This window comes from Camelus dromedarius, chromosome 13 (assembly GCF_036321535.1).
Source record: "Camelus dromedarius isolate mCamDro1 chromosome 13, mCamDro1.pat, whole genome shotgun sequence".
Lineage (NCBI taxonomy): Eukaryota > Metazoa > Chordata > Mammalia > Artiodactyla > Camelidae > Camelus > Camelus dromedarius.
In genome coordinates, this window is record NC_087448.1 from 70,568,402 (window position 1) to 70,640,257 (window position 71,856).

The 71,856-nt window shown below is 39.2% G+C and overlaps 2 protein-coding genes and 1 pseudogene across 11 annotated transcripts in view; all 3 read left to right on the forward strand.

The window, feature by feature from the left end:
- The first annotated feature begins 409 nt into the window (after window positions 1-409).
- Window positions 410-2,241, forward strand: LOC105096419 (small ribosomal subunit protein uS2-like; annotated as a pseudogene).
- A 9,443-nt stretch (window positions 2,242-11,684) lies between these two features.
- Window positions 11,685-35,571, forward strand: ZMYM5 (zinc finger MYM-type containing 5). Of its 9 annotated transcripts, none has more exons than XM_031465678.2 (8): window positions 11,825-11,951; window positions 12,832-12,898; window positions 19,488-19,980; window positions 20,219-20,312; window positions 28,811-29,096; window positions 29,630-29,795; window positions 30,858-31,070; window positions 34,176-35,570. In XM_031465678.2, exons 3-8 carry the CDS (start codon window positions 19,498-19,500, stop codon window positions 34,941-34,943), a joined length of 2,010 nt encoding a protein of 669 aa, XP_031321538.1. In that variant the 5' UTR covers window positions 11,825-11,951; window positions 12,832-12,898; window positions 19,488-19,497; the 3' UTR covers window positions 34,944-35,570. The 9 variants fall into 9 exon arrangements, with proteins under 9 accessions (XP_064349368.1, XP_064349369.1, XP_064349371.1 ...); XM_031465677.2 differs by lacking the exon at window positions 11,825-11,951 and adding an exon at window positions 12,070-12,249; XM_064493296.1 differs by lacking the exon at window positions 30,858-31,070 and having other exon boundaries at window positions 11,823-11,951; window positions 34,176-35,571.
- Window positions 35,572-43,521: 7,950 nt separating this feature from the next.
- Window positions 43,522-71,856, forward strand: part of PSPC1 (paraspeckle component 1) — a 53,030-nt gene continuing 24,695 nt past the window's right edge. For both annotated transcript variants that reach the window (XM_031465676.2, XM_064493302.1), the window contains exons 1-6: window positions 43,522-44,035; window positions 48,520-48,821; window positions 55,747-55,842; window positions 58,946-59,142; window positions 66,363-66,447; window positions 70,502-70,607. In XM_031465676.2, the coding sequence (XP_031321536.2) occupies window positions 43,679-44,035; window positions 48,520-48,821; window positions 55,747-55,842; window positions 58,946-59,142; window positions 66,363-66,447; window positions 70,502-70,607 (1,143 nt within the window). In that variant the 5' untranslated portion in view covers window positions 43,522-43,678. The remainder of the gene's footprint in view (window positions 44,036-48,519; window positions 48,822-55,746; window positions 55,843-58,945; window positions 59,143-66,362; window positions 66,448-70,501; window positions 70,608-71,856) is intronic.

Below are 71,856 nucleotides of genomic sequence, written 5' to 3' on the forward strand. Positions count from 1 at the left end.
TTTATAAGTTTCAGGTCGTACATTTAGGCCTTTAGTCCATTTTGAGTTAATTTTTTATATGGAGTAAGGTAAGGGTCCGACTTCTTTCTTTCATACATGGATATCCAATTTTTCTAACACCATTTGTTGAAGAGGCTGTTAAAAGGTAAAGTGAGGCATGTTAAAATTTTTAAGAGTTTATTTGAGCAAAAAGCAGTTCAAATTGGGAAGCATCTGATCTGGCACATAGAAAGGGGCTTCAAGAAACTGCACAAAATGAAAGACTTTTACAGACAGAAGGCAGCTGAAACAAGGATATCACACCAGACAGACTGCACAGGAGCACGTGGGTTCTCTGCAAAGTTACCTTCCTACAGGGGATGGCTGGAGTCTGTGAGGTAGACGACTTAACTAGTAAGTAATCTAGGGAATGCAGGTGCTTCTGACTGACAAGTATAAGATTCCATTTCCAGGAGCTCTGGAACTGTAATTACGTCTTAGTTTTGTGACCTGGGGCTTAGCATAAGAAACTGCATTTGAACCTTTGCACCCTACACTTGAGGTTCTTTTCTGGGTCCCCTATTGGCTCCACTGGTCTGCACTGCTGTCTTTATGGCAGGACCACACTGTTTCCATGCCTGGGCATTGTGGTATGTTTCAAAGTCAGGAAGTGTGAGTCCTCTGCTTTGTTTTTCTTTTAAAGTTGGAGTTTCATCTTACATCATATATAAAAATTAACTTATATGGATCAAAACCCTCCCCTGAAGTGCTAAAACTATAAAACCCTTAAAATAAAACTTCAGGGGATAGCTTCTTGACATTGGCTTTGGCAATGATTTTTTAGATATGACACCAGAAACATAGGCAACGGAAGCAAAAATAAATAATAGGACTACATCAAAATTTAAAACTACTTGGGGGAGGGTATAGCTCAAGTGGTAGAGCACATGCTTAGCATGCATGAGGTCCTGGGTTCAATCCCCAGTCCCTCCTCTAAAAAAAATAATAAATAAACCTAGTTACTGCCCTCCACCAAAATAAAATAATTAAATAATACAATAATAAACAAAATATAAAGCTATTTAAACAAAATTTAAAACTACTGTGCAGCAGGGAGGGTGTAGCTCAGTGGTAGTGTGTGCCTGGTGTGCACAGGTTCCTGAGTTCGATCCCCAGCACCTCCATTAAGTAAACAAATAAACCTAATTAGCTTCCCCGCCAAACAAACTGCTGTGCAGTAAAGGAGACAATCAAAAGTGAAAAATCAACCTATAGGGTGGGAGAAATATTTATAAACATATATCTGGTAAGGGATTAATATCTAGAACATGTGAAGAGCTCCTTCTTTCCACGCTGCCCAGAGAGGGGTCTGTACGGCATTGTTCTGGGTTCCCATTGTGACCTGAAGGGAAACTCTCACAATGTCCAGAGCCCTGATACCCTGCAAATGAAGGAGGACAGTGCTCAAGTTCCTTGCAGCAGGAACCCACTTAGGTGGTACCAACCTTGCCTTCCAAGTGGAACAGTATATCTACTCCATGATGGCATCGACGTCATAGAGCTGAAGAGAACCTGGGAGAAGCTTCTGTGGCAGCTCGTGCCATTGTTGCTATTGAAAACCCAGCTGATGTCGGTGTCACATCCTCCAGGAATACTGGACAGTGAGCTGTGCTGAAGTTTGCTGCTGGCCACTTCGCACCTGGAACCGTCACTAACCAGATCCAGGCTGCTTTCCAGGAGCCGAGACTTCTGGTGGTTATTGATCCCAGGGCTGACCACCAGCCTCTCACCGAGGCATCTCACGTTAACCTGCCTGCCATCACCCTGTGTAACACGGACTCCCCTCTGCACTAGGTGGACATCTCACTCAGTGGGTCTGACGTGGTGGATGCGCTCTGGGAAGTTCTGCGCATGCGCGGCACCCTCTCCAAGGAACACCCATGGGAGGCCATGCCTGATCTCTACTTCTACAGAGATCCTGAAGAGATTGAAAAGGAAGAGCAGGCTGCAGCTGAAAAGGCCGTGACAAAGGAGGAATTTCAGGGTGAATGGACGGCTCCCACTCCTGAGGCGGCGGACCGGTCCGAAGGCGTGCAGGTGCCCTCTGTGCCTGTTCAGCAGTTCCCTCCTGAAGACTGGGGCGCTCAGCCCGCCATGAAGACTGGTCTGCACCTTCTGCTGCTCAGGCCACCGAATGGGTCGCAACAACCACTGAGTGGTCGTGAGCTGTTCTTTCCACAAACTCTTAAAATGGAAATAGGTTGACGGAAAATAAACAGTTTCTAAAATAAAATAAAATAAAATAAAATAAAATAAAATAAAATAAAGAGCTCCTTCACAGCAATTATGTACATTCACAAATGTGTTTGCGATTCCTATGAACTATGGACCTGGAAATCCTCATACTAAGGGAAGTGGGCCAGAAAGAGAAAGAAAATACCATATGATACCACTTATATGTGGAATTTAAAAAATAAAATAAGAGAATCCAGCTTAGAGGGTCTTTGGAGAACAGCTTTTAACCTAAAAAAACAAATAAAGCATGATTAATTAATTACATTCATTACAAATTCAATCATAAAGGAAAATATATATTAATTATATATTATGATAAATATAAACTATTAATAGCAAACTACTTTGTAGTTTTCTAATTTATCACTTTCTGAATCTTATGCAAATTATGTCTCCTCACATTACCAATACAAGATTGGTGAAAGACACTAAAAAAATAAAAATCCCTATGAACTAAACTGTGACACAGGGCTGGAGAGGGGCCACCCCCGAGGTGGGACAGTGAAGGAGTATTTGTATCCCTGCCAGCTGAGTGCAAACGGCTTCTGCTGAGCCTCACTGACAGACATGCTGTTCTTTCCCACCTTTTAGTTCTTACTCCCAAGTCAGGGGACCGGTAGGGGGAGGCAGTCACTTGCTGAGTTTGTTCCAGTTACACATTATGAAACTGAGGGAAAAACTCAGGATGTGTTTGGGCCCACTATAGGACTGAAACTCCACTGATCGCCTGACCTCTGGAGGCCTGGACTCTGATGGGGGGCCACAGTGACATAGTGGGTCTCTCGGAGTCAGTGTTAGTTCAGAATCAGTGTCCAGTGGTCCCTGAAAGATCTGATTACCTCCTTTTCCCCAAAGCACAGTTACCCTGGTAAAAGGCCACAGGTCCTTCTGGTGAAGGCTGGGAGGAAGATAAACAGTATAAATTTGGGACAGGGTGCCAGGGTCCTTCCTCATGAGGACCTGTCCTCTCCTCCATTCAGGGGGCCCTGGGTCTGCAAATTAGCTCAGGTGGGAATTGATTGAGGGACCCATGACTCTCTGATTTATGATTCAGGTTAGACTTTCATTCAGTTGACCTAGACGTGTTCTAATGATACAGATCAGGTAAGAATTTAGTAGACTTCCTACCTGTGTTATTTTTAGGAACACCGTTATCAATAGATCAAGGCTATCAGTCTTGCCTTCAGCAGTTGCATGCCACCACTTGGCCCCTGCCACCTGCCCAGTTATTCCCCATGCATGTAGGTTTCCCAGTACACGTCTGCAGTTCCCGCTGGAAGGCCTGGCCAACAGAGAAGACTGATCACGGAGCTCTTTAGGGGCGCCGGGCTCCCCTCACTAATGTACTCTTCCCAGTCTTGGTGAGAGCTATGTTTCCTGAACCCTCCCAGGGTTGGTGAGTAAGTCTTAGAAGACAAATCCACTCTAACGCCCAAATTTCCAGAAGCCTTTGCATCTCTTCCTGTTCATTAAACTAAGGCAAGGCTGCATTTCCAGCTCACTCACTAAGGGCTACCTTTCCCACCTCCCCAGTTGCAACCTTCAGGGCAGAGTCTCTGCTTCGTGAGCTCACATCTCAAAATTAGCCTGATCCAAACTCACCACAACTCGGCCCTTCCCACACGGTCCCCCCGGACTTCCCCAAGTATAAAACAGAGAACTCAGGTCGTCCTTTCTGCGTGCGCTGTACCTCTACGGGCCTCACTCTACCCTGCGGGGGGGCCGTTTCTACTTGACTAGTTAGTCACAGGATGAGTGTGGTCATGGGGGTGGGTCCCCTGACTTGTAGGGGAACGGCCTCAGGGGAGATCACTGGTGTCCTCAGGAGATTCCACTGGGGGTGGGAAGGTTACTTCCATGGGGTGGGGGTTCTCTTCATCTGTCTAAAAAGACTCATCGGAATTTAGGGGCTCCGTGTCCCCACCTTCGTCGGGGTCTCCCCCACACCCCCAATCCATCCGCACCACCCCTCTTCCCCAGCAGGGTCCGCACTTCAAGAGCAAACACAGCAGGACAGCTCACGTGGAACCCAGCCAGTCTCAGCCCTGGAGCTACAAGAGGTGGGGGTCTCCTTCAGGCAGTAGGTAGAAGCCCGCAGGTCATTATGCAGGGAATTTGAATACCAGAGCTAATCCTGCCCCCCACCCCCAACCCCCGCCATTTGTACAGTGACAGTAGGAGCAGCTAGTCAATCTCATTCTATTCATCAGTTTTTAAAAAATGCTTAAAAATATTATATACACAGTCATCTACCTCCTTGTTTCTTATAAACAATTATTTAAGTGTATACAGCGGAGGTATTCAGTGTATCATGGACTATCGGTAAGCTCTTTACTCCTGGAAACAGAGTTATTAGCATCTTTATATAATTAGATTAGGGAGCCAATTCCAGAAATCCTAGAACTGTCTTGGTGCCAATGGCTGTGTGTTCTTTCAGTGGTTGTGCCCTGTCCCTTCCCTCCTGGCTCAGCAGGGGCCTGAGTGGAGCAGTCCACATACGTTCACCTTCCCAGATCTTAGAACAGAAAGGAAAGAAGTGGAGAATGGACATTGAGAGGCAACAAGTATACAGCACAATCCTTTCTTGATTAGAATAACTAGTAAAGTGATCTGCCTATACATATGTATACATATTCTTTTTCATATTCTTTTTAATTATAGGTTGTTATGAGCTATTGAATATAGTTCCCTGTGCTCTACAATAGGACCTTGTTGTTTGTTTTGTATATAGTAGTTTGTATCTGCTAATCCCAAACTCCTAATTTATCCTTCCCCCTCTTCCCCTTTGGTAACCATAAGTTTGTTTTCTATATGTTTCTGTTTTGTATAAGTTCATTTGTCTCATTTTTTATTTTTTATTTACTTTTCTTTAAAAAAATTTTTTTGAAGTATAGTCAGTTTACAATGTTGTATCAATTTCTAGCATACAGCACAATGCTTGTCATACATTAATATACATATATTCATTTTCATATTCTTTTTCACCATAAACTACTACAAGATATCGAATATAGTTCCCTGTGCTGTGTCTCAGGTTTTAGATTCCACATATAAGTGATATCATATGGTATTTGTCCTTCTCTGTCTGGCTTACTTCACTTAGTGTGATAATCTCTAGGTCCATCTATGTTGCTGTAAATGGCATAATTTCATTCTTTTTTATGGCCGAGTAGTATTCCATTGTGTATATATATCACAACTTCTTTATCCAGTCACCTGTTGATGGACATTTAGGTGCTTCTTTGTCTTGGCTATTGTAAACAGTGCTGCTATGAACATTAGGGTGCATATATCTTTTTGAATTAAGCTTCTCTCTGGATATATGTCCAGGAGTGGGATTGCTGGATCATATGCTAATTCTATTTTTAGGTTTTTGAGGAATCTCCATACTGTTTTCCATAATGGCTGCACCAAATTACATTCCCATCAACAGTGTAGGAAGGTTCCCTTTTCTCCATACCCTCTCTAGCATTTATCATTTGTGGACTTTTTAATGATGGCCATTCTGACTGGTGTGAAGTGATACCTCATTGTAGTTTTGATTTGCATTTCTCTGACAATTAGTGATATTGAGCATCTTTTCATGTGACGATTGGCCATCTGTGTGTCTTCATTGGAGACATGACTATTTAGGTCTTCTGCACACTTTTTGATCAGGTTGTTTGTTCTTTTTGTTATTGAGTTGCATGAGCTATATTTATATATTCTGAAAATTAAGCCCTTTTCAGTCTCATTGTTTGCAAGTATTTTCTCCCACTCTGTAGCTTGTCTTTTCATTTTATTTATTTTTTCCTTTGCTGTGTAAAAGTTTTGTATGTATGTTTCTTGATACTGATGCTCCCATTCTTACAAGATAGTCTTAAAGCAGGGGTATGTAAATCAAGGGAAATAGATTTTCTAATTTAAATGCTATTGCTATGTCTTCACGAGGTTGACCGTTTTAGGTGTAGTCCTGTGCATATTTCTAATCCACTTAGATGGGTCGAATAATCCTAACAAGGTTGAAAATACTGATATTTTGTTGACTGCTGTTGACATCTCATGAAAAGATGACAAGTATATTTCATGCCATGGACTTAATGACAACGACTGCTCAGGCTCTGAATTAAAAAAAACAAAAAACACAAAACCAAAAAACCATATCTTTATTGGTTCAGAAAAAAATGCTAGTATTTTTCTATTAAAGAAAAAAAAAAAACCCACACAAAACAACTAAGATGGAAGACACAAAATCCTTGAATGGTATCTACAACAAAATTAGATGGTACATCAAACCCAAGATCTCCAAAACGTGAGCAGATAACAACAAACCACCAAACATGGCAAGACATGAAGGATGCCGGCATCTGTGTAAGAGGAAAGGGGGAGAAACAGCACCAGTGAGAACCAAAACCCTCCCTCTGAGCCAATTTGAGAATCAAATCTGAGTCTAGCATTTTGTACGAGGTGTTCGAAAGCTGGTGAGGGAGACCTCCCCATAAACTCTCAAAACTAACCGACGGAGTGCTAAAGGTTTAAGCAGTTCACGAACGAAGGACACAAAGGAAAAAGAGCCCAGATAAAACGAGGTGGAAGGCGGGCAGGGTCAGACCTCGGAAAGCAAACGGCGTCACATTTTTAACTTTTCACAAAGGCAACAGAAGATGGCGCTAGAGAGCCACAAATTTAGAAAAACGCTATTAAACTACACCTCCCTTCTTAAAGTTTGGAAAACTAACACAAAAGTCAATAACAGAAACAGATCCATGTTGAATCTTATAAAAGGTTAATTTTTTAATAGAGAATAAAAAGCCAGGTAAGCTCCTTAAAATAAAAGAAGACCTGCTTACAAAACAGACGGAAACTTTATTTCCAGTGTAAAAGACATTAGGATGGAAATGTCAGCTGTCTTGATTGCGGTGGTGGTTTCATAGCTGTACACATCTATCAAAATTCATCAACTTATACATCTGAAATATGTGTAGTTTACTGTACAGGAATCATACTGTAATAAAACTATTTTTAAAAGACATGAGAATGTATGAAGAATAGGAAAAAACAACATAAATAAGAACCAGAGAAAATCAGGAATGAGGTGATAAAATTTAGAAAAGACTCACTTCAGAAATGAAAAAAACAGAAGAAAAGCAAGTGAGTAAACAGCATAAGTAGTACTGAGAGAACCAGGGAAAGGAGGAAAACCAGACATGAAGAAATAGAGAAAACAGGAGGAAGAACAGAGAAGACAGGCAGAGAAAGCTCAACAGGTCAGAACGCAACAAGTGTCATCAAAGAAGAAATCAGAGCATGAAGTAAATATTTAAAAATATAATTCAAGAAAATGTACCAAAATTTAAAAATAGAAGACACACTATGCAGCTGGGAAAACTGACCCTGAATGACAAACATGGATACATACTTTGCAATTGTTAGACTTTTTTTTAAAAGAAATAAAGAAAAAGAAAATATTCTTTGGGGATCTAAAAAAAATACAGTAATGAAAGAAAACTGTCACCAGATATTCTTGCCTGCAATACTTTATGCCAGTAGACAATAAATATATTTAAGAAATCAAGAGGAAAAACTGTGAGCCAAGAATCATATTCAGCAATTTCAAATCTAAAGGATGTAGATAAATTGTCAACAACTTGCAGGAAGATACAATGGCCTTTCAATTGTTAAGGTGTAAGAGTTCTTCATATATTCTGTTAACTTTTTTTGGTATATATTTTTATTGAAATATAGTCAATACTTATGACAATATTATGCTAGTTTCTGGTATACAGCACAATGCTTCAGTCATACATGAACATACATATATTAGTTTTCATATTCATTTTCACCGTAAGCTACTACAAGATATTGAATATAGTTCCATGCCCTGTACAGTATGAACTTGTTTAAATCTTTGTATATTCTGGATACTAGACCTCATTAGATATGTGATTTGCAAGTATTTTCTCCCAATCTGTAGGTTGTCTCCTCACTTTGTTGATAATTCCCTTTGATTCACAAGTCTTTAATTTTGATGTTCAAGTTATTTAATCTTTCATTGCTCAGGTTTTGGTATTATATCTAAGAAACCATTGGCAAATCCAAGGTAATGAAGATTTATCCTATGTTTTCTTCTAAGATTTTGATAGTTTCCGATCTTTCATTTAGGTCATGAATCCACTTTGTTAATTTTTCTATATAAACTATTTGTGAAAATGTACAAATTTCACATTTTTTCCAAATAGGTATTCAGCAGTCACAGAATCATTTGTTGAAGTGACTATTATTTCTCCAAATTGCCAGAGAAATTAGGCAAGAAAAAGTAAAAAAAAAAAAAAAAAAAAAAAGCACGTATGAAACTTGAGGACATTATGTTAGGTGAAATAAACCAGTTGCAAAAAGATAAATACTGTGTAATCCCACTTATATGTGAAAGTCATAAAGACAGAAAATAAATGGTGTTGCCAGGAGCTGGGGGAGGACAGAGTGAACAGTTAGTGTTTGGTGGGGGCCAAGTTTCATTTTTACAAAACGAAATGTGGGGATGGATGGTGGTGATGGTTTCACAACAATATGAATGTACTTAAAACCAGTGACTTGTACACTTCAAAATGGTAAATTTTACACAATGCTGTAAATAGCTATACTCCAATAAATATTTTTAAAGTAAATTTTGTTATGTGCATTTTACCACAATAAAAACAATTAAAGAGAAGTTTAAGGATGTGTCCATTACAAGTTCCAAGAGGAAACATTAGGGATAATTAGGGTGAGGCAATATTTTTTTTAAAAAGTAGAGAATTTTTCAGTATTAAAGAGTGAAAAATGTATATTAATTTCTGAACAGCACAATTAAAAACAAGTCCTCAAAGAAACAATCATGGTAAAATGGCAGAATATCTACGACAATAAAAAATTTCCTAACAGAAAAATTAAAGTGTTTACACAAGAAGTCAAATTAGAATAATTATAAACTCCTCCTCGGGTACACTCCATAGCTGAATATGATGCTTGATTGATTTTTTTATCTCTCTTCACTTTCTCCCAATAACATTTAAGATGAATACTATGATTTCCTATGAAACTTTCTGCAATGATGGAAATATTCTGTATCTGTGCTGACCAATATGGTAGCTACTAACAGTGACAGAGTTTGGTTAACTTGCTAGCTGGTGATAAACTTAAGATTCAAGAATATGAAAACAAATATATGTATATTAAGTATGACTGAAGCATTGTGCTGTACATCAGAAACTGACACAACATTGTAAACTGACCACACTTCAAAAAAAAAAAAAAGTAAAATCAAGATTCAAAGGCAGGCAATATGGCTCCAAAAAGTGTATTCGTAGTCACAGCGCTTCTGTGCTTTTCTACAAGTGGTAAGTCCATAACTATCAAAAGATCTATAATAAATAACATTGTCTTGTTATTTATCAGTTTCACAAATTTTTTTTTATTTGGACCAGACAACATTCTATATTATTCTATTACTAAATAGCAAGTGAGTCTGAGGGAGAGTAAGATACGGTCAAGGATTTGTGATTAGCAGTAGACTAAGAATGTGAATGCAAATTATCCTGCCCTGGGAAGTTTAAAGTAACTCCATTATATCATATTGCTTCTTTAGTTGCTCTTGTGGTCTGTATAGGAAAAATTCTCTACTTCAACAAAGAAAAATTATATAGAATATGAATTTTATATGACATTGAATTTATTGAAGTATATATTTTCACTAATGAATACGTTTTGCTGTTCTGTATTAGTAACATTCTCTGAAATCATGGCAGCATACCCAGGTAAGGGCTTTCATTGGCAAACGGACCTGGTACTCTTGCCATTATCAGGGAAAACAAGTGTTACCAGTTTTTCATCTTTGAACCGTATCAATGCCAGAGAATCGTTAGTTACACAGTGCTTTGGATAAAACTTGACATGTGGCTACTGAACGTAACATTATACAGTCCCTACTTTAAATTTTCTCTAGAGTTTTTCTCTATTAACTCAACGGACCTCTGGCTTTGCATTTACACGTACTTAACAAAAAAGGGACGATATAATGTACATCAGCTATTAAAGTGCTCGCATTTATTTCCAACCAATAATTGAGAACTTAATTAAAATCCTGGTGACATTAAGAAAACCATGCGCTACAGTACTAAGTACAAAACATCATACACGACGCTCATCAGTCCATTGACATGCTTTTGCCTCAGCAGATCTGTCACTCAATAAACCTGTATCTTTACCATCCCCCAGAAGAGGTAATCAAAGGGGGCTCAATCTGCTTTTAAAACATAAATAAAGAAAACATGTCATCTGTACTTCCAGACACTGGCCATAGGGTGTTTCACCAACTTCTACTAAACCCAACCGCACCGGCCGCAGTCCCACCGACCCCGCCAGGGCGAGGGCGAAGGCGAGGGCGAAGGCGAGGGCGAAGGCGAGGGCGAAGGCGAGGGCGAAGGCGAGGGCGAAGGCGAGGCCCGGGCCTCCGCGCTCGCCTCCTGACGTGGACCCTCGGACCCCGCACCGCCGGGGGACGTGCGCCCGAGACGTAGGTGTAGACGGCGAACAAAAGAGGAGCCCGCGGCCGAGGTGGCTCCGCGGTCGGAGCTCGCCCGGCCTGGCCCGGCCCACCCGCCGCAGGGCAGGCCCGGGACCTCCGTCCGCCCAGTGGACCGGGGAGGCCGGGAGGCGGCGGCCGCGCCGAGGGGCGGACCCGGCGCGGGGCGGCCCAGCCCTTCCGACAGGCGGGCGCCCGACTCGGGGCGCCCGCAGCCGCCTCCATCTTGGCTGGCGGAGGCGGGGAGCGGCGTCTGGCCCCGGCCCCGTCGCGCCGGCCCGTCCCGGGGTGCGGGCGCCGTCCCCGCGGCCGGGCGGCGGGGCCCAGCCCGGGCTTCCCGGGACGAGGTGGAAGGGCCCCCAGGTCCCCCCGCGGCCCCGACAAAATGGAGGACGTCGTCTCCTCCCGCAGCCATGACGGGAGTGGGGGACGCCTCCCCACGGGGCTGAGTGAGGGGAAGCGCTGCTGGCCCTCGGAGCCCTCGGGCCCTCCCCGCCGCCCGCCTGCGGGCCTCCGGGCCTCCGCTCCCGTCCCCGCCGGCCGTGCCCGCCCGCCCCTCACGGGGCTCCCAGACACTGGGCAGGGAGGGCGTTGGGGACATCGAGGCCGCGGCGCTCCTCGGGCGGCGTCGCTCGCAGCCGCTGCGGCGGCCAGGCGCCCAGGCCAGGGCAGGGGGAGGCGGCCCGGCTCAGGCCCTCGGGCTTCGTGGCCCCAAGAGTCCCCAACCCCAGGGGCCAAGCCGCGGCCGGTGCGGCGGACACGGGAGTCGGCGGCCCGACCCTGACGGGCCGGGGTGGGGGTGGGGGTGGGGGTGGCGGTGGCGGGGGTGGAATGGAGTTTCGGGGGCGTGGCCTGCGCCTGACGGACAGGGACCGGGCCCACCCCCTGGAGGGGGGTCCTGAAGGAAGGCGGACGCAGCCAATGGGCGTACCCGAAGCGGCCGTCCCTCCCTCCCCGCCCGCCAGTGAGGGCGCGGTGGGCAGGGCCTGTCAGGCCAGGCCGCGCCGCCGCGACAGTCGCCTCAGCCTCCTCACCAGCGCTAAATCCGGGACTGGACCGAGCGGAGTTGCGCGTGTTGCCGAAGTGGGGTGGGCCGGGGGCGGGGAGGTTCGTTCCGCGGAGCCGCAGCCAGAACCGGGTGAGGCTTGTCCCCGCTGTCTCTCTAGCTCAGGGCCGCCGACAGTGGGGGTGGCCGGGAGCGGCGCAGCCTCCGGAGGCGGAGGCGGAGGCGGAGGCGGAGGCGCCGGGAGGCGGAGATGGGTGAGGGCGGCCTCCGGAGCCTCCCACCGACCCAGGACGAGCGCCCCGCGGCGCGGCCGCCGTCGCCGCTGCTGCCGCGTCGGGGCCTCGGGCTGCTTGCGGCTCCGCTCATGTCCCAGGCGCCTTGGCGGGCGGCCCGCGGGCTGCGGGAGTGCGGGTGCGGCCGCGAGGGCCGGGTGAGGCGGGCGGCGGCGGCCGGGGTCGCGGGTGGGGGAGGGGCGCTTCTGTGGGCCCTCGGGGCGGCGCTCGCACCCTCCCGGCCAAGGCGCGAGGTCCCCAAGTTTGGGGACGAGGACGCGGGCTTCCCGCGCCGGCTCCCTTTCTCGACTGCCGGGCCCGCCGCCCTCATGGTTTATTTGGGCTAGTTTCTAATGGCGGACGGGGAGCGGGCGAGCTGCGGGCTCCCGGCAAATGCGAGCCGACCCTGGCGCGGCGGGGACTGCGCTGGGTGGGCGGGTTCGGGGGTAGCAGTCCTCGGTGGTGTCGGGCTGCGCTCGTCCTTCCCCTCCTCCCGGCCGGGCTCGCCGCCCGCCGCCTCTCTGTCTGTAGTACGAAGGAACAGTTTAGTCTTGTCTGGTGGTGGCGGTGCCTTTAGTTTTTGTTTTTACCTGTTTTCTGCACTGCGTTGGGGTGGGGAGGGTGGAAGAGCGCTGCAACCCTAGACTTTTTGCCCCTTCGCTTCCTTCTCCTGTGGTTACGGGTTGGTACTGAGTCCAGGTTGGCTATAATGAAATTGTTTTTATCTCCTCTCTCTCTAGGACCGGAAATCACCTTCAAGCCATTCTGGTGAAAGTGTCATAAATTAAGAAGGAAAACATATCCTTTGTGAGTAGTTTTACACCAATTTTCTGTTTAATACAGTTGGTGTAATGGTAGGATGTGTTTCTGTGGAACTTACTTTTATCTTGAAGGCAAAGAGCTAATTTCTTAAGTGGACCCTGTCCCCAGAGCCAGGCCAGGGCAATCCCCGGGAAGCTCTGGGACTGGGTGCTGATGTTTGCACCACCGGTGTTCTCCAGAGTTCTAGTTTAAGTTAGTTCCATCTTAAATGTTTTTTGTTTAATATTCTTTTCCTTTCTAATGGAGAGAAATGATTTTTTTCTTTGCTGTTGGATTAAGGCAAATTACTGAATTTTCTGTTGTTTTAAGGTTGATGGAGGCAGTATCTTTTGTGTTTTTTTTATTTGAGGAAGATTTGTATCTGTATCCTCACAGTCCTCTAGCAAGCATCACATCAGGAATACATAGTCTAGTTTCATGCTAGTCGTAATTCTAGGATAGACCACTGAAATGGTGGTGACATCCTCCGTCATGAAGTTAATGTGTTTTTTCCCCTTGTTACTAGAAAGTAATCTATGTGCTGTACATTTTGGTATAGTAAAATGCCCCGTTCTATCATGTTCAGTTAATGGCTTTAACACTAATCCTTGTCTTAATCAATAATTTTACTAGGAGTCTCAAAATGATTGTTTTTAAACAATTCTCTGATTTTACATTTATTGTTTGGAATTCTGTACAGTTTTAGGTTTTGCCTGTTTTGTCCTTTCAGTTGATCGGTTTTCCACTGGTCATCAAAAAGAGGCTTCTAATTCGTTTCTCTTTTGCAGTCAGATTTCTGCCTTCCCTCTGCCCTTGTTGCCTCTTGGCAAACTTGGCTTTACTCTCACTTACTCTGTTATGCTTCTCAGCACGCTGCTGTAGTTAGACAGCTTTTAAGAATAAAAATTATTTACACAAAAGTTTTCATAGGATACCGAAAGTATTGGTGTTTCACATTGCTTGGTAGTTTTGTGGGATGATGGAACATGGGTATGGTTCTAGAGCTATGAGGAGCCTTCACAGGGAGAGGGAACTAGTGGGGCTTCAGAAGATTGGCAGGGTAAAAAGCCATTGACTCAGTTACTATCATTTGGAAAAGCCGCTTTTCAAAAAAAAAAAAAAAAATCTGAATTTCTCTTCAGGGTGTTCCTAGGGTATTTGTGGCTTGACGTACAAAGGACTAGGTTTAGTGCTAGCCAGGTTGGGGTTCATCTCTCTGCTCTCTTACTTTGGCAAGTGCAAACTAAATAGGGGTCAATAAATGAACCTTTATAAATGCACATCTTATTCAGTGAAATGCTTTTTTTAATGTACATTTTACAAATGAGTGAATTTTGTCTGTCTGCCCAAGATTGCTGATTGATGAAGATTGAAATGACTTTAAAAATAGGTAAAATAGCTGGCCCATAAGTTTCAGGACACACACACAGAGGTTGTTAATGGTAGCTGCAATTCTTATCTTTTTTTCTTTATTTCTTGAGATTTTGTTAGCTTTATCTTTAAGCCCTTTTATTGATTTTTCCATTTCTGCTAAGCTTTTCATTTCTGGAAGCTCTTTTTTGTATTAGAAATGTTAATTTCTACATGGTCTTTTGCTTATCTTGTATCCATAGAGTACTGATTGTTTGTGGGTTTTCATTTTATATTTTCTTTTTCCTGCATTTTTCTCTGTCCTTTTTTTTTCTCTCTTTTAACAAGTATTTTTCTTATTAGAAACTTTTTTCAGATATTTCCTAATTCTTGTTGGTCTCATGATTAAAGATTGGGAAATAGAAAACAGATTGGAAAAATGAGTGCAGCTTTCGACTTGGAGCTTCACTTGGATGATTCTCTTGACCAATATATGGAGAACCTCTAAAGTCATTATCTTTAGATCTTTACTTTTTGTGGGTTCCTGATTCCACAGAAAAGAGTGTTTCTGGCAAAGAAGTCTTCCAGGGATGTCTGCTGCCTGGAAGATAGACACCTGGATGCCAGCTTTCTGGGAATCAAGAGGGAGAGAGGGGGCATTTCATGCACATAGTGTTGAAGCGTTCACCAGTGCTAGGTGAACCCAAGACAAAGCTGGAAAAAAATCAAGAAATAGAGAAAAAAAAAAAGATAAGAAGTATAGCTTTGTCTCTTATCCTCTCCAAAGAACTAAAGTCTAGAACTTGGGCCAGGGTGTGGAAAGAACTATCATCATCAATGTGATGGGAGGGGAGGGACCTAAGATTTCACAGCCTCTTTATTTTAGCCACCTCCTCTATTCCAGTGATAACCTGAAGCTTCTGAGCCTTTTGAGGATTCCGCAGCATAAATCAGGGTGTTTCTCAGCTTTTTCCAGCACTGCTTTAGAGTTTGGCTATCTCAGATAGGCAGAGTTAGTTAACTACTCATCCATCTGCTTTTCAGCTTTTCAGCTTTTGTTGTTTTTGTTTCTTCTCTTGTTTTTCCTTTCCTGTGAGGAGGAGGAACTTTACTGCTGTTTATGGGGTGGTTTTAGAAGGGAGTGAAGTTAGTTCTGTGTGATCAGTCTGCCATCTTAATCCCTACCAGACTCTTGATTTCTAGGTGGTAGTTTTGTACTTAGGCTCTTAATTCTCTTGGTATTTGTGGTAGTTTTTCATTTGATTCTTTGTTCTCCTATCTCATTGTATTTGTCAATACACCCAAAACCATGGTACACCTTTGTTTTGTTTATGATTTTAGATGGGAATGCTTGTAGCATATATTCACTAAACATGAAACTGGCTTTAAAGTTGATACTATTTAATGTAAATGTTTTTATAAAGAAAGATCTGTTCTGTGACAGAATATGTCCACAGAGGTGCCACAGAACATGTTTTTGAACTCATTGTTGATGAACAGGTTTTTGTAGCATACATCCTAATTATCTACTGTAGAGCCTAGAAGATAAAGGTGTGCTTACAGGTGGCCAAAAAATGAAACTTTGAAGCAATAATTAAGCATTTTAAAATACTTTCTTGGTGATTTTAATATTTAAGGTTCATAGTTTACCTTTCTAATCACATGCTAATCTGTCATGTTAATACTTCACTGTTTCTATTTTAGCTACCATTTTTAACTGATTCTTTTTAATATGTAAGTTCTACTTAATTGTGTATTAACAATTGAATATTAAGTAACTAATAAATTATTCAACTGATTTTTTAAAAATTGAAGATGGTCTCGGGAAGATTAATGATACTCAGTTATAACTTAAAATTTCAGTAAAATTTTTTGCAACTTTGAAAAAGCATGTTTTAAAAAGTGTAACACTGAATCACACACTTAAAAATGGTTAAAATGACAAGTTTGTGCTATATATATTTTACCACAATTTTTTAAAAAGGTAAATGTAGCAATCTTCAGGAAATAAAAACTCCTGTGAGATGTTACTAAAGTAAGCACAATAGGGCAAAGTTCCCTGACTTGTATCTTTGTTTTAGTGTTAACTCTTATCATTACCTCTAATTAAATACCTTTTTAACTTTGCAAGGTTGTTACCCACTACCTAGAGATCATTTGCATTTAAGAGTCTTGCTTGGGTTTAAGCCTAACTTTTATGTACGGTTGTAGTACAATTTTGTATTGATCTTCTGTATGAAGGTTCTCCATTGATTTTATGTTAATTTTCGTTGTATCTAAATGAAAATCAATTAAACATTAAATAGTTGTAGATCAGTAAGATACCACAGGAAGATGAGGTAAATATTTAAGATTAATTTGACATGTTGAAATTCTAGGGTGTAGGCAAAGTATTTGCCTGCATACCTTCTCATGGAGATGGATTTAATATTTTTTGCACTCTTTAATATGGTCCAGGCAGACACTAGGGACTTTGCATGTCCAGTCATCACGATAAATATCTCAAGACTCCTGTATTATCACCATTTACAATTTGTAGTTTAGAAAATTAAATCTCATTGAAGTAAGGTAATTTGGTGCCACACAGCTAATTAGCTAAACCATAACTTTTTCTGTTTTTGGATAATACTGTAAAAATAGTTAAAACTTCTCTGTAGGCCATGTTTATGGAATTAAAATGTTTGATGGTTAAATTATATGCACATGGCTTTTAATAGTGGTTTAACTTTCTCATAATCTGGGATTTGAAAATAGGTGAATACTTAATCTTTTTTCAGAAATGACTACATTGAATTTAGCATAAAGAATGCCGTTTCTGTTACTTCCTTTGGAAAGATTAAGTTAGGACCTAACAGCCTCCAGAGGGTACTGTGTAGTCACTTAACAGCCCTTTTCCAGAAATTGTTCTTTTCTATTTAAGGTTTATTCAAATACATAAAGAACTGAGAGAATTCATGTTCAACAGCTATTATATTTCATAACTCAGCTTAGGCTGAATTATTGCCTCTTTCCTTTGAAAATCAACCATATAGTAAGCTTACTGGATGAATGTTAACTGTGATCCCGATTTTTGTGTTTCTTTTATAACCTTTTTAAACTCATCCCTTAGGTTAGTTATTTCTTATTCTTTGAGATAGACTTATTTGAATGTTGATTTTTTAAAATAAATTTGGTCCTTATTAAAAGAAGTAATTTTAAAAAATTGCTTTATACATTAATTGCACAAAATGTAGTGGCTATGAAATAGATTATAGGGTCAGATTTCTTGGATTTGAATCCTGACTACCCTTTCCAGCAGTGGAGACTTGGGCAGGCCAGACAGATTACTTATCTTGAGTCTTAGTTTCCTAATGGATAAAAAGGGAAAAAGAATAGTTCTACCTCATTTACATAAGCATTAATTGAATTAATATATTTAATGGCATGTCACCTATTAAGAATAAACATTACCTTTTGTATGACTATAACTATTGCCACTTAAAATTGGTTGGGAACCTTATTTCAAAAAGATACCTGCACTCCAATGTGAATAGCAGCACTATTTACAATCGTCAAGACATGGAAACAACCTAAATGTCCATCCACAGATGACTGGATAAAGAAGTTGTGGTATATTTATGCAATGGAATAGTACTCAACCATAAAAAATAAAATAATGCCATTTGCAGCGACATGGATGGCCTTGGAGAATGTCATTCTAAGTGAAGTAAGCCAGAAAGAGAAAGAAAAATATCATATGATATCACTTATATGTGGAATCCCCCCCTAAAAAAAGAAAGGAAAAGACAAACTGAAATTACAAAACAGAAACAGACTCAGACAGAAAACAAACTTATGGTTACTAGCAGGGAATGGGGTGTGAAGGGATAAATTTAGAGTTCAAGATCTGCAGATACTGACTGGTACATATAAAATAGATAAACACATGTATACCGTACAGCACACTGAAAAATATTCGATATCTTGTAGCTTACAGTGAAAAAGAATATGAAAATGAATATATGTATATGCATGTATGACTGAAGCATTGTGCTGTACACCAGAAATTGACACAACATTGTAAACTGACTAAAATTAAAAAAAAGTAGTTGGGAAGATTTTAGAATAGAATGTTACTTGGCATATTTTTGTATGAGATGTTCAAAATTGAATGATGACTGCTTTATGAGTGAGTTTTCTTAATTATTCACACTCAAAAAGTTCCCTCCTCCTTCACTGTCTTGAGTTTCTAAGAAAATTGAAGCCAGCTTATATAAACTTACCTCAGCTTTCTGTTATTTCTGCATACTTATATACATTCCAGTTGCAGTTGTCCCTTAAATAACACGGGTTTGAACTGCATGGGTCCACTTATACTCAGATTTTTTTCGGTAAATACTGTAGTACTGCCCAGTCCAAGTTGGCTGAATCTGCGGATGTGGAACCTTGGATACAGAGGGCCAGCTGTCCTGTATATCCTTGGATGTCCTGGGACCACCTCCTCCCACCCTCGCAGATACCACAGAACAGCCGTATACTTAACTTTTCCCCCCTTGTCTTTGAGAAAAGGTGATTTCCTGTTCATGATCAGTTTCACTACCACCTGTGCACAAACCCTCATCTTCTCTTAAGAGCCTTGTTTCACTGATTACTCACTTCTCCAGATTCTTCCAACTGGGTCTTTCTGCCAGATCCTTTTGTTCCCCAGTAAGTACATGGAAGTGTGTTGAATAAAATAAAGTGACTGAGAATTTGGGACCTAGAGTTAGAGCTCTGAGTTTTAGGTCCTATTTGGGCTTATCTAGATCTGTTTCCTGATCTGTAAAATGAATTAAATTATATCTATGTCATGGGTTTTTCTCAGAATTTTACATAAAAAACCCCATAGCATAGTGTCTGGCAGTTCCTGGACAAGGAGAAAAAAGATTCAGAAAGATTTAATCGCATAGTTATATTGGAAGCAGAGAATTTGAATAGTGACAAAAGACACTGGGGAAATAGGGATTGGATGGTATCATAGTCATTTTAGTAGCTAAAAGTATATCTAGTATAGTGATTGTATTTAGACCCTGAGGTATTGGTGCTTGACAGAATTTGTTACTGTTTTCTATTTCAAGGAAAGACTTAGATAAAAATCACATAAAGGAATTTAAAATTTCATTTGTGCTATTTTGTTGCAATAAAATACAATAATCATACTAGTCTTAACTGTACTTTAATAAAAAAAATATATACTAAGACTTTTTTTTTCTTTTCTCTGTTACAGGTTCTTTGGCATGGATAAATGTTCAGTGGGAGGATTAGACTTGACTGAACAGACTCCTGTTTTATTAGGGAGTAAAGCCATGACAGCTAGTCTCATGGACATAGGAAACTCATTTGGTGACCCAGCTAGCCCTTTAATTAATAGATCTAGAAACTCATCAGTGGAAGATGATGATGATGTTGTATTTATTGAATCTATACAGCCTCCTTCAACTTCTGCTCCAGTAATAGCTGTTCAAAGAAATTTTACATTTGCTTCATCAAGAAATGAAAAGCTACAAGGAAATTACTCCATAATTCTTCCCTCCTCAAGAGATCTGGCTTCTCAGAAGGGAAGTCTAAGCGAGACAATTGTCATTGATGATGAAGAGGACGTGGAAACAAATGGAAGAGAAAAGAGAAATTCTTCCAGTTTTATCGAATGGGGACTTCCCAGAGCTAAAAACAGAACCAAAGATTTGGATTTCTCCTCCTCGAGTCTTTCAAGAAGTAAGGTAAATGCAGGAATGGGTAATGGTGTTAACACTACAGAATCGACTCTGAAATTCATATTACTAATGTTACAACCTTAGAAAGAGGTATTAAGCTCTGAATGCTGGGCGAGATATGAACTTAATGATTACACATGTAACATCACTATAGAATACCAACTTGGGAGATGTCTCTAACGGACTGCAGTCAAGTAATTTTGGTGTTAATATACAAACATACACCCCATCTTTAACTTCACAGACCAAGACTGCAGTAGGACCTTTTAATCCTGGTAGAGTGAATGTGGCAGGAGATGAATTTCAGAATGGAGAATTTGCGACTCATCATAGTCCTGGTAAGCAGTAAGTGATATTAAGTATTTTCTTTCCACCGCAAGTAAATAAACTTTCGGCTGTTATATTTAGTATTGATATTTATTTTATTTACATTCTGTATGTGAAATATTTTATTACTCTTGACTTTCATATTAAAATAGAATGTTTTACTTAATAAAACTGTGTACTGTTTTGCCCAATTTGATTTATATCCAAAGTATTTTAATTGAAAAGTCCCATGACTATTACCTATATCTTTGTTTACTAGCATCTTTATTTTAACGTAAAAGTCGTAGAATAAAAAGATGGTTAGTGAACTGAGAGATTAATGTTACATAATAATTAAATATTACTTAACTTTTAATTCTATAACTTGACATTTCAATTTTTACTTTTCAAGTATTTACTTTTGGACTGCTTGTCTCTGATTTTTATTTTTAAATAAGCATTTTATTAGTTGCTTCATTTTAAAAGTTTGAAAACTTTCTTACCTTTAAATCAGAGACCTGTATTTTAAAAACTTTCTATGTGGCCAGTCTTGTTCTGATAAAATATAATGAAAGTTATTTAAAATTTTACAGATCTCTTTTGTGGCTTTTTCATGACTTAGTGTGGGGCTTATTTTTTGTTTGTTTGTTTTGGTTTTTAATGGCCATTTTATTTCTCTGAGTTATTGACCGTCTTAGAATTTTATGAAAGGACTAGAAAGCAACCAGAGCTAATAAGAATCTAATCACTTACTGCTTTAATGGAATGCTAGTATTTTTTTTTTCTTTAAACATTTTAAAATTAATTTTTCTTTGGTTATGGGAATATTACAGATCATTTGGAAGAAATCATAATTAGAAATAAGAAAATAGTATCGGGGGGAGGGTATAACTCAAAGTGGTAGAGAGCACGCTTAGCATGCATGAGGTCCTGGGTTCAATCCCCAGTACCTCCTCTAAAAAAAGAAAGTAAATAAATAAGTAAACTTAATTACCTCCCTCCTCATCTCAAAAAAAAAAACAAAACTAAAAAAAAAAAAGAAAATAGTATCTGTCACTTACCCTACTAAGTAGAGGTGACTTGATCACTGTTAAAATTTTATTTGTTTGGTTTGTAGATAATTGTGGATAGTTTTTTCTTCTCCTTTTCCTTTTGACACAGTTCTCATAGTGTGGAATCTGAAACCACATAATGAACTTTTCATTCTTTTGTATTACAATTGATTTATCTTTGAATGGATTTTACCTTTGTATGATTTGGTAAACATTGTGCTTTGGTTATTTGGAAAGAATTGATTTGCTGAGTTACGTAGGTCTTCTAAATGTTGACACTTTAGAAAGCTGTCAAGCTAACAGTGCTTTTTTTTTTTTAAATTGAGTTATAGTCAGTTTACAATGAGTGCAAGTTTTCATAGATCATAATTTTCACTTGAAAGCTCAAATTTTCCCATTGGCAACAAATACTGTTATTTTTCTTAAACTGACAGGCTCATTTGATTTTCAAGAAAATGTCAATAACCAGTTGGTCAGGCATTCTTTAAAAGTGATATTTCAGGAAAACGGCTAGTTCAGCTTTCAGTGCAACAATTTTGCAAGTGCTTTTCCACTTTTTCTTAAGACAACCATTGTACTTTGGTTGAAACAGAAGTGGTTTGTGTATGCGTCCCTGTTCGTTATATAGAATGTTGAGATGTAGTCAAAGGCTGAAATTTAGTAAAGTTAATAGTAATTTTCACTTTTTCATCAAGTTCTTCTATTGTATAATAAATCGTTCCACTGGCCTTTGTCCCTGGCTCTTGGGAGAGAGACTAAATCCTTGGAATTTACCAAATGCCTAATGACAAAAGACTGAGGCTGAGGGAGGGTCACCAGAAAGACCAAGCATGTGATGAGAGTTGGGCCTTTGAGCCAGCTTCACCTCCTTGGAGGAGACAGAGGCTGGAGATTGAGTTTAGTCACATGCAGTCATGCCCACACAATGAGACCCAATAATAACTCCAGACACTGAAGCTCAACGTAGCCTCCTGGTAGGTGGACCCATCCATGCCAGGTGGGTGACGGTGCCTAATTCCACAGAGAGTGGGCACAGAAGCTTGGCACTGGGGCCCTCCCAGACCTCACCCTGTATGTCTCTTCATTTGGCTGGTCCCAATTTGTATCCTTCAAATAAAACTATGATTGTAAGTATAGAGCTTTCCTCAGTTCTGTGAATCATTCTAACAAATTATCAAACCTGGAGGGGTCTTAGGACATCCCAGATTTACAGTGAGTTGGCTAGAAGTGCAGGTGGCATCCAGAGTCAGGGCAGCCTTGTTGTGGACTATGCCTTTAAAGCTGTGAGGCTGATGCTAGCTCCAGGTGGTTAAATGGCAGAATTATATTGATTGACCAGTTGGTGTTGGAATAACAGCTGTAAGTGAAGATACCACTTTTTCTTTCTTTTCTACAAGTGCCTCTTAGTGCAGAGAACAGTACAGTCAGAATGTAGTCATGCTGGTACCAGCACAGCTTGGCTCCGCCACCAGCAGTTTCACCGTCATTGCTTCTGCATCACTAGTGCAAATGCCAACATGGCGAAAAAGGCAGATTATCTTGGTCTTGTTACAGAAATAGTTTGGCTTTGCAGGCCCTTTTATTTCTTTTTTATGTGATGTTGAGTAGAGTGATCAGAGTATAAAGTCTTGTTTTTGACCTGGGGTGGAAGGGAAGCATTTGACATTTCATCATTTAATGTATTAGATTGTGTCAAATATAATAAGCTTTTTATGTTTATCTGATAGCGTGATTTATCTGATAGCGTGTTTCTGGTCTTTGCAGTCATAAACAGGCTTCTCATGAATCTCTCTAAGTTTGTCAACACTTGTCTTATTTTCTTCTGAAAATTTTCTGTACGTAAAATTGCTAAGTCAAAATGTCAATTTATTTTTAAAGCTCTTGATGGGTAATACAAAATGACCCTTACCAAAAACTGTATTTGTTTCCTTACACCATAAGAAGTTGGTTTTTTTCTTCCATGTTTTAAGTTCTTAGAGGTAGGAGTATTATTTAATGTTTGCTAAACTGATCATTTAAAGGTGGTATCATCTTAATTTATGTATCATTGAACTTTTAAAAGTACATTTGCAAACTTTTTATGAATTTGTTCATTCATGTTCATCCACTTGTTACTTTGTATACCTTTTGTTTATTAAGAGTTAAACTTGATAAATATAATTTAAAAACTTGTGATCTCTGTATTGAAGGATGTGTTAAAAGCAGTTGAAAAAGATGTTGAATACTAGAAATAGTGTTCACTGAAAAATAATTGTTTTGGATCTTTTGTTTCTTTTACTCTTTGACTTATTTTTAATTTTGTAATTATTTCCTAAATTTTAGATGTCTATTTGTGGAAGCATGAATTCCATCTTACATACATATAAGCTCTCAAGTGAAGTTAAAATCAAAAAGCCTTGCTGTGTTTCTTTTGTTTCAGCTTTGACCATTTTTCACCTTCTGAAATAAATTGAAATTGTGTATTTAATGGTGAAGTGGATCAATAAGATGCCTTTCCGTTTAAAAGCACAGCACATAGCCTGATACTTAGCTGTGAAAATGCTGTGAAGGCCACTCAAATTGTGGGCATAAAGGAAACTTCCGAGTGTTGTTTGAATGTAATTTTGATTACTCCTGAGTGTGTGTTTATTCTTGTCATCTCTTTATCTCATTCAAAACTGTATTTTATGTTACTATATTTTTCATGACATAAAATATCAATGATTTTAATTTTAGGGGGAAGTAATTAGGTTTACTTATTTATTTACTTAGAGGAGATACTGGGGATTGAACCCAGGACCTCCTGCATGCTAAACATGCTCTCTACCATTTGAGCTATACCCTCCCCCTCAGTGATTTTAAAATGTGACAAAGACAAAAAGCAATAGAAGACCCACTTGATGTTCATTTATATACATGTTCTTAACTATGTTTAAACTGTGTTGTTTATGATATGGCAGTGAATTTCCATATTCTGAAGTACGGATTTACAGTGTTACTGTGTTCTCTAAGGTTTTATTTTGGGGGACAAAAGTTAGAGAACTAAATAATACCATTTGGTGTCAAATTCTGAAGAGTGTCTACCGAGGTGTCAGGTGAAGAGAGATGGTTAAGATGTGTCTTAAGCTTTCTGAAAGGTGAAGCCACTTGTCACAAGGCCTGTCTTCTTCTCGTTGGTGTCTTCACTCTTCGTTTAAATTGAATATAGCAAAGCTGATCTTAGTATTAACCCTAAATTTTGTTATTGCTTGCTGTCAGCATTAGTAAAACTAGCCAATTTTCCCAGGCGACGTACAGAACAGGAAAGCAGCAGCTGTATTCCTGTTGCGACTGTTGTTACTGCTTAGAGTCACAACTCCCCCAGGGCATCTCGCTTTAGCTGCTGTGTGCGTCCCACTTCTATAGACAAATAAGAGCAAGATGAGGGTTTCTGGAGTTGAGTTATATTTAAATCTAGGGCTTAAAAGTCCAGATTTCATTCTATAAAATTGTGACTCTCTAAAGTACAAATGAAACTCTGTTCCATCTTATGAAAATGGGACTGTCCATTAGAATGGAACTTTCAGTCACTTACCCTTTCATTGACCTTTAGGGTAGGCTGTTTTTCTTTTCTTCACTCATCACGTATCTTTATGTAAATAGCAAAATCTCATTGCAGAAAATACCTAAACTTAGAAATTGTTCTTGCATCTGTGTTGTATTTTTGTTACATTATAAGCATTTCTGTCCATGATACTGATTCTAGGAAGTTATGCTTCTGATAATAATAGACTGTGGACTAATAATAGATAGGTAACTCCTATCCCTCCTCCAGAGAATATATAAAATATGAAAAGCATCATAGAGCTATAAATACAATGAAAAAATTAGGTTTCTAATATCTGAGAAGGAGCCTTAGAGATGTTGTCTCTTACTTGGGGTTGCTTTTCTCTTATGGGTATGTGTTGAGGTCCAGAAAAGGCTGCTGGGAATCCAGAGGGCGCTTTCAGCAGAATTTTTTGAATTGGGGATATTCCAACTTTTGACTTGGGGATAGAATAACGTAATCTAGACTCTGAAATTTTTTTTCTGTTTTTCATATAAAAATAATAACAATCAGGGATATGAGGATTCAAGACAATATAACAAAATCAAGAGGAAAAAAAGCAGACAATAGAATGAGCCCACAAAGGGTACAGATAATAGGATTATTAGATAATCTACACTTTAACTGCAGGTTGGGCACAGCTGAAGAGCATCTGAGTGTATCAGAACATTATCCAGACTGAAGCACAGAGAACTGAAAGGAGGGAAACAGAAAAAGATGTAAGAGACTTAACTGCACTTGATGAAAAGGATATGTAATTAATGTCCCAGACAGAAGAGGTACAATTGAGAATTTCCTAAAATAGAGAAGAAACACTAATGTATGAATTCAAGAACCTTTACAAATCCCAAGCAGGATAAATACCTAAGAAACCATTAGGAGACGTGCAGAACTCACAGTCACAGATGGGAAGCAATACAAGTGTCCGCAGCAGCAGTATTAGCCACACTGTGGAACACCCCTGTGGAAAGGAGCAAACAACCACAGCAGTGTGATGAAGCTTACAGGCAAGATGCTGAGTCAAGGACACGAGAGAAGAGGGTACATTGCGCGTGATTTCATACACGAAGTACAAAATAAGACAAACTAATCTTTGAAGTCGGAATAGGGATGGCTTGTGGGAAGGAGGGAAGTAACTTGAGTGGAAGAGACATCAGGAAGACTTCTAGGACGTGGAAGTTTGCTGTTTGTTTATCTGTGTGATGGTCGTACAAGTACGTACTCATCGTAAAAGTCTCCATTGATCTCTGCACTTAAGATGTGTAAACTTTTATGTGTATGCATTGTTCTGTAATAACTAAAAAAAAAACCCTACTGAGACACTGAAATAACTTCTCACTAGCAGACCAACGCTAAAGAAATACTAAAAGGTTTAGATGCAGGAAGAAATGAAGAACATTTAAAACTCAAATAGCGGTTATGGTCCTTACTGGACTTTGGTGTAAATCACCTCTAACTTCTAGGTCTTAATTTTCCTTGCATATAATGAGGGATTTAGATTAAATAGTCTGCTAGGCCCCTTCTCTTAAAATTTATCCTCAGGATAGAGCATGGAAGAATTTGAGAGTTCTTTACATTTAACCTGGAGACACTAGTACCAAAAATAAAATAAGAATTTGATGAAATAAGAAACTTTAAAATTAGAAGAAATTGAATACTTGAAGTATAAACAAAACATTTGCTTTATATATGTATGTACAAAAGCTAAAGTGAAAAAAATTTCAGAACCAATTGAGCAGTATTGTTGATGTCTCACTGTACATAATTATATATAAATATATGGTATTTATCCATGGATAAGTTCGCAAAATTTAAAAGCCCAATATTTTTGTATTTAGGGTTCTTATTTCTCCCATATTAGTGGTAGCAACAAATCTTGTAATAGTTATCTTTTATTTCTATTACTTATTAAATCTAGTTTGTTATCCAGTATGATATGCAGTGAAGTTTGGTCCCAGAATGCATCCTGTTTATAAATAATATTTGTTTTCTAAAGAAATGGTTAAGAAGTAGGAAAATTTAGCAATAAAGAAAGTTCTGAGTACTTGGTAATAAAAGACAGTTTTGGAATCCAGTTCATATTCGCCAGCAAGTCATCCTGTGGAATGAAAGAACGAAAAGGAAAAAACAAGATCAGAAACAGTGGGTGGGGATTAGAAATGAAAAGAGTTGTTAGTGTTGGTAGTATTACGAGAGGCCTTGGAGCTGTGATGCATGGAGGGGCCGCAGGCCTTGGCTCATGACAAAAGCTGTTGAAGAGAGATGATAGAATAATGTAGTAGTTCTGGGCCCTGTTTCTCAAAGATTCACTGTTACCCAGAGTTAGTTAGAAATGTAGGATCTCAGCCCCTCCTCAGACCTACTGTTTTGTTGTTGTTGTTGTTGTTGTTGTTGTTGTTGTTTTGCCTTTCTGTGAGTTTATTGTGGTTTTTTTAATTATTACTTTAAGAAAATGACATTCTGTGCTTTTTGGATTTTAAAGGTAACCATATCCACTGTAGAAATTTGGAAAGGTAAGATCATAAACAGTGCCCTCACCGTTACCACCAGCAGCACCTGAGGGTTTACGCCTCCATTCGGCTTTGCACGTGCGTCTGTAACCCTGGACTCACGTGCACATCACAACTGTGATAATGTGATGTCCACAGCACATGCTAGGAGACGTGCCTGACCCACACTGGCTGCTTCTACCTAGAAGGCAGCTCTCCCGATGCAGTAATTCCCTTGGGTTGTGTCAAGCTGTTCTGTCTCAGTCCAGCCACAAATGATCGTGACCAGGGGCAGTTTTATTAACATGATTGATAAATTCTGAGTCAGGATGGCTGCACCTAGTAAGGGAGGATCAGACCTACTGATTTAGAATCACTATTTAAACAAGGTCCCCAGGTGATCTTATGCATGTTTAAGTCTGAGAGGCACTATGACCTGCATACGATGTTGTTCCGTTTTGAAGCTAATGGTAATGTATGATGGAGGCCCTGTGTGATCCACCACTTCTACTGATGCCTAGGAGAGATTTCAGAAGGCTAGGGAGTAATTGTACAAAGAGTTGCTTTAAAATGTTATGTCTAAATTATATTTATTTCAAAGTATTTTGGAGGGAAATGTACTAATGTCTATATATTACTTAAAATACATAAAAAGAGTAGATTGAAAGATGTGATAAAGTGAAATAGTGTAGAATCTACTTGGACATACAGGTGTTCACTGTAAAATTCTTTCAACGTCTCTATATGCTTTAAGTTTTTCATAATAAAATGTTAGAGGGAAGCTGTTATGAAAATGGGTATCATATATCATACTCTTCAGTTATCTTTTATTTGCATATTTGCTTTGTTTTGTATTGTAGTCTTTCCTTTTAGAAAAAGTGGCTTAGGAAGTGCCCCGAGTACAAAATGTAATGCTTCATCGTATGCATTATCTCATTTAGTCTTTTTTTTTCTTTCTTTAGGGTAAAAGTAGATTTATTCAGGGAGATACACACTCCATAGACAGAATGCAGGCCATCTCAAAAGGCAAGAGAGGGACAGAGAGAGTCAGCTTCATTTAGTCTTCATAACACTGATAGGTTAGGTATCTGCGCAGTTTGTAGCTGAGAAAACCGAGACCCAGTTTAATTTACTTACACAGTCTCCGGTGCAGGAGATACATTTTGAAGCTCGGGGATCTGACTTGAGAGACGATGGCTGCCGCATCGCACAGCTGCACAGCCGCCGTTTCCACAGCTGGCACAGTAGGACACCACCCCTCAGAATACAAAGTGGTGGTTCCCCGGGGTGGACAGCAGGCCGCCTGGCCCGAACCACTCACTTGTAAGGCTTTCTCGATATTTTCCTACTTGTGCAATATGAACGTTTTCTGATGTGAATTTTGAACTGTTCAGTGACTTTTTCTTGTATGTTTTCTTTTTAAGATTCTTGGATCTCCCAGTCAGCATTGTTTCCCCGTAATCAGAAACAGCCAGGGGTGGATTCTTTATCACCAGTGGCCTCGCTTCCTAAACAGATTTTCCAGCCTTCTGCCCAACAGCAACTGACTAAACCAGTTAAAATCACTTGTGCAAACTGCAAAAAGCCTTTACAGAAGGGACAGACAGCTTATCAGCGCAAAGGATCAGCTCACCTCTTCTGTTCCACCACCTGCCTCTCTTCCTTCTCTCATAAGCGTACTCCAAAGAAACGCAATGTAACAAGTAAAAAGTAAGGATTACCTTTCAGCACGGCTCCATGTGGTTGGACCCTGGCAGTGTGAATGTGTGTTCTGAAAGTAATTAGTTGCAAAGATTCGTGGGTAGAATTGATGCACAGGTGTCTTCAGGTTCACTGAGCTGTTGCCCTAGAGTGTCAGAGCCGTGGGTCGTTTGCGCTGCACTCGCTCAGGCAGGAGAGTATAGGTGTAGAAGTAAATCCACCCCCTCTCCCTGTTGCTGCCTTTGCCTCGCCCCTCCCCCACCTTCTCCCTTAGTTCTGTCCACTTGCTGACACCCTTCTGAATGCTTCTGAAAGTCGCAAGAACCTGTGGCAAGGTTTAAAAGGTCATAACGGTGACAACAAAATATTTTCATCTCTAAATCTCTTCTCACATTATTTACGAACTCTTGGCAGTGAAACCAAAAAGTAGATTTTTCTAGACCAAAAATTATGGTTGATTCCTAGGTTTAAATCATGAGAAAATGTAAAATGTCAGTTATTGTTCATATGTTCTTAAATTGTGTCTATCCATTGTATTTCAGAGATGCACCTACAAAAAAAGCTTCTGTTGTTCCTCAAGTGGAGTCAAGTGGATCCTTCCAAAAATTGTGTAGTACATCTTGTTTGTCTCCCTTTGAAGACAACCAGAATCTTAGAAAAAGAGTTCTGAATAAATCAAGATGTACAATCTGTAGTAAACTTACGGAGGTCTGGAGTTTTACATCTTATTTATGATCTAGGTTACAGTGATCATTCTAACTTTTAGGTGCTGTTAAGTGCTCTGCCATCTCCCCAGTCTACCTATGATGTTAAGGGAAGAACCAGGATACGTCAGACTGCCCTGTAAACGGATGGCCATTTGTGTGGTGTGGGAAGTAAACATCCCTGTCTGTGGAATTAGATGTACTCATAAACAAAGCAATAGTTTTATGGCAGATTTTGTTTTTATTAGCCACACTAAATAAAAATGTAGGTTTAGGATGTAAAGTAAACAGCCAGTCCTGCAAGAACACGTAGAACAAGCAGAGTCGGTTGCTTCATATTTCTTAGGTAGTGTTGCCATCTTTCGAAAGAAGAGTGTATCCAGGCGTCTTCACTTAACACAGCCCTGGGTAACTGAATGAGGTGTTGGTTACTCGGCAGCTGTGCAAACCCAGATGTGGTGTTATCTCCCTTACGTATATACAGGGTGTGGGCAACATTGACCCCCACCCCTACTCCCACCAGGTTTTCTAGGAGAGTGAAGTTTATGATACCTACAAATTCCCAATCCATTTATTTTTAAGCAGGTCATATCAAAGCCTGCTAACCAGTTCATCTTCTGTAATTCTTAAATGTCTCTGGGGAGGTTATTACTGGTTTTATTGCTTTTTGTTCTGTGAATCTTATTTTTCCTTTTTTATAAAACCAAACAATGGTTTTACAAAGAAATCAAAAGTAAAAATGAAAGTAGCTAAATGTGCTTTTTTTTGAGTAAAGGTATATTTATTTAGAGAGATACATGCTGCATAGAGTGAAAGGCAAGGAAAGGTGTGGTGGTTGGGTGCTCAGGTTAAAGTAAAATAGGTACATGCTCCATAGACAGAGTGCTGGCCATCTCCGAAGAGGAGGGAGTGAAAAAGGGCCCTAAATGTGCTTTTTAAAGTCTTCCCTGAATGTTTCTTCCACTGAGAAATTACTAGAGGTTCTTTGTTTCTGTTGAAGAAACTAATTATCTCATTTTTGGTGCTAATAATGGCTCATTTATTTAAAAATTGGTTTTTCTTTTAGATTCGCCATGAAGTCAGCGTTAATAATGTAACACATAAACTGTGCAGTAACCAGTGCTTTAATAAGTACAGGTTGGCCAATGGTCTGATAATGAATTGCTGTGAGCAATGTGGGGAGTACTTGCCCAGCAAAGATGTTGGAAACAACGTCTTGGTCATTGAAGGTCAGCAGATGAGATTTTGCTGCCAAAGTTGTATTAACGAATATAAACAGGTAATTCTTTCTTAATGAGTATTAAATGAGCAAGTTTGCAATAGCTCCTCCCTGTTAGCTTACTTTGAGCAGATTTATGTTAGAATCTCCTTTGGTTCCATTTTTGGCAGTCTCTCATTGAGTAATACTCTCAGGTATTGAAATCGATTTCTAAGTAAGCTTGTTTTAGATCTTTACTTTTTTGTAAACGTTACAATGAGTAATTCTTTTCTCTACCAATTTGCACTCCACTGACAACTTAATAGTTCCAGTTGCTCTATATTCTTAGCTAAATTTAGTATTGTCTGTTTTGACTTAAACTATTCTGATGGATATGAAATGATGATATCATTGTGGATTTAATTTCCTGGTAACTACTGTTCCCCTTTAATCACTCATATCTTCTCTAGTAAAAGTATCTATTCAAGTCTTAGCTCACCTTTTTATTAAGTTGTCCTCCTATTATTGAGTTGTAGGAATTCTTTATATATTCTGGATATGTATCTTTTGTAAAATAAATGTACTTGGAAGATTTTTCCCCTGGATAGTGTTTTGTCTTTTTGTTTTCTTACTGTTGCTTTTAAAAAGCCCAAGTTTTAATTTTAATAAGGTCCAATTTACTATTTGCTTTTCTTATTAATACTTTTTGTGTCTTGTTTAAGGAATCTTTGCCTACCAAGGTTACGAGATATTTATGTCATCTTATATAAGCTTTTTAGTTTTAGATTTTATGTTTAAGTCTGTGATCCATCTCAAGTTAATTTTGTGGATGGTGTGAGGTAGGGGTTAAAGAATTACCTTTCTGATTTCAAGACATTAAAAACCTCAAAACATTGTATCATATACCATAAATATGTATAATTTCTAAAAATTATTTATTTTGGGAGGGGAGGGAGGTCATTAGGTCTATTTATTTGTTGTTAGTTTTTTTTTTTTAATGGAAGTACTGGATATTGAACCCAGGACCTCGTGCATGCTAAGCATGTGCTCTACCACTTGAGCTATACCCTCCCCCCAACATGTACAATTTTTATTTATCAGTTATACCTCAGTAAACCTGGGGAAAAAAGACATTAAGCTACAGTAATTAAGATAGTGTGGTATTGACATATAAAGATAAACAGATCAATGGACTAGATAGGCCAGAAATAGAACCACACAAATATAGTTCACTGATTTTAGGAGAAAGGACAAAATCATTTTGAGGGAAAAGCAAGATACTTTCAATAGACGATGCTGGGACAACTTTTTTGTTTGTATGGGCATAAGTGAACCTGACCTCATTTTATCCAATGTACAAAAATTAATTCAATGTGGATCATAAATGTAAAATCAGGAGCATGTTCAGCTCTCATTTTGCTGAATAAGGATCTCGGTGGTTCATTTTCGGGGAACAGTAACTCTGAATTGCAGGCTTGTTGGACAGCAGAATAAACAGTAGGTCCCATGTTGACTTTTGAGTTTTTGTATGAAGGCTTATTTATATTATCTTTATTATTTTCTTTATGTATATTGCACCTCATATTTAAAAGCTTTTGGGTGTGGCTTATGGATAAGATTGCAGGGGACAGTTTAAAAACAGGCAAAAGGATGTAGCATACATTATCTTTTCTAAAGAGTATATAAGAATAACCTCTGATTTGGTAATAAACAACTATTTTAGGTCATATGTTTTGGTTTTTTTTTTAATGGATGATTTACCTGCATCTACTTAGGCCGTAGGCTTCTACTCAGTCAAGGACAATGAGTGCATAAACTTCAGACAGATACGCTGTTTGTCCTCTGAAGAGCGGACAGCTTGCACAAAGGTTATCAATTTTTTACTCCTAAATGAACACCAGAGGAGGTAAAAATGGGAAAATATGCATAGTCAGAATAGACAGCAACAATATATCCAGAATTGCTTGAATAACTACATTACCTGCCACTGATCCCCCCAGAAATGTCTGTCCACATCAGTAATGCAGATAGCTCATTAGTACTTGGCAAATAGAAGAATGACATTTCTGTGTAATACAGAAGTTTTATAAATGCGTTTTTAAGTGATGAGTGGCAGGCCTCACAACAGAAAACCTTAGTGATGTATGAAAACCTTAAGGAAAAAACTGAACTCTTGCAGTTAGTGGCTTATCTCAAAATACCACGCATAGTCATGATGTTAAGACTGGGTCTTGGTATTAGTCAGTGACCTAACCAGGGCTGATTTTGCCCCCTGGGGACATTTGTCAGTGTCTGTAAACATTTGATTATCACAACTGGGTGAGTGCTCCTGGCACCTAGAGGGTGGAGGCCAGAGATCCTAAACATGTGCAGCGTGCCAGGCAGCCCCTCACAGCAGAGTATCTGGCCCAAGAGAGGTGCCAGGGGTGCCAACGTCAAGAAGCCCTGTGTCTAAAGGCTAAGTTGCAGGTAGCAACTGTGAGATAAGCATAGTGAGGAGGAGGAGAAGTAAGTTTCCATCCTCCCCTCTGAGAAGTCAGTAGTGATGCCTGAAACTGGGAGAAAAAAATCACTAAATAGTGATACACGGATGTTGTTTTAATATTTGGAAATAAACTAAAGAATCAGCTGAAAATGTTGACAGTAGCTTCTGGGAAAAGGGAAATGTAAAGGGGTGAGGGATTGCTGTTCCTCTTTGTTAGCCAAGTATAACTAGTTGATGCTTTTTACTAAGTGTGTATTCAGTTCAATTAAATAAAAACCTTTAAAATATGTTAAAGAAACTGAAGTTCAGAGAATGTGTCTTTGAAGTCACACAGCTAGAATTGACCATCTGAAGACTTAATGCACTTTATTGCCTTCATTGCTGATGCTTAATTGTCCATGTGCTATATTACCGCAGGGTGTGGGTAATACTATATTTTTATTTCTGCTTTTTGGCTATTACAAACATTTTGTGCAAGTCTTTGCCTGGACAAATTTTCATTTTGGCATTGCTGGGTCGTAGGGTCACTCTGTTTACCTGACTCTGGTCATTCTTCTTTTATTATAGCCGTCCTAGTGGGTGTGAAGTGGTGTGTGGTGGTAACAATTTGTATTTCATTGATGATTATTAGGCATTTGTATATACATTAATTTTTTCAGTGTTAACAATTTAAGGTAAATTTTTAATCTATTTCTCCTCAGATGATGGAAACAAACTCAAAAAATTTATTAGCATCAGAAAACAGAAAAAGGAATGCTGTTAGAGAAGAAAATGAAAGAAAATTTTGTGGATCGTTGAATACACTTTTGGAAAAAGTAGAGGGAATACCGGAAAAAAGGGGAAAGACGTTAGAGCTACAGGTTTCAGCAGAATGTAGCCACGACACATCACTGATCCTGCAGGATGTGAATTTACCTCCTCCTGTGTCAACCACAGCTGACAAATTGCAGGAGCAACTGGAAGAGAAAAAAACAGAAGACTCCATTAGACCAGTTGTGGTTTCTGCAGATCCAGGTACATGGCCCCGAATTTTGAGTATTAAGCAGAGGGACACTCTAGTTGAAAATGATCCACCTCAAGTAAGAAATTTTAACTTTCCAAAAGACAGTACAGGGAGGAAGTTTTCAGAAACTTACTATACAAGAATTCTTCCAAATGGTGAAAAAACCACTAGATCCTGGTTGCTGTATTCAACCTCAAAAGATTCTGTGTTTTGTCTGTATTGCAAACTCTTTGGGGAAGGGAAAAATCAGCTGAAGAATGAGAATGGGTGCAAAGACTGGCAGCATTTATCACATATTCTTAGCAAACATGAGGAAAGTGAAATGCACATCAACAATAGTGTTAAATATTCAAAGTTAAAATCTGATTTGAAAAAAACTAAAGTGGTTGAAGCTGCTGGACACAGATCACAGGAGACTGAGGGAAGCGATGGTGTGAAGCTGTTGTACATGGTCGACCTGGTCTGACATGACGCAGTCATGCGCTCACTCAGATCTGCATCCGCCGGTGGGTGTCGCCTGTGCTGAGGCTCTGGGCAGAGCAGCACATCAGTCATTAGCAGTAAGTATCACGGCACATAACTAGTAAAGATTTCGTTTCGTCTCCAAATTCTAAGGGTAATGGCGTTCATAGTGGTTAATGCCAATTTCAGTGAAGGTGAATTGTTACCTTTCCAGTCTGTCTGTTCACACCTTTTTAAATGGGCACTTCAGGACTGACATTTGACTGGTGAGGCTGATGTTCTGTTTGATTATCTTGAAAGTGGGAGAAAGGCTTGAATTTATCAATACCAGTTGCACAAGATATTTATGTGAACAGGCATGTCATTCAGAAACGGAATGGGATCCGAAACTGCAGCTTTTTGCTGTTAAACCAAATACTTGTGATTTATTTCATTTGGGCAAAACATCGTTTTATTTCAGCAAAATAGCATCATTTGTTACATTAAATTAAGGTGGTTAATTTGTGTTTTATTCGTTTGGTTTGGTTTTAATTTAATTTGTAAATGTTTTAGTTTTTATTGTCATGTGAAAACCATAAGCATAAAGAGTGTATACCTATTTTTATGTTGGTACAAATATAAGAAATATTAAAATAAATATATTAAGTTAACCTTTAGCTATTGTGACTTTTTTTTCTTTTCTGAAGGAGAAAATACTCTATTGAAAATTAAGGCTCTCAACTTTTTCAAATGGTTAATCAGTGTTCCCTTCACCATGTAATTCTTTTTATAACCATTTTGTTTTCTGACAACTGGATCATTTCAGTGTTTCAGACTTGGGTCTGAATGAGGCTCTGGGGTGTTTCCAAAAATCCAGACTGTTCCAGAGTGTATCACAGGTTCTGAAGTTCCTTTGCAAACTGTTCATGTGCCCACTATTCCATTAACACTTACCAGTTAATTGAATGACAGGTTTGTTATGTAATCATGTTAGATAGACCTGGACTCCTGAGTGTTGCTGGTGGATGTAACCAGTGTCCAGGTTCTTGTCTCGTCGCAGAAAGAGTTCAGAGATGAGACAGGGAGGTCGAGAAAGTAAAGTGGGGACTTACTAAGAGGTAGCTAGTACACTCAGGGAGAGAGCAGGCAGGCTCAGATGAGCATCTGTGCTGAGTTTCTTTGGCAAGTTGGTCACACAGGGTGTAAAAATTAATAGGTGGAATATTCATTCGGGAGGGAAGGGTTTGGGGTCATATTCCCTGATTTTCATCCCAACTCCACCCTCCCAAAGGGAGGAGTGATTTTTGTCTTTATTTGGTCTGGATGGGAAGTGTCATGGCGTTGGTGCATGATGGGTACTTCTAATCTGCAAGGCTAATTTTATTGTAATGAGGGCATAATGAGCAAAAGGTTACATTCGGACCCTGGAGATCCCTGCCTATTTCCACCTTCTTTTCTGTCGACCTCCAGGCCACTCATCACCTCAAAAGGTGTGACCACTTACCAGCCCAGAGCTTCCTGCTTTTCTTTCTCTGCCCATGGACCCCTGGTGCTTACATGATGTGTGGTTTCCTGCATTTGGCTCTTGCCCCTCCTTCCTGCCCAATTCCTGCCATTTGGTCTGCATCCCCCTTTCTCTGCTCATATCTAGCTATAGTCTGCTCTAACATGAGCAAACTAACCAGTGGCCACTTAAGATATTTTGGAAAAAAGGTCAAATTTATCCATTGAGAAAACAAAGTTAGATTCTCACCTTTAAATTCTTTGATTTCTTCAACACTGCATGGCACACCATGAACTCTTCATGTAATAATGAGTTAAATGTGAAAAATTCAAAAGATGTAAGTGTTGGATTTATGTGTTCACTGTAAATTTCTTCCAACCTTTTGGTTATGAAATTTTTCATAATGAAATGTTGAAGGAAAAGTCAACTGTAAATTCAGAAGATAATAAAAGTAAATAACTCCAGGCAGCGGCATCATTTAGGATTTTTTCCCACTTATTTTGCTTTTTTTTTTAAACATTGAAAAATTAGTATGTGCTGCCTGTAGAGAAGGAAGGGAGAAAGCACGGAGAAGGGCAGGTCCTGTCTACATCCCCCAACTCCCCTGCTGCAGGCTGTATCCTCGATGATCCGAACAGCCCAGGGTTTGTTTCCATCATATTAATTTTACTGAGAAAAGGCATTAGAAAAAAACAATCTCCTACAAATTTAATATCAAAAATTAGGAAAGACAATTCAGAATAACAGTCCTCAAGAAATGGCAATTTATTGGTTTTGTCATCTCACAGGGCACAATTGAAAATTTTTTCATAAACCTCAGATTTTCAAAATTGCTGCCTTGAAGGTTCATGACACTGAGCCATCCTCTCCGTGTGGCTCCCTCCCCCCTCCCCTGCGCAGTGCTGAGAGCCAGGAGCAGTTGCTAACAGCCCTTGTACGTACAAGTCACAGTTTGTTGCTGAGTAAGTAACTGAAGTAAAGAGCTCCTTCAAGTTCAGTGGAAGGAATAATGTTGATTTTAGGTCATACCATTTCTGCTTCAAAGCTTTGAAGTTCCCCATTGTTTTCAGTTTTTTGTTTGTTTTGAGTAAAGGTAGATTTATCTAGAGAGATACAGACTGCATAGAGTGTAAAGCAAGAGAAAGGCAAGGAAAGAGGTGTAGGATTGGGTGCTCAGGTTAAAGTAAAGTGGGTACACACGCCACAGAGTGCGGGCTGTCTCCGAAGGTGGGGGGAGCAAAGAAGGGCCCCTTGTTTTCAGTTTAAGGCTCCAACTCCCTGGCAAGATTGATAGATGCAGTCATCAGTGGCAGACAAAAGGGAAGGGTTGTAGGTAAAGTCAACCTCAAGCACAGACCCTTAGAACGGAAATAGTCCTCCGTAATGTGGAATTACAAAGTGTGACCCTGTTAGGATGAAATTGAGAATTTGAGAATTTAACTCAAGCTAAAAGAAAAATCTGAGCCAAGTCTTTGTTGTTGAGAAAGTGTGAAGTTAGTTTGGGGAAATGATGGTGTAATATTGTGGAAAATAGAGGTTTTCAACAACAACAGATCATGGCTTGTTGTTTTTCAGGCAGTGGTGATTTTAAACACGAAAAGTAGATGATGAATCAATGCCCTGGAAGTCACATCTGGAGGGAAGATGTGCTCCTACAGGTTAATAAAGCAGGGGAACCTAAGACCTGGGAAATGGGACTAACACCTAATTCACATGGGTGTTAAGCCTTCGTAAGTCACGTGCTTTGAAACTAATAAAATTGTAAACCTCCAGTGTCATCAAAGCGAACTCAGTCCATCCGCCAGCCCGAGGCACAGCAGTCAATCTACTGACCCCTGGTGTGAAGGGAAGTCCAGCGTTAATTTGCAAGGTGCCATGCAAGAACAGGCAGCCAGCTCAAAGGACCCAAATTCCCAGATGGCCTACTTGCATGGGTTTTTAAAGACTAAAATTAAGGGTAAAATTAAGGCTGTGATCAGCCCATTGTTCTTCTGATTGGTTGGGTCTAAAGCAACAAAGGTATTTCTGACATCCTGGTCATCATTCTTCTGGCTCCAGTTTGGGCCTCTGAGTAGGTTAAGCAGTTTCCATCTGGTGGGGTCCTGTTTTCTGTAAAGCAACTCAAGGATATGCAGCAGATTGTTACCTGTGTCTCTGGAGGAGGAGTGGGAGTTTCTCCGACCCTTACGGCTGAACTGTTGTTCAAGCTGTTATTGTTTCTGTATTTTCTCATTTCTCTGGTTATTAACTGCTTGAGTCTGCACTTTGGAACTTGGGGAAGGCCTAGGAGATTAAAGCTTTTTCTACAAACAAAAAGATGGGGATCCTGGAGAGGCTCATACTCAGGAAGGCCCACCCCACAGGTCCTGCTCCTTTTGACTAGTAAAACCGATCAAGGGATCAAAAAAGAGAAAAATAACCAATATCAAGAATCACTGGAGAGCCTGTGGACATTAAAAACATAAGGAGGTATTATGATCAGATTAGTTCAAAGAATTTGACGAATTTGATGTAATAAAGTACTCACTTGAGAAACAACTTATCAAATCTGTCCCAAGAAAAAAGAGAAAATCTGCACAGGCCTGTGTCTGTTGAAGATACTGACTCTGAAATTACAGGCCTTTCCACAGAGAGAAGCAGAGGCGGCTCGGAACCCTTCTCTGGTGAGATCTTCCTCGAGGAGGAGACAGCACCGACCCTGAGTATGCATTCCCAGAGCACAGAAGGAAAGGGCATTTCCCAGCCTGCTGTGTGCGACCAAAAACATTCTGACCAGGATGTTGAATAAATACCAAATAAACGACGAAAACCTTACAAGAATAATGCAAGAAAGAAAAATTACAGGGCATTCTCTCTCATGAACATAACTAAAATCCTAATCAAAATATTAGGAATTGATTATAATAATAAAAGGGATGATACATCATACCTATGGTTATTTCAAGAATAAAAGGCTTGTTTAATATCTGAAATCAATTGGTATAATTTACCCCATTAACAAAGTAAAAGAAGAAAAAGTTACAAACATCTCAGTAGAAGAAAAGCATTTGATCAAACTCAACAACTACTAACAAAACTCAGCAAGCTAAGAATAGAGGGAACTATTGGGAAAAAGGGAATCCACAAAACCCTACAGTTAATTAAGATCATACTTAAGAGTTAAATACACTTTTCTCCCTGAGTTTAAGAACAAAAACAAAGAGTCACTATTATCAGTTCTGCTCAACATTGCTTGAGGTTCTAGTCAGTTTAATAGGGCGAGAGAAACGGTACAAAGATTGGAAAAGGAGAGAATAAAACCATCATTTGCATTTGACATGTCTATAAACAGAGAAAGAGAATTATAGCAAACTATTAGAATTAATTAGATAATTTAAGAAGGAAGTTAGATGCAAGGCTAGTATATTTTTAAAAATTAATTGTATTTCTATGTATTAGGAATAAACAATTAGAAAATGAAGTTAAATGCTGTTTACAACAGTACAAAAAAGTCAAACAGGAGTGATCTAGTAACAGAGATGTACAATCTCTACACAGTAGCCTATAAAACATTAATGAAAACCTGGATTGGAAGACTTGATATGAACATAAAGCTGTCAGCTTTCCCAACATTGATCTAGAGTCCACCCAATCCCAGTCAAAATCTCATCTTGTCTTTTTGTGTGTGGTGGAAATTGACAAACTGATTTTTTTTTTTTTGACAAACTGATTTTAAAGATAGGAAATGCAAGATCTTAGAATTAAAGTTCAAACATTCTTGAAACAAATGTGGAGGATCTATCTTACCCTGCCCCATCAAAATGTATTCTAAAACTGCAGTCAAGTCTGACATCATTGCAAAGATGGTCAAATAGATCCATAAGTAGAGTAGAAACAAAACTACACATATTTAATCACCGGTTTACAACAAAGGCACTATTGCAATTCAGTGATGAAAGGATGGTCTTGTCAATAAACAGTGCTGGGTAAATTGGATCTCCATATGAAAACGGGAACCTTGACCTGTCTTACACCATGCAGAAAAACGTATTTGAGATTGATCATAGACTTACACGTGAAAAATTAAGCAATAAAACTTCTATAAGAAAACATAGCAAAATATTTTTATGACCTTGGGAGAGGCAAGAATTTCTAAAGCAGTGCCCAAAATGTAACCATAAAAATTTTAAATAGTTTGGCAGGGGGAAGGGTGTAGTTCAGTGGTAGAGTGCGTGCTTAGCATGCAGGAGGTCCTCGGTTCAATCCCACTACCTCTCTTAAAATAAATATATTAAAAAACCTAGTTACTTGCCCCCCCCCAATTTTTTTAAAAAGGAACAAAGAACAAGGGCAACAAGTGGAAAATGGTAACAAATATGGTAGATAATAATCCAACTACATCAGTAATCACTTTGAACATCATTAATCTAAATGCACCAATTAAAAGGCAGAGATTGTCAGGGTGGATCAAAAAACAACCCAATTCATCATTGTGTATAAGAAACACACTTTAAATATAAAGGCACATATATATTAACAGTAAATAGGTGGAGAAAGATATTCAATAATATATTAATCAAAAGAAAGAAGGATCAGCATTATTAATTTCAGACCCAGCAGACTCCAAAGGAAGGAAAATTACCAGTGATAAAGAAGAGCATTCCATAATTTGGAAGGGTCAGTTCTCCAAGAAGACATTAGTCTTTAATGTGTATGTGCCCAACAACAGAGCATCAAGCTACAAGATGCAAAAACAGATAGAATTGAAGAAGAAAAAAAAAAAGGATGACTCCATTATTACGGTTGGAGACTTCAAAACACTTATCAGAAATAAACAGATCCAGCAGGCAGATAAAGTAAGGACATAGTTGAACTCAAGAACATCATCACTCAAATGGATATAATTGACATCAACAGACCACTTCATCCAGCAACAGCAGACTACACAGTCTTCTCAAGATCACATGAATCAATCATCAAACTGGAGCACATTCTGGGTCATGAAATATATCTTACAAATTTAAAGAATAGAAATTATACAATATCTCCTTGACCACCATGGCATCAATGTAGAAATCAATAACAGAACAATAACAGAAAATCTAGACAACTCTTGTTTCCTTTCTTTCTTGAGTAAAGAAATAGCAGCTAAAGGACAACATGTGGTTTAGGAAGTTTTTTTTCTTTCTTTCTTTTTACCCCAAGATGAAAGCTTTATCAACAGTTCCTTTTGCTGGTGGGAATAGTTCAGTACAGATCAAGTAACTGATCACTTGGGAAGGGGATTGGGTAACCGCAGAAGCAAAGTACTTGGAAAGGTTCCATCCAGTGGTTTGGCCTCAGAGGGGATCTTTTGACAATTCATTTATGGTAACAGGAAAGAAAGCAGTGCGTGTGGCCACATACGGAATGAAGTTGGTAGATATGGTGCTGATAGAAGGAGGCGATTTTATTCTGATTATGTCTTTGTCTTCAGTGAAATTAATAAAAGTTGACAATATCAGCTATGAGTGAGGGGGGGAGGAGTGTTGGTCTGAGGATAGAGAAAATAGTCTGAAATTATATAGGAAATTAGGCAAGAGAAATAACTAGGGGCTGAAGTCCTACCGATATTTGTGATCAAAATTTTAGAGTGGTAAGATAGTTACTATAGGGGGATAGCAAGGGGTAAAAGAGGGGGCGAGGGGAAGAGAAAGTCTATGTTGGCATGAGATTTTTGAAGTTGGCATTTTCTGTCCAAGTGGAGGGGAAATGGTCTCCAAGTTGCCAGAGATCACAGAGAATGTCATCTTCAAGTCTGGTGACACATGGTATGGAGGAAATAAACATATCCCCTCCTTGAAATAACTGCAGGGGAAGCAGTCTCCAAGGAAAACCATGTTCCAGTTAAAGCAGGAAAGTGAAGGGGTATTCAGAGAAAAAAATAAAAATAAGGGATTTTGCTGATGACAGAGTGAGTTTCCAAACACTCTGTAGAAGGCTTTGGCACAACTGAGAGGGGTGAGGGGAATCGGGTCAGATTGGGGAACTGACAGAGATGTGCAGGGATTAGAGTTTGGGTGATTAGAATTTGAGGTAAATAGGGATTAGTTCTGATGGTGTTTCATTTTTATTCTTTTGGATAGTTATATATTTTTTGAAAGTGTAATCTAAATACAGTAACGTTGACCCTTTTAGTGCATGGGTCTGCCTATTTTGACATATACATACAATTGTTGTAGTCACCACCACAATCAAGATAGACTTTTATCTTGCCAAAAATTTCCCTGTATCTTAACTTAGTCGGCCCCTCCCTACTTCCCAGCTCCTGGCAACCACTGATCTGTGTTGTGACTAGTTTCCAGAATGTCATGTATTCAGTGTGCAGCCTTTGAGTCACATTGTTGCTTCTATCAGTAGTTTATTTCTTTTTATTGTTGAATATATTCTATTATATGAATGTATCACTATTAATCCATTCACCAGTCGGACACTGGGTTGTTTTAGTTTTCACTGATTACAAATAAAGCCCCTATAAATATTTGCATCCAGGGTTCCGTGTAAACACGTTTTCATGTCACTTGGTTAAATAACAATGGGATTGTAGCTCTTAAGTGAGCATTTAGGAGAAACTGCTGAATCGTGTTGTCAAGTGACTGAATTCATTTAACACTCAGGAGTTCACAGCCTGGTTGTACTACTTTCATTGACAATTCCATGGAGTCCCTCTCTAAGGTGAATAATCAACATCACAATTACTTTATAGAATTGCATTTTTCATTAGGAAATATAATAAAAACCTTGCTCTTGCAATGGTCAGAAATGTGTCTTCACTTGTTTCAATTACTGGGAAACACTTCGTTATTCAGTGCTGTGTGTTGAGGATTGAACTGGACGTTCAAGAGATTCCGGCTGCTCCCCATCACTGCATCTTCACGCACTGGGCAACGTGCCCATCCCCGGCAATCACAACCTGCAGGAACCCGCCAGACTCCGCGCCCAGAGGAGGCTGGGAACGCGGACGCGCCAACGCCGCGCATGCGCGCGCCCCAGGGCGCCGTTGGCGCCGGAGTGCGCAGGCGCGCCGACTCCGGCGCGGCCTCAGCGGGGGCGGGGCGTGCGCGGCGTCTCTTCGCGACCGCGGCGGTGGCGGCGCCATCTTGGGCGTGCGGCCGGGGCGTGAGTGCGGCTGGGGTTTGGCTGCGTCCCCGTCCGTGTCCTTCGCGACCCCGTTTCCGCGGGCGGACTCAGAGACGCACATCGAGCTCTAGGGCTGAGTCCGGAGGGCACGCGCCGCGATGATGCTGAGAGGAAACCTGAAGCAAGTGCGCATCGAGAAGAACCCGGCGCGCCTCCGTGCTCTGGAGTCGGCGGCCGGCGAGGGCGAGCCGGCGGCCATGGCGCTCGCGCTGCCCGGGGAGCCGCCCGCGCCCGCGCCCGCCGAGGACCGGCCGGCTGAGGAGGGGGGCTTCACTATCGACATCAAGAGCTTCCTCAAGCCGGGCGAGAAGACGTACACGCAGCGTTGCCGCCTCTTCGTGGGCAACCTGCCCACCGACATCACCGAGGACGACTTCAAGCGGCTGTTCGAGCGCTACGGCGAGCCCAGCGAGGTGTTCATCAACCGCGACCGCGGCTTCGGCTTCATCCGGCTGGTGAGCGGCGCGGGCGGGCGGGCGGGGGTCGCGGGTCCACTGCCCCCGGCGCCCCTCTCTCCCCACCGCCTGGGCGCGGGGGCGTCGTGCCGCTCGTGAGGGGCTTTCCACAAGGGGCCGTCTCCTGTTTTTGTCTGTAGCTTTGAATACTAGGAGAGCACGGGCTTTGCCCCTTTTCATCTAAATCTTAATACGTTTTCCAATACCACGCAGAAGTCGTGCCTCTCTCACGTTAAAAAAAACATTGAACAGTGAGGCTTCACACTGACAGGACCAGATACATGCTTTATTGGGTTTTCCTGTGTGCTTGGTGAATCCCTTCAGTGTCAGTTACACAGCGTTGTTGTAATTCGTATTTACGTGCTGGACTTTTTTTTTCTGAACAAAATCGTCTTTCTTGGAGACCTTTGTATATAAATAAGAGGTTTGTGTGTGTGTTGCCTTTCTAGTTTGACCCTTAAGTTTTATGTTCACTGTAGTTTGCGGAGGCTCTCTTTTTGGAACTTTAACTTTCAAAAGCACATGATTGAGTGGACAAGGCAAAATTTTATATGTAGTGAAAACTGATTGTAATTAAATGACACTGCTTTTAGGGAGTGCATTTGGAGATCTAAATGGTTTCAAGAGAAGGGTTAGAGATTTCCTTAAAATTCGAGTTTAATAACCGGCATTTGAACACGAAATTATAAGCGCATTTAATTATCTTTTGCACATCAGAAAAGAAGCCTGTCACTTGATTAAAATTGTCTTTAATATAAATCCAAATCTTATCTTAAAATAAAGGAAGTTAGGTTTCTACAATTAAGTATTACAGGAAACTTTTGGTTAAATACTGAAGAGGTGATATTTAACATTTTCATAGTCTTGAGCCTCTGGCACCATCTTGGTCTGTTCTGAAGCAGAGGAAGAATGGTAGGGCTGCATTTCTTTGTTTCTCTAACCTTTCACTTAAAAATAAGCCAATAAATGTATTTTTGACATGGAAAAATCTTTTTTCTTCCTGTCTTTAAAGTTGCTAAAAATCCTTCCTTTAGTGTACTTGGACTGTCCAATAGAACTTTCTGCAGTGATGGAAATGCTGTGTATCTGCGCTGTCCAGTGTAATAGCTGCTAGCCATATGGGAGCGTTCACCACTTGAAATGTGGCTATTGTTGTCGAGGAGTTGAATTTTAAATTTTATTTATTCTTAATTTAGATATTGGACAGCACAGCTCCTCACTATTAAAAAATTTTTTTTATGGGATTATAAAATGGAGAGGTGAGAAGGGCTACTTATGTCTTCTCCTTTGGGATATGCTCCTCCAAACCCATCACTCTAAAGTTTTGTGTAGGAATGTTGAAGATTTGCCAGTCAGAAATAAGAATTTAGTTTTCCAAATTTGACTTCGTGGATAACTTTACTGTTTAGTCTGAGCTCTGTGATTAACAGGTTAATCTAAAAGCTTTAAATGTTTCTGAGGTATCATTTATTTTTTTCTACTTGGAAAATCACAAAGCACATACCTGATCTGAATATAGATAATGGTATGGAGGCTGCAGTGTGTGGTGATGGTGTAGTGTCTCTAAAATAGTGATGTAATTTTATCTGATTTATATTTTTAGGAATACTTTTTACTTGTTCAGTAATTAAAGTTTAAAATGCAAGTAAATTTTCTTAGAAATTTATTTCCAGTTATTTGTAGTTTTCCAGTTAATTGATGAGGTGAGACCACATTTTTGAAATGGTGTAGGGTCAGTGCTGCTGCCTGTAATGTTGCGGAAAAGAATTTAAGTGGCAGCTACTCTTGAGGTTCTAACCCATGTTGTGAGTCTCTGGTACATGAAGGATGGAATAGAGTGTGTGTGTAATGTGGACACTTTTTGTGTAATTTTAGACCCCGATGCTTTTTAGTTTTTGAGTGATTACTGACAATTTAAATTGAGTAAATTAACTAAAAAGTTGTAGTGCATTTTAAAGCAAGTTTAATGTAGTGGAAACTGTTGTTGATTTGACCTGAGCTTGACTTTTACTTTTATTTTCCCCTACTTTTAGCTTTAGTAAGTGAGATTTCTGGAACAGTGATTTCACGAAAGTGTGGTCCCTGTCCAGTAGCTTCAGATCTCTTCCAAGCAGAAGGCCACTTAAATTATTTCCTTTACCATTCATGTTAGCAGTGCTGACCCTGTACCATCTCAAGAATTGTCTCACCTCATCAGTTAACTTGGAGTTTGTTAGAAATGGAAAATCTAGGGCCCCGCCCTGATCTGTATCTGAAAATTTGAGGTTGGGGCCCAGCAATTTTGGGATTTAACCAGCCCTGCATGTTATTCTGATGCTTGCTAAAGTTTGAGAACTATTGTTCTAATTAAAGAATTAAAAGTCAACTGAATTTACTTCTGTTTAGTCACTGGGGATTAAACCCCCTCTCCTCATGCTTTTTATTTTTAATTATGAAGTGAGATATGCTTCTTACAGAATGTTCAAATATTAGGGAAGACAGAGAAGGTACTTAATTTGTCCTGCCTAGCATTTAATTTGAAGTCATCTTTTATTTCAGGGATGTTCTCTCTCTCCTTTTTTTAAGGGATGTTCTCTTAATTACAATTTTAACGTTAGTGAAAGATTTTTCCTCCCTTACTGTATTTACTAAACGTGATCACTGTTAAACATTGTGTAATTTTTCCATAAAATTTATATCATACTATACACATTGTATTGTGCTTTCAGTATTTCAGTTTTTCGTTTAGAATATCTTTGACTTCTTTTCATGTCATTATTTTCTTTTTAATGACCGCATTGTATTTCACAGTATGTTTTCAACTTTATTTTTTGTTTGGTGCGCACACACACACACACACACACCCACCACTCTACCACTGAGATATACCCTCCCCACTATTTCACAGTAAGAATGTACTGTATGCTACTTAATCAGCTTTATTGATTGTCTTGGAAGATATTTTCATTTTGAATCACTGGATTTCCTTATATTTATTAACTTAGTACTTTTGCAGTAGGGGAATTTTGACCATTAGTGTACTAGAAGAGAAAAGATCATGTGCTTTGAAAAGAGCCTTTGGAAAAGGTCCAGTGGAAATTGTTAGACCCTAGTTCAAGCAGTCTCTCATCTTGGGGTAGTCACTTTAGTTTCTTGTTTGTTTTTGCATTCTTTTCAGTTAAGAACCTGTAGTTGTACGTTTTATGCAGAGTGATGCAGGCATACCAGCTGCAAGGTGAGATATATGGTGTATTGGTGGAAATTGTGAATTCTGTAGATTTAAGTCAGCATTTGTCGGTGATCTTGGGCAAGTTACTTCAACCTCTCTAGGCCTGTTTCCTTATATACGAAGTGAAGATAGTAACAAAACCCACTTAATAATTATTGGTGAGGATAATGAAAGGTAATGTATACACACGCGGAGCCAGGCGCGGGGAGAGACAGAGATATTATGTAGTAACCATTTGATAAAAGTTATCTTATTGTCCTTATTCTGGGGTATGAAGTAAAGAAATCTTGGGTTCATTTCAAATACATTATTTTAATTGACTTTACAGTTACTTCAGTACACATATGGAGCACTGATTGTCAATTGAAGTAGTTTTGCTTCCCAGGGGACATTTGGCAATGTCTGGAGACATTTTTGGTTGTAAAAACTGGAGGTTCTCCTGCCATAAATATCCTTCGTTGTGTGTGTGTGTGTGTGTTTTGACATAACATCCTGTAATGCACAGAACAGCTCCCCCACAAGAATTATCTTGCCCATAATATCGCTAGTGTTGAGGTTGGGAAACCCTCATATAGAACCATTTAAAACCATTAAAAGTATAAACTTTGATAAAGGATTATGGCATTGAAAATACCTGACAGCATAAACATTTTATTTGGCCCAAAGAGTATTAAAAATTTAATTCTCTGCCAATAGTAAAAAATTATTTGAGGTAATATAAAAATGGAGATTTCTTGTTTCCCCTGAAAAAAACAAGATCTATGACATTGTGACTATATCTGAATCTGAACAGGAGGTTCTCTCTAGAAACACTTTCCACTTTTATTTTTTTTAACTATTTTTAGTGGGGATAGATAATTAGGTTTACTTATTTTTGGAGGATGTACTGGGGATTGAGCCCAGGACCTTGTGTATGCCAAGCATGCTCTCTAACACTTGAGTTGTACCCTCCCCCAATGTATTTCTTTTAATACAAGTAGATTTACAAAAGATGTTGTTTTGCATATTTAATAGCTATAATTTGTTTATGCGCAGATAATCTTTAAGAGATGACTATTAACAGGGCATTGGGATTGGAACTGTCTGCTTAAAATGTTTAAATTACTTATCTTTGAATAATTAATAAAATGCCTATGATACCATAATTGATAGACAAAAACAAGGTGACTATCAGCCATTTCCTAGAGCTACCCACCTCTTCTTAGAAACAGATTATTATTTAAAGGCTTTTGTGGTACTGTCATTTTTAAAAAGTGATTTTTTTCCTTCTAAAAAGGAATCCAGAACACTGGCTGAGATTGCAAAAGCAGAGCTGGATGGCACCATTTTGAAGAGCAGACCTCTGCGAATTCGTTTTGCTACACATGGAGCAGCCCTGACTGTCAAGAACCTTTCTCCAGTTGTTTCCAATGAGCTTCTAGAGCAAGCATTTTCCCAGTTTGGTCCAGTAGAGAAAGCTGTTGTGGTTGTGGATGATCGTGGTAGAGCTACGGGGAAAGGTTTTGTAGAATTTGCAGCAAAACCTCCTGCACGGAAGGCTCTGGAAAGATGTGGGGATGGAGCATTCTTGCTAACAACGTAAGTTGAAACATCTTGTTCTTCTATGCAGTGATGATAGGCTTGTCTGTGTTCAGATTTCTGCCTTTCCTTCTAGTTCATACATTGTCTTGGCATATGGGAAGTAGGTAAGTAAATACTCAGTGACTACAAATAGGGTATATTTGTGTCTTTCTAGGTGCTACAGTCATACTGTATTCACACTTTACTGGATGGATTCGTATTTGAATCTCAGGAATGTTTCTTATGATTTTCATTCAACTTACTGAACATCTGTATGTAAAGCAAAATGTTATATCTAAATAACGAATGAATGACATTTTAATCAACTTTGAGGTGTAATTTACATGTTAAAGTGTACCCACTTTTTATTTTTTTATTTTTGGGTGGGGAAGATAGTTAGTCTTTTATTTACTTATTTTAATGGAGGTACTGGAAATTGAACACACAACCTTGTGCATGCTAAGCACATGCTCTACCACTGAGCTATACCCTCCAATGTTAGAATTTTTTTAAAAAAATTTTTAGGGGGTAGGTAATTAGGTTTATTTATTTAATGGAGGTATTGGGGATTGAATCCAGGACCTTATGCATGCTAAGCACATGCTCTACCACTGAGCTATACCCTCCCCCAATGACCCCAATTTTAAATGTAGAGCTCAATGAATTTTAAAAAGTGTTTGTGTGTAGTCATGTAACCTACCACCACAATCAAGATGTAGAGCATTCTCATCATACAGCAGAAGTTCCTTTGTGCCTTTTTGCAGTTAGTTCCCATGTGGACAGTGATTGATCTTTCTGTTGCTAAAATTACTTTTGTCTTTTCTAGTATTTCATATAAATGAAATTATATAGTGTGTACTCTTTTGTGTCTAATTTAGTTAACAGTGTTTTTGAGATTTCATTGATACCACTCTATCAGTATTTCGTTCCGTTTTATGGCTGAGTTACAACTTTGTGGGTGGATGTTCATGTTGCTTTTGACTATTGGCTATTGTAAATAAACATTTATGAACCTTTGTGTACAAGGCTTCTTGTGAACGTGATGGTTTCATGTGGCTTGGGTAGTATTTAGGAGTAAATGGCTGTATGTTCAACTTTATGAGAAACTGCCAAATTGTATTCCAAAATGTTTATACCGGTTTACATTCCTACCAGCAATGAATGAGAGAATTGTAGTTGATCATGTCCTCACCAACACTTGTTACTGGTAGTCTTTTAGATATTCTAGTGAGTGTGGTGGTGTCACATTGTTTAAATTTTATTTTCCTAATTCCAGTGATGAACATCTTTTCATGTGCTTTTGGCTATTTTTATGTCTTGTGAAGTGTCTTGTGACATTTTTCGCCTGTTTTGTAATTGAGTGGTTTGTTTTACATTATTAGCAAATCTAGGTACTGGTCTGTTTTAAGACTGTTTCTCCCAGTCTGTGGCTTACTTTTTATTATTTTTTTCCCATAAAGTATTTGAAATTTATTACAAGGACGAGCTCCAACATAGGAGATATTAGAGAATAGGCTCTCGGTAATTGAGGGTCCCAGGGTGCAGGCCTCTTTAATTTTCTTAATAGTGTTCTTGAAAGACCAGAAATTTTGATATTTTCTGAAGTCCAGTTTTTCAGCTTTTTTCTTTCATGGCTCTTTTTGAATCTTTATATGAAATCTTCCCTTTTTCTAAGGTAGCAAATCTTTTCTCATGTTTTCCTTGAGAAATTTTATAGTTTTTTGATTTATTGTTTTTGTTTTGTTTTTGCGGGGGAGGTGATTAGGTTTATTTATTTTTTAATGGAGGTACTGGGGATTGAACCTAGGACCTCATGCATGCTAAGCAAGCACTCTACTAATTGAGCTATACCCTCCCCCCGATAGCTTTTTAATTGAAACCTGTGATCCATTTTGAGTATGATGTCAGGTAACAATTCATTTATTTAATACAGATATCCGGTTGTTCCAGCACTCTTAATTGAAAAGATTATGATTTCCCCTTTGCTGCCTTTTACCTTTATCAAAAAACTGGAAGAAAAATCTGCACTCTTTTCTGTTTCACTGATCAGGATGTCTTTTACACTAATACTATACTTTCTTAATTACTTTATCCTAAGCTTTGATGTCAGGTTGTATCATCCAACTTTATTCTTTTTTTCAAAATTCTTCTGGTTATTATCATTTCTTTGAATATCCTTACTGGTTTTAAAATCAGCTTGTCAATTAAAAAATTCTACCGGATGTGGGTTCTGTCCAGCAGAAAAGTCCCACCAAGATGAAATGAATTGCTTGAGATTCTGGAAAGTCGAGAGCTAGAAGGAATCGGGGACCAACTCCACAAGCCTCTCAAATACTCCCACATTTATTGTGTACAATCAAAGGAAAAATCACCAACAGTTGTGTAATGGAATGCAGGAACTTAGGAAAAGACAGGATGAGATAGAGATTGTAGAATCCACAATGAGTAGAAATGAGTATAAAGGGTTAGTTTATCTTTAGGGAAGTCATGGCGAGAGGGGGACACGATACATTCTTTAGATATGTTAATTACAAAGCAGACCACCAGACCAGCCAGTTCCTTGTCTGGGGGATAATAGACTACCTGAACAGCAGGCACGCCCAGTGTTTATAGCTGAGGGCCTGGGTTGTTGCTTTGCAATGAGCAGAGTACTATCTACAACCTAACTGTGCAAGCAAGGCACTGTCTCTGCTTTTTACGGCTAGGAGACAGGAGTGCGGAGGGACGCACAGGGCCTGCTAGCAAAGCAGTTACTAAGCACATTTGTTCTTCTTAAAGGAGACAAGCAGCTGGGCTGTTACAATTTGTTAACCCAGTCATGGGCTCCCACAACTGGGCTTTTGGAGTTGCTGAGTCTACAGATCATTCTGGGGAGTATTAACATCTTCGTAGTATCAACTTTTCCCTGTCTGTGAATGTGATGTATCTCTCCATTTACTTAAAAATGTCTTAAAGTAATTATAGGTATTAAACTATCATATTACCATGCCTTTCCTTTCGGTTTGCCCACAAAGAAGTTTTTGATATGCACCCTTAGTCTTCAAATTGGATTTGGTATAAAAGTTCCTTAGTCGATTATTGATTTCTTTTATCGCTGATAACCGTGCCCACCTCTTACACTTACTGTGCTATTGGTTGGGGTCAAATATTTTAGGGTTTAGGAAATTGGGTACAAAGGCAATGAAAAAATTGTTTCCTGGCCACACTTGTAACAAATTTTTCAATTTGTTTTTGACAGTTAAGCATTCATGCTAAAGCTGTTTTACAGCAGGTGTAGCATGAAAATTAAAGCTCTGCCAACTTGTTCTCTCAGAGACTTGGATCTTGTTCTCTTTGCTTAGAGATGCTTTCCAGATTATCACAGGCCTTGCTCTCGCATTTTATTCACATTTTGCTAAGATGTTATCTTTTTAGAGAAGCTGCCTATTTTACCTTAAAATAGCTGATGCTTTATTCTCCAATTTATTTTTCTTCAGAGCTCTTAGTGTTAACTTGCATCTCTTTCTTAGTAGTAGTATGTAACCTCCAAGAGGTCAGGGGCTTTGTCTGATTCAACACCATAATCCTAGCACCTGTATTCTGATAATTCCTGGCCACGTAATAATCTTACAGTAATTATTTAATGGGTGAGGGAAGGCTGGAACTAAAACAATAGGCAGGGCGTATGGTTAGTATTTTTTTTTTCTCCCACTACAAGCTTTGATTAATTGGTGTTTAAAGTCATAGCTGGACATTGGTAAATACTTAACTATGTTTTGTAGGTAGCTTTTAGAATAATTTAAAAACAGTTTTGAAGGAACGGACAAGGTGTTGAACATTTTGTGTGTCTTATTTCATAATCACAATCACTTGTATTTATACAGCACTGGTTACTATTTGTCCCATTTTTCAGATGAGAAAATTGGCCCAGAGACATGAAGTAATTTGCTTAAGATTGCACAGCTAGTAAATGGGAGAGTTTAGTCTGATCCCAAATACCTGGCTTTTTATACTGTGCTGTAGTGGTTTATCTTTTCTCTAGACTCTCCTTGCTCAGGAACTTTGTTGTTAAAACTTCTCATGAAACTCAGGATGCTCTTCTCTGCTGTTTAAATAGTTGGTCTCAGCTGAAATGTCACTTCATGGGGAGGATTCTCCTGACTGCCTTGTCTGAAGTGGGCCCCTCTGTTAGTCTTTCTGATAACATTGTTTTTTATCCTTCTGAGCTCTTAAAATGATTCTTTTTTTTACTTTTTTTGGGCAGTGAGGGGGTCTCTTAGAAGGCTTTCAGGGATTGTTTTATCTTTGTACCCTTAGCCCCAGTTACAGTTTTGGTACCTATTAATCAGATATTTATTGACAGACTGACTCTCATACATCTGAGGTAGTACAAGTGGTTTCGTAGGGTTTTAGTTTCTAAATGTAAACATCTTGTGTAATCAAAATTTCTCTTGAAAATGCTTTTAAATTGTCATAAAATGTATACTATATATGGCTTTAGGTAAACAGCCTGATATAGTATATGTAATGATTAACACCTCGTATGCAAAAGTATGTGTAAATTATATATTTATGCTGTTTTGAAACTTTTAGGTAAGGATTGATATTTTATTGTTTTTTTAGAGGACTTCAAAAAACAAAAAGATTTAAAACATAGAATAAACTAATTTTTTCTTAAAATTAGCACATGGTTCCATTGGATCATTTTATAAATCTGAGATAACATTATCAGATCCTAGTGATTTTATTTTTTCTCTATCATAAAGCGTTTTGTCAATCTAGGAATTATTTTATCATTACTCTTCAATTCTTAACTGTGTTAAAATGGCTTAAAATAAAAGCCTGCTCAGAACATTTGTGTGTCTGCGAAGATGATTAGTAGCGGAACAGGTTGTCCTCATTATGTAGCCCTTTTTAAATTCCATGCGTGAAATGCTGCGTCATCACCGTGATGTTAGCTGCAGGAGATCTGCTCTGCTAGCCCTGTGGTCATCCTCAGGCAGTTGTTCTTTACGTGGTTGTGGTTTTGGTGTGTCTGTGGGAGGAAGTGGGCTCAGTTTCCCTCCTGCCGTCTTGAGCCCACCTCCTCAGTCCTCAGTCGTGCTGTTGCTGTTGTATGTGCCACTTTGTTCTCACAGTTAGCCACCAGGTGTCTTTACAGAACACAGGGAAACCGTAAATGTCCACCCGTTTGTTTGGTTAAAAAATTATTGCACATGTGTCCATCTGAAGTGGTTGCATGTACTCTTTGAGGCTGTATTTACTCATTCTTCATTACATTCCATTTTTACATATCAGATTTGAGATCTCACCCTGGAGAATGAGGCCTGTAAGTCCTTTTTGTTTTGGATTCCCACTCACTTTATCTGAGGTTTCTATAATATATTGTCTTCATCACCCCAAGATACTCCACACCTGCTTCTATTTCTTTTTCTCTCTAAAATCTGTTTGCTAGCCCAGGAATAATTTTTTAAATAAACATTTTATACCTTTCCTTCCCCTACAGTTGAGGATTTAAAGTCTCTGTTGTTGTTGTCAAATAGCCCTTTATAAAATCACTTTTCTTGGTAGTTCTTAACTTGCTGGCCATCCCACCACACTACTGTGGATGTCTTCTGGGATGTCGTGAGGGTGGTGCTCAGCATTGCAGCCCACAGACTGGGCAGTCTCTAGGGTCTCTTTGATGGTTCCAGAGGGTTCTTCAGCTAAAGATTGGGGCCGCATCTGTCGGGCACTGTTGATGCTCTTACGAAAAGTGATGTTCCCACTGTGCTTCATGTTTTTCTGCTCTTTCTGTCTCTTGGTGGTTCCTCGAGGGCTTTGATGATCAGGGCAGAGGCAGAAGGTGCCAACGCAGTCTGGGCCTGTTGTTCTCAGTGTCAGTTTCACTGCAGTCCCGACCCTTGGAATTCCCAGTTGCCTTGGTGATGTCATCACCCACCTCTTTTGGAGACAGACCCTGGGGCCCACATTGGGGGCTAGAGCAGATGAGGCACGGACCTCCCCACCGGTGCACCTCAGGTATAGATAGGACTTCGATCTTGGTGGGGTCGCACTTAGGCGGCACGGTGGAGGGGGCTGGTGTTGGACGAACCTGGGTTTGGGATGACGGAAGAAAGTTGCAGTTTGGCCTCTGAGCCAAAAGCCCTAAAGTCTCTGTTAATCTCTGGGTCTTTATTTATTTGTAAAGGGAAGCATTTGGAATCCAGAAAGCCCCTTCATCTCTCTGGCTCTTCTGTTAATACCTCAAAAATTAACAGTGATTTGTTTCTCTCTGAACATCTCTGTTTAGAAGACAGTATAAATTGATTGTGTGGTGGAGGACTAATAGCAAGGAAAATTGCAGTGTCAGTGTGTCATCCAGTCCCCTATGTCCCTGTCATGTCTTTGGTGAGCTTTTCTTTCCTTGGGAAGCAGTAAAGAAGGAGGGTTTCCAGGTCACGTCTTTCATCATCCACTCTCATTCACTCACCCCAGTTCTTCCTTGAATGTGTTGCTTCTGGCTCCCTCTCCTTTTGCTTGGCTGATACCTTTTAATTCTTATTTTAGGTTTTAGAAGGACTTTTCCTTACAAGACTGGTTGGACACAGAGGGAGCTGGGAGGCGGGTGAGGTGGGAGTTTGAGGCAGGGGGTCAGGGATGATGACATGACACACAGAACTGAGCTTGGTGCTCGCTCCTATTGTGCTTTGTAACATGAACGGCGGTGATCACACAGGTTCACGGTGGTTGGTTGACGTTTCTGTCATCTTGAGTGGACTCTGTGCTCTAAAACAGGCACCTTTGACTTGGATGTTCACCTCTGCGCGGCCACTGCTTATCGACTGATCTTGTAACTTCTGAGACATTTTTCTCAGAAAGATATTTTCCAAGTATATATCTTGGAATTATTGTAAAAGACTTCTAGGAGGGCATTGGTCGTAGATACTGTATGAACACTCGTTCATGCTTTTTACCTGCCCAGGACCCCGCGCCCGGTCATCGTGGAGCCAATGGAGCAGTTTGATGATGAGGATGGCCTGCCCGAGAAACTGATGCAGAAAACTCAGCAGTATCACAAGTAAGGATGCGTCAGACGTGTGCTATCTAGGGTGTGACGCTGCGTGGGGGAACAATTACCATTGGCTTATAAGGTGCTCTGTTTGTTTTTAGCCTGGTTAACAGAGTGGGCGGATCTACACAGAATACTGATTTTCTTCTGTATATTGGTGAAACATTAACTTTACTTTGAAAAGTCTCAACTTTCATAACTGGGGCATGGGTGGGTTAGGTAGGGTACTGTCAGTAATATGTATGCCAGAGAAACAATGAAATTGAGATATGAAAATCTTTAGTTAGTGTGCTTCAGGTGGAGTATGAGTCAGGAGACTTGGATGGGGTTAGAGTGGGGGAGGCTCTAGTTAGTTAACTTGGCAAAGGTTAAGAATTCTTCTTAAAGATAAAAACAGCATGTTTTCAAAATGTTGTATATTATTATTTTACCAATTTCTTTCCACTCTGTGATTCAAGTATTTTTACATAAGTTACCTGTATGAATACATTGTGTGTGTTTAACCAATCACTTGCTTATTATAATAAGTAGCACTGTAGTGTTTGCATCATGAATTCAACAAATACTGGAGTGGCTTTCTGCCAGGCACTAAAAAAACCACGAGAATGAGGTATAAGGGCTTATTAGATCAAAGGGTATATGTATTTAAAGTTGGTTAATATGTAACTGGTGCTGGAGGTGTATCAATGAACAAAACAGACCAGAAAGTCATGCTCTGTGGTGGTGGTAAGGGGTCGGTGGGTAAACAAATAGGAAAAGTGTGGGGAAAAGACAGGGAAAGTGGGTGCCTGGGAGCAGAGGAGTGTGGCTCTTGTGCACTGTGGTTAAGGAAGCATCTGTGAGTATGCATCTGGTAGCAGCTTGAGTGGAGGGGAGGCTGTCGGAGGTGGGATGGAGTAGAGGGTAGGGTCTCAGCCCAGGAGTAGCAGCTCTGCAGGCCTGAGGGAGGTCTCTGTCTGGGAGCAGGAGGGGTGAGCAGAGAGCTAGAATGTGCTGGGAGGAGTGCAGGTTGTTGGGCCTTGTAGACTGTTGAGCTGACTTTGGCTTTTGTGGCTTATGAGAAAGGAAGGAGCAGAGTATTAAATTTAACAGCAGCTTTCTGGCTGCTGCTTTAAGAATAGATTGTGAAGAGCCAAGGGTGGAAGTGGGGAGGTGAGTTTAGGGTCCTGATGACATGGAGCAGTCACAGTGGTGATGGTGAGCTGTGGTCAGATTCTGGGTGTAGTTTGGAAGCAGACTGGATTTTGCTTAAGGGTATGGGGTTGTGGGAGAAGGGAGTTGAAAGGATGATGTCGAGCTTTTCGACTTCATTAACTGGAAGTATGGAAATTGCTAGTGACTGGTGTAAGAACCCTGCCAGGGAGCAGATCTGGGGGAGGAAGATCAGGAGCCCTGCCCTGGGCGTGTTAAATTTGACCATCCAAGTGGGGACGTCAGGTGGGTAGTTGGATTTGTTTCTGGAACTTAGGTGAGCTGTCTTGGCTAGAGTTACCGCATGTGGTAGAAAGCATGCCAGAGGACTGACTCTGGAGACTCAGTTTACCAACGTTGAGAGATCAGCAGGCATCAGCGAAGACCGAGTGGGAATAGTCATTGTCGTTGGAGGGACAACCAGCAGAGTGTGTCCTAGTAGCAAGGGAAGAAGGTATTTTAGGGAAGGATCAGTGTAATTCATAACCACTTATATTTCTCTTACGCTGTTTTTCAAAGACTTGCTGTTATTTCCTGTTCAGTTAACTTTTTTCCTGATAATAGTTTATTACAAATTTGAAATAGAACATATTTTTGAATTCAGGAATTATAGGAGTGGAATTATAAGGGTGTTAATAAGAAGTGGTATTTGTATTCAGTGCTTGTTTGTATAATGGTTTAATTATCCCAGCAAACATCATGAGATCTCATGATACTCCCATTGTACTGCTAAAGAGTTATGCTCAAAAGGAATGTTCACAAAACATAAGAGCCATGACTCAAATTTAATTGAAATTTAATTGAGTATGGACCCCAAATCCATATTGTTCAGGTAGTGTGTCCCTTGGAGCAAATGAAGAGTTTTTTTTAAGATGATTATAGCCAATGTCTGGCTTAGGAACTACTGACCAATAAACAATTCTTCCAAAAAAAATTGGTGGGTGGCAGATCCTCCTGTCTCTTTCCCTTTTGCAGTCAGTGCTTTAAAAAGAAAAACATCCATGTCTGTTTTTTAGGTCTAGAATACCTAGATCATGGTTAACTTAGCTTTTCCTTATATACCCTTGAAGATCTTTGACATTGTTTCTTGTCACTACATTTTCCATCTGTGACCACTTCCCCCTTTATTTCCCAACTTTGTCCCATCCACCGCCTTCCCCTCCTCACCTCAAAATAAGAGTTAAAATTTATGATTGCAAGGCATCTGTGCTTTTATTGGTGATAGGAATTGTGTTCTTATTAATACTTTTTAATAGAATCTGTGATAGGCAAGAATAATTGAAGAATATCTTTGAAATTCAGGTACTTTCTAAGGTCTTTATTTTAAAAAGTTTAAAGAAATTATATTCATTAAAGAAATTAAATGTGTATAATGTGCTAGATACATGCTAGGTACTTGAAGTACAGCAATTAACAGAAGTTTTGTGTCCTCCTTATTGAGTTTATAGTCTAGCAAGGGAAATAAGTTTTAAACAAATTGTAGTAAATTAGGCCTATATTTTTTGGCCTACCTAACTAACCAGGCACATAACACTCAGTAATCTGTATCTACTTTTATTACTATCTCTAAAAGTTACTACTTAAAAAAAATCTGACTTCAGACAGTTAACTTAAGGCACATTTGACTTATATGTTGCAGACTGCCTTTTGTAAAATTTTTGTGTGAAAACCAGATAGACCATAATATTGGAGGTGAGAGTTAGGGGAGAGTAGGCTGTAGCAAGCTCAGATTGCCTGGCTTTGAGTCCTGGGTCCATTACTTACCAGTTTGACATCTTTGTGCAATTACTCAAATTCAGGCTTGCTAAAACCTGCGTCATGATGTTGCCGGGAGGTGATGCTTGACAGTGCTCCATAAATGGCAGTGCGTGTTATTCTTACGTGTGCGTACATTTCTGTGTGTCTTTAAATGTAACCTTAGGGAAAGAGAGCAGCCACCACGTTTTGCTCAGCCTGGGACCTTTGAGTTTGAGTACGCATCTCGATGGAAGGCTCTTGACGAGATGGAGAAGCAGCAGCGTGAGCAGGTTGATAGAAACATCCGAGAAGCCAAGGAGAAACTGGAGGCAGAGATGGAAGCAGCCAGGCACGAGCACCAGCTGATGCTGATGAGGCAAGGTGAGGGGCACCTCTTGTGGGCTGCAGTTCCCACTGCTGTCTGCTGCTGCTTGAGCTGCCAGCTAGGAGTTTGGAGACAGTTGGACCTTGAAATATTAGAGAGGAAAAAAAATCTCACTTTTCTGAGAGAACTTCCTTAAGGAAGAAAACGTTACTGAAAATAAGTTCCCTCCATAAGTAATCGTGTTGGAGGTAATTAAAGCTGTTAACTTTTGCCGGCGGTGGATTGTGATTCTGCTGGTGAGAAGAGAAGCATGGTGGGTAATCCTTGGTGTGTAGATGGGGCATAAAGTCACAAGTCAAGATTTTGTCTGGTGGAAAGAAGAATTAGGGCAAATGCTAGCTATTTAAGATTCTTAACACTTGTCAAAAGATCGCAGATGGGTATTCTTTGGCGGAGATGAAGGAGATTTCATGGGGACGGGTGAATGTGGGGATTCAGGAAGTCTGAATTCTTTGTAGTTGGCAGGAATGTTGTAAACAGTTGAGACGGAGCTGGCTGGGTTTATCTCTAGGAGCAGTCACAGCGGGTGATAACTTACGGTGGCTGGTCACACAGCTAACGTGACAAGCTGCTTCACTCTGTCTCAGAAGCTTTCAGAGTGTCTCCTTTTGCTCTACACTTCCTTTCATGCCGACTTTTATTGTTCGTCTCCCTCCTTCCTTCTGCTCTGTTCTTGATTCTCCAGGTAGTTTTTCCTGTCTCTCGTCTTTTTCACTATCTGTAGTAATTTTGTATTTTTTAATGTAAAGCTTCTGATTGCTTGCTTGCTTTCTTTGCTTTTTTCCCCCCATTTTTAAAAAATTGAAGTATAGTCTGTTGACAGTGTGTCAGTTTCTAGTGTACAGCATCATGTTTCAGTATACATACACGTACATGTATTCCTTTTCATATTCTTTTTCATTGTAGGTTGCTCAAGATACTGAATATAGTTCCCTGTGCTCTAAATTAGGAACTTGTTTGTCTATTTTATATACAGTAGTTTGTATCTGCAATCTCAGACTCCCACTTTATCCCTTCCCACCCCCTTTACCTCTGGTAATGGTAAGTTTGTTTTCTATGCCTGTGAGTCTGTTTCTGTTTTGTAAATAAGTTCACTTGTGTCTTTTTTTAAGATTTCACATATCAGCGATAATCATTTAGTACTTTTTTTTCCTCTTTCTGGCTTACTGCACTTAGAATGATGATTGCTGTTTATTTTGCTGTCAAATTTTTTGCTTTCGTTTTTTTAATTGAGCATTTCAGTAAACATCTGCCTTCTCTTGGCTGCCCCCAGAGATCAGGGCAGCATAGACAGCTGCCTGGGTTTCTGCACCGTCCTTCTTATTGGACTTTGTGCCATCTAATCTTGGCCTTCTCCAAACTGTTCTTTATGGTAGAGCCTGCATTTGTTTAAAAGGTGAAAATTTGATCGTCATTCATCTCTAAATCTTTTTAGTAGATTTTCATTTCCTTTAGGATAAAGTCTAGGTTAGTTTTTTTCCCTCTGTTCAATAAATGTTTATTGAGCAGTTATGATCAAGTCAATGAATAACTGTTCTGATGTCAAATAAGTTAAAACAAAATCGAGCTCAACAGACGATTGAAAACTGACATTTCTGGTTTCATTTGGACCCTTAACCTAGCTGTTTTGTAAATCACTTTTTCTAACAATGGAACTGATTCGTACCATGTACTAGTATGTTTAAAGATAAAAGCAGGTCTCTTGCAGAAAACTTGAAAATTGTCATCTAATATAAAGTTGCAAAATCATTGGTTGCTTAGGGCTGGAAGTGAGAGCTTCAGGTTTATCCAGTCTGGTGGTTTTGTGGTTTCTGATTTGCCTACCCACTAGAACCAACTGGGAAGTTTTAAAAACTGTAGTTTCCTTGGCTCCATGGCTGCTGTAGCCCTTCTGTCCACTGTGAGTTGTTCTCTGTGCATAGCCTGCCAGGTGCTCTGCCAGCCACTTCATTTTCCCGGTATCTGTATCACAGTCATGCCGTAGTTAGGAATTACCATTGACTGGATGTGAAGGCATTTGTACTGGAAGATATTTGTTACTGCTGCTTACAAATAGTAATGTAATAGTCTTTACTTCAGCCTGCATTTCACGTTGGCTGTGGATGACACCGTCAGAGGTACTGAGGATGCAGTGATGACGACTTCATAGAACTCTTGTGCACTCTCAGACTTGCCTCACCCCGAGGGTATTTTGACTTTGAAGCAGAGTAATTTTGTGAAGTTACTTCCTATGAGCTTTTGTTTTATTGCTTTTTGTGTGTTTATAATCCCTGTTAACAGTTTTAGGAAAGCATGTTGCTTAGTGTATCTTACTCCTTGCTTCTTCTGGGTTTACTTCTGCTGAAGTACATCTTGTATTTATTCCAGCAAAAGTCTGTAGGTGATAAATTCGTTTCAGTGTTTGTTTAAAAATTTAAAAACATTTTGTAATTTTGTCTTTGTTCTACAATTTTGTACTGTGTCCGGCATTTCTAAGGGTGTGTTCAGGGAGGGGAGCATCTCTAGGTAACCTTGGTCCTGTGTCTGCAGAAGTGCAGGCCTCCATTGGCCTGCCGTGGAGGTAGAAAGCCCACAGCTCAGAAGAGGGGCCCCTTCCCTGGCCCGATCTTACGTGTTCTGGTAGGATTCAGTTTCTTCTGTATTTTAACAGTTTGTTCTGTATCCTTTAATGAAGAAATCATGCAAGTGCCAGTAGATGTATGTTTGTGAACTTCTTTGTAATCAAAGAAAGCCTTTTTATCTTTGTGGCACCTTACATTCTGCATGTGTGTCCACGCAGCTCTGTCTTACTGTTTAAATGGCTGTGTGACACTGTTAAATGGCCAGAATTAGTTTATGTAGCTCATCCTCTGGTACTTGATGTCCAGTTCTCTTTCCACTTTGTCAGTAGAAGGCAGTGCTGCAGTGAATATGTATGTATCTTAGCAAACTTTTGTGAATGTTGATTCTTACCTCCATTTAATAATTGCTTGTTTTATATTTTACTGATGTTTATGTAGTCCCTTCTAGACCCACATCCCATTACACTTATTACAGGTAATTTTTTTGCTTCTCCTGCTTTTGATCATCAGTACAGGAGGCATGAATTTATAGGAGACTGAATTTTTGTTATAGTTACTTTTTATTACCTTTCTTACTGTGATTCTGTAACTCTGTAGAGCTGTTCTAAAATGGAGAGTGCTAACTGCTGTGCGTTTTGCTATTACTTTCTCTTCTTCTGTCACTGGATTTTTTTTTAAGTAAGCCTTTGTACTGATAATATAAGTAGTATTTCCTTTAAATGGTACCTTTTGATTCTTGATTACCAAAGAAAAAAGGAGGAAATAGGCATATTTGGCCCCTACATTTCCCCTTTCCGCTCAACTTTTTTTTCTTCTTATTTGTCTGGATTTATGATATGGACTTAATGTTTCTTTGTGTTTTCTTTGAGTATAAAAGCTGTTTTTTGTGTGTCTGAGAACACAAGTTCTACTCTCTTAGCAGCTTTAAATTACACAATACCATGTTATCAAGTATAGCTACTGCGTTACACCTGTGTAACAGGTATATTAAATATTATTATTATTATATACTAATAATACATACTTTTGTATTATGTTATTCTATATATTAGACCTCAGGCCTTGTGCATCTTATAGCTGTAAGTTTGAACCCTTTTACCAACCTCTCCCTGCTTCCCCCACCTCCCAGCCCTTGGTAACCACATTTATACTCTTGTTTATATAAGTTTGACTTTTTTTAGATTCTGCATGTAAGTTATACTTGGTAGTATTTGTCTTTCTCTTTGTGGCTTGTTTCACTGAACATAATGCCTTTAAGTTCCATTCATATTGTTGCAAATGACAGGATTTCCTTTTCTTATGGCTGAATCCTTTTGTGTGTGTGTGTGTGTGTGTGTCTGTGTCTGTGTTAGTCCATTCTCTGTAGGTACACAACAGCTGATCCTCTCCTCTGTTGGTAGACATTAGGTTGTTTCCACACCTAGGCTGTAATGAGTAATGCTTCAGTGCATGTGAAAGTGCGGTCTCCTCAAGATCCTGTTTTGATTTTGACTTAATGTTCCTTAACCATAATTCTCATCAGTGTTTAAATCTCAGCCCTATTTTAAGTAGGTTAAGTCATTACTTTTCTGTTCATCACTTAATTGGTGTTTATTCTCATGATTTCTATAAGAAGGTTCATAGAAGCATCACTCCTCAAGTTCTTGCATCTTCCGAAACATCCATGATCCTTGTGCTTTAAAGTACGTGGGTCTTTCTCGCCCTTCCTTCCTTGAGTACTTGATGGCATGTTTCTGTGGGAAAAGTATGAGATAAGCCTGGATTTTTCGCTTCCTTGTAAGTGATTTGATCCTTTTGCCAGGCTTCCATATAAATTCTTTCTTTTCAAAATCTGGTAACTTGTCCTGAATATATTTTCCTCCCTCACATTTTATTATGAGAAATTTTAGGCATAAAAAACATTGAAAGAATTTTAAGGTATTTACTACTTAGGTTTTATTATTAAAGTTTTTCTTTATTTGCTTTATTTATTGCATCTTTGCATCTGTCCTTCATTAATATTTGCCATGTATCGTCTTGTACACCATAATATTTCAGCTTTTCTTGGGACTAGATATGCTGTTCCAATCTGTAGATTCAATTCTTGTATTTCTGGGAAGGAGCTGTCTTAGATCAGAGAGCATACATTGTCTTCATGACTTGAAGAACATTACATTGAGAAAACACTTTCCTGCCGTCCAGCAAATCAGACTTTAAATTGGTCTGTATTCCCCTCTATTCCCTTTTGCTGTGTACCCATATTCATGATATGTTGAAATTATAGGTGTAGTTTTATGTTCTTCTATCGTTGTTTGTTAGGATGCATTGTTAAATGTTACTTCATCTAGCACTAAGTCGTGCTGTAGCTGATGTTCTAACTGTGGAGGCCTTTGGATTTTTTTTAAAGGGAAATTGCTATGAGTATGTTTTACTGGTTCAGAGGATAAAAACACCTATAGTATATAACTAATTGTTTTTGGTTAATTTTTTCCTCCAGAAGGATGTTATCATGACAGTGTACAAATATGTAAGCTTTAGTGAAATTTCAGGAACTCTAGTATTAGTAACTCAAATAATTTGGTAGATGTAAAATGGTATTTTTGTTTTAAGTTGATAGTGCTTTTTCTTAGTATCACATGATGTGCTTATCTGACAATTTGGTTGTCAGATTCTTTGAACTCATCATTACACCACTTACTGGTGAGGAAGAATCGGAGAGGTTAAAGCAGCTTTCTTGACTGGCAGGGCTTAAAAGGAGAAGATTCAGTTATCAGAAAACAAATGTTCTTGTTCCTTTCTTTTTCTTTTTCATGGAAGACATTGTAATGCAAATTTTTACATTTCGTAATATATATATATGTCCCTGATTTAAGAGTAGCTAACCTACAAAATCAATAATAAAATTATTACAGGATATACTGTATTGACTTTCTTGGGTAATTAATGATAGTAAGATACTTCCCATGCAGTAGCTTATTGAAGCATTCCCTCTTAGGAATATAAATAGGTTATATATCTTTGGTCTCCTCTAGGTTTTGGCCAACTATAGAATTATATGATAGTTGCAGGTTCTCAGTGTTGGTTGCACTTTGGAGTCATCTAAGGAGCGTCCAGAAAAATAGTATTGGTGCTTGGTCCACATCCCAAGAGATTCTGGTTTAATTGGTCTGTGGTTAAAAGGTACTTGTATAGTTCTAATGAGCAGTTGACAACTGATGATATAAACGTTTGAAAATCATTCTAGACATGTTTGATTTTTTTAAAAATATTTTTTGTTGGGGAAGTAATTAGGTTTATTTATTTATTTTTAATAGAGGTCCTGGGGATGGAACTGAGGACCTCGTGCATGATAGGCACACACTCTGCCACTGAGCTCTACCCCGCCCCCAGTCATGTTTGATTTTTAACGTAATGAAATGTTTTCTCAACTGGCATGTTCTCAGAATCCCCTATCACATGTACCAAAGCAAACTTCCCTGACCAGAGCCCCAACATCTGGTTTGTAATTTTTGTTTTTAAGTTGCTCAGTTGAGCCAGATCATCCAGGTTTGGGATGATGGCATTTTGGAAAGAGCTTTGGGATAAGAAAAGGTTTGCCCTGTATCCCAGTTGAACTATGAGGCTGGATGGCGAGAACATATTTATAACCTGCCTGAATCTTTTTTCTGTGACCTAATTAATACATAATTCAGTCTTTTCAGTCTGTAAAATGGGGAGGAGACTATTTACCTTGTTCAGATTATGAGTCCTGTGTTGTTAAGGTTATTAAGAAACATTCAGTTGAAATAATTTATGTTCATTTTAGAAATTTCAGATAACATGATTATAGAAAAAAATGAAAGCAACTGATAATTGTGTTATCTAGGGTATTTGTGTATATATTTATATTTATGTATTTTAATTATGTATGCACATGTAATTTGGTGAGATAGTATGGAGATTTTTAGTTAGCACTTGGGAAGTTTATCCACTGCTGCTCAGATGTGCAGAACAGATGTACCTTTCGTTATCTGATACTGCTCTGGACCCCTCGTGATGATGCCACGAGGATTGGACAGTGGGGGTGCTCCTCTTGTTAAAATACTCTCGTTCAGACCAGTGTTCGGCCTTTTTCCTTTGGGGGAGCACTCTCCTCATTGCCCTCCTTTGTGAGACCTTGACTTATGTAGGAGGAGTCTGGGCTGATTGTGCTGGGAAGGCTGTTTTTAGGGTTGTCATGTCCTATCTCATTATTCCTACTGTTTGATCTAGTTCTTATGTGCCCTGTGCTAATATCTCCCAAGGCATCTTTTTGGGCTTTGCTCTTGCTGCTGAAAAAATTCTAGTTTGTTTTAAACTATGTAAATGAAAATATAGCCACCATTTACTCTGTTTTTAGTATATTCCTGGCCTTATGTTGAAACAGTTACTACCCATTTAAATTTCTTAACATAAGGATGAATTTTATTATTTTCTTCATACACATGAAGAAACAGGCCCAGAAAAGATATTGTGATTTATTACGCAGCTTCTAATCTTTCACTGTAAAATGATACAGTAGACACAAAAGAGAAGCTAGCTGTGTGAGTATCAATAAGTTACTAAATACACTGCCAGTCATAGAGACTCTGTGCTTGTGGATATAAAAATACAGGAGGGGAAGCTAAAAACAGTAATTTGTAATCAATATTTTATAGATTTAATGAGGCGTCAAGAAGAACTCAGACGCTTGGAAGAACTTAGAAACCAAGAGCTGCAGAAACGGAAGCAAATACAACTGAGGTAAAAGAACATCATTATTGCATATATGTGAATGCATGTAGTTTTCACTGTATGTGTCATTAATGTGTTACAGATAAGGTGTACAGGTTGGAAAATACAGAAAAAAGTTGTCCATTTTTAACTATACTGAGGGAATTATTCCACAAGTTAGCGTGATTCTTTGTTATTCTGTGATTTTTGGAGCTGGTTATGGACACATTGCATACACTGTAAGCTTACATGAGGGGCTTAGGCATTATTGCATATAATTTTTTGTAAGAATGCACTGTGATTTACAGGACCATTTTTCCAGAGATGGATATATTTGCATTGACCTTAGTTTTAATTTTTTTATGTGTATAATATTACTCTGAATGCCTTTATGCATTTTTGTGCTTCTGATAATTTGTTTACAAAAAATACATGGTATTGGAATCTGGTAGAAAGGGTAAGGGCATTTAAGAGCTCAGTACATAGCAGACAACTGTGTAGGGCAACTTAAAATCGTTTAGGTTTAGTAAAGAAGTTAAAGAGAATTGTTGATCCAAGATGTAGAAACAAAAATTAACAGCTTTCCTTGTACCTGCAACATTTGATTCTAAATTTTGAGGTAAATACTACTCTTACAAGTTTCAGAAATGATAATTAGGAATTGTTGTAAACAAAGCTGTGATAGATGAAAGCAGACTTAAAATTTTGCTTATAAGAATAGTGCTTGTGATAGGAAGTAAGATGATCATGGGAAATAAGAAAAGAAAATGAGAAACTGCGTGTGCAGTGCCGTCACAGTGTGGAGAATGTAAGTAGTCAGTATATTTTAGTGTATTTTTTCAAGTTTTGTACCTGAGTATATATCAGTGTATATGTATTTCTGTTTTGGAACTACTCTGATTTTACTGTTACTCATTCTTAGCTTATGGTACTTAGACAGGCAGCATTAGCATCCTAACCTAGGAAATTACTAGAAAATCTCAAACCTTCACCCAGAACTGCCAAATCAGAAACTGATTCACCTGTGCTTTAGTAAATCCTCCAGGTGATTCTGACACATCCTGAGGTCTGAGAACCACTACTGTCAACGACTCCCTGTGACCCTGTGACACAGGGACCTTTGTCATTTTCGTTCTTGCTGCTGCTCTCCTTTTTCTGTAAATGTGGAGTTTCTTCTGCTCTTACAAACAAAGGAAACTTCCCCTCCTCTGGCATAAACACACTGAGTCCAGGTTTATCTTCCATTTATCCTTAACAGCTTGGCTTTTAAAGTTAGTGTCCCATACTTCTCGTACTGAAAAAATAAATTGTTAAAACTAAACAATGCAGGAGAACACAAAATAGGGTATAAAAACATAGCAAATGAAGCTAACTGTATTATAGCTGGACCGCATTGTCACACTGGAAGGAGATGGGGAAGAAAATAAGGAACTGAGACAGCTTTGGAAAACAGTATCTTGATTTGGGTACGTAGGCCAGTGTCAAGAACTGTGTATAAATGTTGTAATCTAGTTAGTAAATATTTCTGGCAGGGATTAGGGTTGGAATTCAGAAACTGCTTTGTGTATATACTTTCCTTTTTTGATCAAGACTTTATTGAAAATAATGTATATACTTTTTAAAGTGAATAAACTAGTAAATATGCATGATGTGACCCAGTTTTCTCATTGTTGGAGAAAGGAGAAAGGCTAAAATTAAAATGAATCCTGTGGTATTTAATGGGGGTTGAGATATTGGTATGAACTCAGTGGCATTTAGTTTAGACAGACAAAGACAGAAATACTGAGGTTTAAACGCATGGGTGCTTTACGTCCAGATGTTCCCTAGCCTTGCCCACCCAGACACAGTGATCCCTTAGGAACAGTGAGCACATCTGATGCCCACATTATCGTTTCTGAACATCATTCTCCAACGAAAGGAACCAGGGCTATTTGGAGAAGTGGTAAATGCTAGGATTGGAAAGTCCAAGATTAGCCTGAAAAATCTTGTGCCAGAGAGAAGGAAAGTACTTAATAAAGAAGGCTGGGGCATATTGACAGACACACAAGCCGGACCAAAGGGAGCTTCAAGTGGCCAGAGTTAGAACAGTTTCAGGAACAAAATAAAAAATGATAGTGTTAGATTTTTTTAAACTGTAGAATAAAGTAAATACCCATGCTGATGGAAGTAAATAATTGAGTGAGTAAATAAGTATGGAGGAGAATGGACAGTTTTTCCCTAGTTGTTAGAATTCCAGATAACACAGGATGGTATCTGACAGAAAGTCACCTGGGGGCGAAGTGCAGTCACACAGGCAGCCCCACAGAGGCAGGGGATTTTCTTCCAGACCTGCAAATAACACGATAAAGTGAGTCACACAGATGTCTTGGTTTCCCAGCCATAGAAAAGTTACATTTATGCTATACTGTAGTCTTTTAAGTGTACAATAGCATTACGTATGTACTTTAAGTAGAAACACTTTATTGCTAAAAAAAATGCTGTCACCTGACAACACGGGATTGTCACAGACCTCCACGTGTAGAAGCACAGTATTCAGGAGCGTGGCCGTGAGGCCTGCCTGTCGTCATCTTAGACAGGGTTCCCTCAGGTGCTAAGGTTGTGGCACGAAACTCGAGATCTGAGATTTGCAGGTCAGACTTACTAGGTAAAAATGGGCAAGTAGTAAATTCAGAGTGAAGAAGCCCAGCAGACACCAGCATTCGCAAGTGCTCAGATTCACATCTTCCGTAGATGGATACGAGCGTCGAGAAGCCCTCATACAAGGCACTCAGAAGTGTGCGTTGTCATTTCCGTGGTTTTCTTGCCAAACTGTGTAACCTTATGCTAGTCATGAGAAAACTTAAGACAAACCCAAGTTTAAGGACACTGTACAAAAATAATCAGTTCTCTTTAAAAGTGTCAAGTTAGTGAAAGACCAAGAAAGACTGAACTGTTGCAAACTGGAGGAGACTAAAGAGAAATGATAATGAAATGCAGTGTGGGACTCTGGGGAGGGTCCTGGAACAGGAGAATGGAAGTGGGGAAGCTGGTGGAATTTGAATAAGAGCTGTGATTTAGCTATAATACTGCACCTGGGTTTCATAGTTGTACTGTGGTTATGTAAGCTGTTAACATTTACTGTTAGGGATGCTGCATAAGGGAGATAGGAACCCAGTTTTTCTGTAAGCTTAAAATTAGTTGGAAATAAGGAAAAAGAAAAAGAGCACCCTAGGTATTAGGGATACAGCAGAGAAGGAAAGACACAGGCTGTACCACTGTGGAATCTGTGTAGCACAGGAGGAGGCAGACATTAGTTGGAATGGTCAGATTATTAAAAACAAAGTGAAGTGTGCAAAATAGAATAGAGCACTTACTGCAATTTTTAATAGGTTACTAGTCTCATAATAAGTGAGATACTGGTTGCTTGATGTGATCAGTGTTCTGTGTGCATGGTAGTTTCATTGAATGGTCTTTCACTAACTTTGTTTAATATGCAGAGCTGTGTCAGATTCAATTTGAAATTTAGGTAACTGAGTACTAACAGTGAAAATATCTCAACAATGAGGCGATCATTTGATGGGTAACGTCTATGCTTGGCTGTTTTCTAGCAGATACACGCGGTGATCTGTTAACACTCTTTCCCTATGCCTTATTAATTGTAAGAATCTTGATTTAAGAAATGTGAACAACCAGTATTAAAACTGAGTAATTTTGCAGTATGTATCAAGGAAAGGAAAAGAATAGTGTCTCAGGACTTAATTTAATACTAATAATTTTTTAAAATTTTATTTTGAATTAATTTTATTCATTCATTCATTCATTCATTTACTTATTTATTTACTAATTAATTAATGGAGATACTGGGGATTAAGCCCAGGACCTCCTCATGCTAAGCACATGCTCTGCCGCTGAGCTCTCCCCCCACCATACTAATAGTTTAATAGTTGATTTGTGAAAGATTTTGAGCAAACTAGAAGGAAGGTCAACTGGCAAGCTAGTCATTATCACAGATTTGGCATGGTGTAACTTGCAGAAATGATTTTGTTTTACCTGGTGATGGCTCATGTGTCAGTGTCCCTGAAGTTATTATTTAAAACCCTCTCAGGCACGAAGAAGAGCACCGCCGTCGTGAGGAGGAAATGATCCGGCACAGGGAGCAGGAGGAGCTGAGGCGCCAGCAAGAGGGCTTTAAGCCAAACTATATGGAAAATGTAAGTGAGACGCTAGCTACAGCTAGGGTGGTTTATGTTGTCAGGTGGGCAGTGTCTATTAGACTTCTTTAGATGCTGCTCTGTATGGTAGTGTATTTTCTAATCTTCCTGAGTTTGTCATGTTTATGTTAAACTAACGATTTCCTTAACCTCTTACAGGTAGTAAATGAAAATTAGTTTCTGAAGATAATATTGATGTTTTATGAAATGAATGTTAAATTTTTCTCCATATTACTTTATCTTTTTCTAATTGCTACTAACTTAGAAGTTTTGATAATCCATCATTTTCACTTGACTGATTTTCACATTGATCGGTACTAAAAATTCTTTATTTTCGGAGATTCAGACATACACAGTTAGTCTAGTGTGTGCTCATTGCCCGGCCATAGCAGTTAACAGCCCTTGGCTTATCTTCTTCATCTTCAAGTATACCCACTTGAATCATTTTATACGAAGCCCCTGACTTCTTACGACTTTATTAATAAGTATTCAGTATATCTCTCTTAAAAGATAAGGACTCTTTAAAAAATTACTGTCATATCTTAAAAATGTCAGTACTTTAATGTTAACTAGTAAAAGCCCCAGTTTGCTCTGGTCATACAAATGGGTTTTGTGTTTTTTTACAACTGGTTCCTTCAAATTGGTTGCAGTCTTTTTAGTCCATAGGTTTTCTTCTTCTTTTTCATTTTTTCTTTTTGAAAAAAAAAAGAAAGAAAGAAACAGACCCCTGTTATACAGAGTATCTCACATCCTGGATTTTGTTGATTTTATCCTTGCATGGTGTTCGGCAAGTTTCTTTATGCCTGAATTTCTTGTAAACTGGAGTTAGTTCCAAAGACTATCTGACTCAGGTTTTTGTTTCTGGGAGGCAAAATGATAGGGCAAAAAAAGATACTTTGAATGTGTTAAAATCCACAATTTTTTTTTTTTTTTTTTTTAGTTTTTAAATTTTATTTTAATTTTATTGTATCCTCACTTAGCAGAATACTTGGCATATAGTAGGAACACAATTTATTGAATGAAAGAAGTACACATTTCCAGATGAGTGGTACCGTAGTACAGCCAGGTTTTTTTTTTCCTTTTTCAGTTTAATTAGGTAGAATTACTCCAATTTGACTGCACATATACATTATATTGCATGTAAATACAATATATACAGTATACTGCATTTTTTTTAGTTTACGTATATGTATGGATCATTGTTTCTAAGAATAGATTAGAGCTTTAACTTTTTAAACTTACATAATTA

Coding starts and splice junctions, on each gene's coding strand:
- ZMYM5 (XM_031465678.2), top strand. CDS start 19,498: ATGGATAAATGTTCAGTGGGAGGATTAGACTTGACTGAACAGACTCCT. Junction 19,981..20,218: donor CGAGTCTTTCAAGAAGTAAG/GTAAATGCAGGA, acceptor TTAACTTCACAG/ACCAAGACTGCAGTAGGACC. Junction 31,071..34,175: donor GTATTAACGAATATAAACAG/GTAATTCTTTCT, acceptor ATTTCTCCTCAG/ATGATGGAAACAAACTCAAA.